Here is a 55,188-nt window from a genome sequence, read left to right as displayed (position 1 = left end):
TGGGATCCTGTGAACTGTAGATGGGATCCTTACACTGAAGTATTTGAGACATCTCTCTGCGGAGGAAATGGGGTTTCGCCCTACAACTCTCTGTGACATACAGCGATCCATTTTTTTTCCCGTAAAAGTGTGACTGAGATTTACGAGTTGGACATTATCATGACCATTCCTGTAAAAGTTCACATGTATTGCTGTGACTTCGTACTGTCCAATGTACACACATTAGGGCTCTTTACTGCATAACGCATTGCCTCTGGCCTCTTACTGTAAAATCATTTTTGTATGTGTTCGTAAAAACGCAAAATTATACAACACACACCACATACCAGCCTCGTTGTGGATAAAATAAGTAACACAACAGATAGGCAGACAATAGGTATCTTTATATAAACAATGCATTTTGAACTTCTTTCGCACCGTACATAGCTAACCGCGGCCATCGGACGTGCCGGGGAAGGACAACAAATGAAACACAATAAGCTGTTGTGAATAAATCAGTTTCAAAAGTGCATAGCTCCAGTGGCTTCCTAAAATCGGAAGGAGGAGCGTTCCAGACGGCCGCAGAAGCGCATCTTTGTTCGATGGCTGAGCCAAAAGCAGCTGCAGCTGCTGCTGCGGCAAGGATGACCGGAGTGAGTTCGCGTGATGGTTTATGCTTCTTGGGCGAGATCAGCGATGTCACGGAAAGAGAGCCATGGTCCACGCGAGATGCCCCTCTTTGGTAACAAAGGGCTGCCCCTCTTCTCCTGTAAACACGTGACAGGATCAGCTGCCGGTGAGACTTTACAGCCCTGGTGGTAAAACACAATATACAGGCTTTTAAAAAAAACTGTTAACACTTCTGAGAATTTGCAACAATACCACAATGCTCTGGAGACTACCTGGAGAAGATTCCAGGCATGTGCTGACAATGATGGCGACATTTCGTAGCTGTTAACATGCATTTGCTGTCATGTCACAGTGTATTATTATCCGTTATTTTTCCATGAAAATCGATAGGCCCATATCAGTTTCGATTTAAAATTTTCGTGACTGCAAGGATTCATATTCTTGTTTTTTTTCGGTAAAGTCACGTATTATTTAAGAACTCGTGACTTTACCGAAAGACCCAAAGAGTATGAATTCGTGCAGTCACGAAAGCTTTAAGTTCATATATAATTGTTTAAGAAAGGTGTATTCAAGACAGAAATGCATATGTGACGGGAAACGAAATGTTCGGGGTCAATTAATTGGGGGGTGGGGTGGGGGGTGGAGAGGGAGGGGGGGGGCAGTCACAAAACATCTGGACCACCCTGCCTGAAGTCCTGTCCCACAGTCCCCACGGCACCTCCTGCACGCGCAGAAGTCGTTCATCTCGCCGCGTGGCCCGTGCAATGAGTTTGTCGCCCCGCACGCCGCACAAGTTTCCACAAGCCGCGCGTTATACGATGCGTGCGTGAGGTCACGCGATGCTTCTGCTGTTGCTTGCTGACTCCCCCCCCCCCGCCACCACCACCACAACGGAGCAAACAATGGGGGGGGGGGGCCAAGGGTGCTGCTGACGGCTGAAAACTTTTTGAGCGTTTGGAATTGGAGCAGGGGTAGTTGGTGCTGGTGGTGGTGGAGGGGCAGAAGGGAGAGGACATCTTGTGGAAATTCAAGTAAGGTTGCGCGTTGCAACTACTTCCAAACAATAATCTAAATTACTTTATTGTAAAGATATTTGCCAATCCACAGTTGGGTAGATGATGGGTCTCTCCGTGCCATGCTGATAGTAATCAATGTGGGGGCTTATGGAGTGCAAAGCGTGGACCCTAAACCACCAAAATCTACTCTTTGGGCCACTCAAATTCACTCTCCTTAGCGGTACTCTACAGCACCACTACTTTTACTGGCACACGCAATCTACATTGGTAAACGTTCGACATTTGCCCGTGGACTTACAGCGTTGCACGTGTTATGCCATGTCTCTCCTTTGGCTTTGTTTGACCAAAGCTTTTCGTTTTCACTCTCATCCGAGACGGAGCTGGGTGCCAGGCCTGGTAGTTCGTGGTTGTTTTGTTATTTGACCACGGCTGGAATTGCAAATGTGTAAAGTTCATGGTACTCACTGGCACATCAAGGTACACCACCTATCCTCCTTTGCCTCAAGAGTGAAATACGCACCTACCTACGGGTGCATATATCATGGGACCTCTTTTGCCAGTACCAAAATATTCTCATACGGGTGCATACTTGGGTCGACTGCAAGAACCGGTGGTGTGTAAAAAAAAAAGGAATGCGTACTCTTTGGTTCTTTCGGTAAAGTCACGTAGGTAGAAATAAAATAACATTTAGTATGGATTCCTGCAGTCACGAAAGCTTCAAATCAAGATTAAAAAGGAATGCGGTTTCATTTCTTCTTGGAGTCGGCCAGCGCCGTGTACGTGCGTGTGGCCACGCACGCTTCCTTCAGGGTTACTGCCGTTCAACAAAATAGCCCGAGGCATAGAGCATGAAAACAATACAAAGCCGACCGACGGGACTTAAACGTGTGCAAAGCTGCCTAGTCCACAGGCTAATGCATCGACTTTGGCCAAGCTACAGGGCCCCGTGGCGTGGGAGCGGGGTCTCCACATCTATGGACAAAATAGATGCTTCCCAGAGGCAGGCTTTGCACCAGTGAGAATTGGTGAACTGTGCTGTACTGACAGGGCCGGATTAAGGTTCTTGTTGGGCCCTAGCCACTTGTGTTTCGTAGGCCTTCAGTGATAACTTTTTACAGTTGGTACTGATGCTGCCCCGTGTTACTACCGCCGCTTGTTTCACGCGACACTTCGTCCAGCCGCTGGACAGATGTTGTTACTGCTGATACGTTCATTATTTAGTCTGTGCCCTCATTCGATGGGAGCGCCGCTGTGTGCCGCAGATGAGCATATTTAATTTGAAATTATTGAAAAAAGCACAAGGTAAGCCTAAAAATATTGTAAGAGAAAATATCTGCAACTACCTTTTACTATGATTATCACATCGGATGACGTAGCTTTACAAGGTTGCCGTTCATTGAAACGTGAATATATTTATTTAAGAAGTTGTCTTGGTTACATGTTTTGTTATCATACAAACAAAAAAACATGGTCAAATTATTTTTCCGTAGGCCCTTGAGTTGTTCGTAGGCACCAGGCACAGTACCGCCTGTGCATATTCGATAATACGGCCCAGTGTACTGATGAGTCCTAATAGTAACAAAACCGGTTCACAGTTGTCTATCACTGCTGCCTGTCAGTCCGTCACGTTTGCTCAAACGTATTCTAATGGTGACCCAAGACGAGAGGACCACAATGCACTTCTTCAGGAACTGATGGTGGTTTTGCGTTATGGTGAAAGGGCTGTCCTGTGTGCTTACTTGTTGCACGAGTTTGTGTGTATTGTTTGAAACGTATGGGTTTCCGGCCTGCACAATGTCTTCTGTTGTGACGCGTTTTTTTATCTCGTAATTGACAAACGTTGCTCAACGCACGAACGTGTACCAATGTGGGTTGGGCGAATGGCGTGGGAGACAGAAGAAGCCGGAGAGTGGGACGCAGTGCCGGATTATATTTTCGTAGTAGCAAAAGTAGCTACATATGCTACGTACCCCGCACTTTCAAGGGCATCGCGCTAAATGCCTTCAAGCTATCAATTCCGTTTCATTGATTCTGCACTTGCTCTATTATTATAGTACTATAATGCCTTCAACTATTAGGAACGACTGGGCGTTTAAGGTTAGCGATTTGTCGTATTATCTGGCTGTATAGCAAATTAAAAATACAATTACTTTACTATGCAAGTAAAAAAATGTGTTTTAATATTTATGTGTTTTTTTTATTTATCGCCCCTTTATAACGTATCCTACAGGCCCGTACTCGCTTCATCCGGCACTGGTGGGACGTCATATAATATGCTTCGCAAGGCTTTTCGGCGGTTACATCTCTCTTGCTCTAATGGCTCCGTAGTGTGGTCTTTCTGCTTGTGCCGCGTGCTGCTGTCGTTCGGCATCATGGCACCAGCAATGCATATTTAGTTCACGTTGAGGTTCCCGGCCACGTGGAGCGATAAAATTCGACCATCGGAAAGCCACGCAGCACGGTGGCACCAAGAACAGGGGCTTCAGAATCTGTATTTACACTGGAGGAATCCGATGAGCTATGAAGCTCTTTTTCACAGATGTCCAGGAGAGGAGGTGGCTGGGCAGTCCTGTGCACGTGACTCGTAATGGCCGTTCCAGAAGGCAGAGAACCGCCCGCACCAGAGGCTCCGAGTTAAACATTAAACCATGATGTGCATAGCCCTTTGCTAAGCCACTTCTGGGTGAAAGCCTGCCCACGCCCTGACGGTCAAGAGAGCTTGTTTGACGATACGCTGATCATTCCAGGTTGCGTGAAATGTACACCCGGGAGAAGTTCAGGTATCACCCAACCACCAGTGTTGGCTGTGACCGGGAAGGTAACGCAGGTCGCTGGGTTCGCAGCCTTGGTACGTGTAGCACAAAGTGCTCGCCACAAGTGAACCACAATCACCTCGCTGATCTCGTCAAGAAGAATAAACCATCACGTGAACTCCGGTCACCCTCGCAGCGGCGGCTTTTGGCTGCTAAGCCATCGAACAAAGACGGTCACTGCATCGCGCGCTGTCAGCTGCGCTTCTACAGCCGTCTGGAACGCATCTTCCTTCCGATATCAGCAAGCCACTGGAGTTTAAAATAATGTAGATTGAAAAGTAATTTCTTTAGAACTGCTTGTTGTTGTGTTTAGTTTGTTGTCCTTCCGCACCTCCGAGTATCCACGGTTGGCTACGTACGGCGCGAAAGAAATTCAACAAACATAGACAGTGATTATTATTATTATTACTGCGGGTGTAATATCCGTAAGAATACGCGTCACATCTGCTGCACAGTGGACGTTAAAGATCCCCTGGCATCATTGGCAAGAGTAGGCCAATGATGCCAACGCCAGGGCCCAAATTTGCCAAATGACTCAATAAGGATTACACACAGGAATCACTGCCCTCTACTGGCAGACGAATGTCTCAGCTCACGCTCGCAAATGAGACTCATCCTGGTCTCTTGAGTTCTCGCCTAGTTAAACAAAATAAACTTGGTGTTGTCTACGGTGAGTTGCACTCTAGTAAGATACATCTGCAGAGAGAAAGAGAGATAGTTGTAGACACAAACCAACAACGTCAGACATCGTGCTCAACAACACGCGCGGTACAACCCGGAACAGCATCGGACAGCTGTTCAACACAATCGCAACAACAACAAAACCTACAACGTGGTTCTCATTTATATCAACCTCGGGAATGATGGGTTGTGTTGATCGCTCACCGGGGGATTGAAACCACAATCTTACGATTTAAATTTCGTTTTAAAGCTTTCGTGACTGCAGGGATTCATCTTCTTGGTTCTTTCGGTAAAGTCACGTAGAAGGGAAGTAATAAAATAATAAAAATAAAACATAATAAAATAATTCTCACGACGTTTCGGCCACAACGCAAGCAGCCGTCCTCAGGCGAAGACCAGGTCTGTCGGGGAGACAGCGTCTGAATGAAACACCACCACGCTTGGAGCGTCTACGATTGTGAACCTCACGTTGGAACCGCAGCGCCAACCGGGCATGAATGTTGTAAATAAACCATCGTGAATATCTTTTCTCGCGAGCCGTCTCCGTCGAGAAGGGCTGCATTCCCTTTTGCTGCCTCCTCTCGGGAGACTTAATGTCACGGTTCAACTCGAATCGCAGGGCTAATTGAACGCACAGAAGCGACCGCCGCGTGCTGTGGAGGAATGCGTCTGCGGTTAGGAAGTCTGGCTTTTTGGTCATTCCTGGAGGGACTGAGCGAAAAGGGAGAAGTTAATGGAAGCCGATGGACCTCTAAGAAGAAGAACAACAACATGAGTTGTTGATATTTAGACCAATGGACAAAAATAGAACAGTTGATGCAGAAAAGGCAGAGTACGAGTTGCTGGAGAGGGTGGGAGGAACACGGTGGAGAGTTTGTGGTTCTGAAATAGCGTGCGCCTTCACGAGTACCCCCCCCCATCGGTTGCAGACTAAATCTGGGTCCTGACACCAATTATTGGTCGAAATTTACGACCACGATTTCGATAGAATAATTGATTATTTGCGTCTCGTTATGACCATCCCGTTTGTACCTCGCTCCGTTATTCTAAATGTCATGCGAGCCTACCACGCAAATTGAATTTGCACGAATTTCAAGATACCCAATCTAACACAAACACACATAATTGTCATCGTGAGTCGTACGAATCGACATTAATAGTCGATTACTCGTTACGTCCTTACGTTCCCACTTACTTGCGCAGGCTCCCCGAGTTTGGCATCACCAACGCAAGCAAAAAAAAACGGTGGCCGTGCGCTTTAAACGCTCCGTGCCAATGCTTGTGTTGTCATTGGCCACGGAGTCACCATGCTACCCACCACGCAGAAGACGCGCGTGGCCACGTGCACGCAACACAACGATATGGACACGAGCCGAGCGCACAGATGTGGCAGGTGCTCGTGATAGCGGCCACCGCGAGCATTTGCACTGAAATGCCGGGAACAAAAATGATACAAGGGGCTCGCCGACGTGCTTGTTAATGTATGTATTCATGCATCTTTAACTTCTTTCGCACCATACGTTGCCAACCGTGCTATCCGGCATGATGTCCACACGCTAAGCTCCACGTGCTGTATAGATATATTTTTTTCAGGAACATGCGGCACAAACAACAACAAAAACACAACGGAGAGCTTCTTCAACACGATCGCGAACATCCAGGCAGGAGTCCGATAGGGCTGTGATGTAACTCCGGAAATGGGGGGGCACTGGGTGAGGGAGAGGGCTAGCACTACTCGCTGGTCAGCTAAGGGGCCGTCCATAAATGACGTCACGCACCTAGGAGGGGGGGGGGTCAGACATTTGTGACGAGGGGGGCGGGGGGGTTTGAGAAATGTGACGTCACATCAAAAGTGTGCAACTTTAAATAAATATAGACAACACGTTCTACTTAATTTAATATACTTTTTTTTATAAATGTTTTCTCCTACAACATCAGAGTGCAGCGCCACATTAAATACTCACTACAATGACAATAGTTTCAAGCGATTTGAAGCATGTTTTATTTTGGGGGGGGGGTGGGGCAAAGCTTTGTGACGTCATATTTGGGGGTCTGATTTTTGTGACGCCGTGTGACGAAGGGGAGGGGGTCCAAAATCGCGTGACGTCATTTATGGACGGCCCCTAATAAGTGTGCTAACCCAACAACCAGCTTGCCACTTCGCACCGCTGCAACGTGTGGTCTTATCCGGTGTTGACCGCGTTTCCTTGGGCCTCGTGTTTACGACCTGATAACCGTGGGCGAAGCCGGGCTCCTCGCAAAGTATTCCGTGGTGCAGCCGCGTGCGGTTGGCTACTACGTACGGTGCGAAAGAAGTTCAACATACTGTGCATACAAAGCAATGCATGACACACACACACCTGAAGGTACAGTACGTTATAGCAAGGCCGTAATTATAATATATATTGGGGGAGGGGGGGAGGCAAAATATGCGCAAAATGTCCCCCCCAGTATATTGCTATAAAATACATTTCTGTTTATATGATTGTGGTTATGGTTGTACTTTATAAATCCTTAATCTCTGCCATTACATACAATGAAACAAAAAAGGGAGAAAAAAACAGCAATGTAATACAATACACTATTTGACATTAGTTTAAATAAATAAATAAACGTCCATCCCATGCGTTAGTCAATTTTAAAATATTTTAGACAGGAAATGGTTGGAAATTAGTTTTCAAAGTTAGATTTTTTTTCTGGGGGGGGATCCCCAGACCCCCTGGAAGATTTGCCCCCCCCCCCCCCCCCCAATGTTGACTCCATGGCTACGGCCTTGCGTTATACTTAGACACACGTATGCTCTACACGAGGGGTTCTTACCCTGAGGTGCACGCACTCCCTGGGGGTGCGAGATGCCCTTTCTAAGGGGGGAATGGGGGTACGAGACGTGGGCAGATTTTTTCAAGAAGGTCAATAATCGAAAGCACAAATTAGGCACGGGCACGTCAGTACAACCTACTTTGTTTCATCAAACCCTCCGTTTGTATTCACGTAACATTTGCTTAACGACTGAGAATCCAAGGGGTGCAAGGCTGCAGTCGAGGGTTAAGCACCACTGCTCTGTTACACACACACACCCCGCATGCAGAGTAGAGCACGAGGTGAAATGTGCGCAAAGAATATGAGAGAGGCGCTTGCTTGGAAGAACACTGAGAGACTGAAAGATGAACGCGTGGATGAGAGAACACACGCACAATAGAGGGGTTTTTTTTGGGGGGGGGGGGGGTTAGATCGTGTAAATATAAATGTGTGTCGTTAAACCAGCCCACCACCCGACACGGCCAATTCGTAAGGTTGGTCACCTTCTTGGTTCTTTCGGTAAAGTCACGTAGAAGGGAAATAATAAAATAATAAAAATAAAACATAATAAAATACAATTGTATGTTTTAGTTTTAGGTTTATTATTTTATTATTTCCCTTCTACGCGACTTTACCGAAAGAACCAAGAAGATGAATCCCTGCAGTCACGAAAGCTTTAAATCGAAATTTAAGGTTGGTCACGTCAACAAAAAAGTGCCAATTCGTTACGAGTACAGCAGCACACCGGTTTGTGTGTTGGAGAGTAAAGCCACACCAGTTACAATTGTAAATTTAGAATCGCGAAAGAAGTTCAACATGCATAGACTTTGTGCGTTGAACAACACCAACAACAACTGCCGCCGTTCACCACCAAGTGGCCGAGGCGTCACCACGGCGCTCGTTACCATGCACGGTGCATCACTCATTGTGACACAAAAGCCATCTTCTTCTCAGCTGTCACTCAACATCCCAGCCATCTCCCCACCCCCCCGCCATTCCACATTTTCCATAACGTTTACGACCTCCTTCCCACTGCCCTTCCCGCTATTGTTACGGAGTTTTGTATTGCCACACGGCATTCCGGCACCGTGCTTAGAGCGGCGCGGAAGTTGGTACCCACCGCGCTGTGAACCCGACCACACGAGGTCGATTTCCGACCGCGGCTGCTGACACAATTGGTGAGTGAGTTTTTTTTGGTTCTTCCGTTTAACCAGTCGAGAACCAGAAGGGATCAGGGGTAAGTGTAATTTGCCGCAGTGAAATATAAACATGTCCTAAGCATCCCTTCCCCATTACAATGCCCACGTTTGCCCGCGTGATGAGGTAAGGTCAAACAATCCCCAGCCGTACAGAGAAGGCCTTATTTTAGATTGCAGTGGAGTAACAAAGGACCGACAACTATTAGTTACGAATAATAATTGTAGGACAGTACTTTATTGTGTAGGTACGCAAAATTCGGACCTGTAGGGGTGCTGGCATTTGCCCAACCAAAATATCGCAGCAGCTGGCATCGTATCACTTAGCAACGCAACTTATAAGGGCACTCAGTCTAAATTTTGATTTAAAGCTTTCGTGACTGCAGGGATTCATATTCTTGGTTCTTTCGGTAAAGTCACTCCTTTTTTTCAAATTTTCTTGCTGTGGATTTCACACCGGATGATGATTGCTTATGTTGCAGTCGAAACGTCGTGAGAATTTTTATTGTTTAATATTTATATCACTTTATTATTTCCCTTCTACGTGACTTTACCGAAAGAACCAAGAATATGGCACTCGGTTTGTTATGGGAGTACAAGCTCAGAGCTAATTGTAGTCACTACTTTACATCGCAAAGTACTTGTACTGTACAAATATACCTTTGCGATTCAAAGTGTTCGTTGTAAATAATCAGCTGGTATTCAATCGGCACATTTTTACAATGTTTTTTTTAATCATAAAGATGATGATGGCATAGGAAACAACATCTGACCAAGTGACGCTATCCTTTATGACGCAACCCATCATGCTGCCAGGGTCGATAAAAGAGATATCAGCAGCGGTTGTCTGTCAACAAACTTCCCCTTGGCACAGGAATGTGGATTTAAAGCTATGACCCAACGGAGATGCACGTGACAGCCTGGCAAATTGTAAATACTATTTTAAATTTAAATTAAATTTATAGGTGGGTGATTCAATGTTAACCTACACTTTTCGGTCAAGATAATCGTAAGGAATCGCTTTACAGTCTTTGCAGCCTGGAGAATTCAAATAGGCTGGTGAATTGGGTGGCGTACGTCGTAGGAGCGGTGGCGCAGTGGTTAGCGCGCCGTGCCGACCCATTCCGGCTCGGTGACGATTATCTGAACTTGTCCTTTCCCTAGTCCGGCTCAGCCTCAAACGAGTGCCTCGTGTGCCGTGTTGGCAATTAAACGGGTGCTCGCGAACAGCACTTGCCCCAGCAGTCTGTGCAAGGCTACACTGGGGGCCTGTGTCTAGATGTTGTGGCGAGAGCAACAGCAGCAGCAGCAGCATCTTGTGCCGGGATCTCTGGTGAAGGAAGGGAAGTGTGTCCATGGAGCTGAATGGCACGGCAGGATGTCGCTACCGTTTCACGTGATGCGCGTGGCTTGCGCGGCGCAAGCGTGGTTTAGAGCAAGGTCGTAGCCATGGAGTCAACATTGGGGGGACCAAATTTTCCAGGGGGTCTGGGGGGTCTCCCCCCAGAAAATAAAAATCTAAATTTTTAAACTCATTTCCTGCCTAAAATATTTAAAAAATTCACTAACACATGGAATGGACTTTTTATTTATTTTTTACAATAATGTCTAATAGTGGAATGTATTACATTGCTCCGTTTTTCTTTTTTACCTTTTCTGCATTGTATGTAATGGTAGAGATTAGGGATCAATAAAGTACAACCATAACGACAATCATATCAACAAAAATCTATTTTAATAGCAATATATTGGGGGGGACATTTCTAGCAAATTTGAATATTGGGGGGGGGGGGGGAGACATCCCCCCCCCCCCCCCAATATATATTATAATTACGGCCTTGGTTTTGAGTGATGCAAACCTTTGATGGATGGCTCGCGAGAAGCGATGGGCGAGTGGAGTGATTGTCCTCAGGTGACTTTACGAAGGGTTGGCCTGGGCGTGACTGCCAGAGGTGTGGACTCGAGTCATGTGACTTGGACTCGAGTCAGACTCGAGTCATGAATTTGATGACTTGCGACTCGACTTGGACTTGCATAACAATGACTTTGTCCCACCTATGAGATGTGGACTCGAGTCATGTGACTTGGACTCGAGTCAGACTCGAGTCATGAATTTGATGACTTGCGACTCGACTTGGACTTGCATAACAATGACTTTGTCCCACCTATGAGATGTGGACTCGAGTCATGTGACTTGGACTCGAGTCAGACTCGAGTCATGAATTTGATGACTTGCGACTCGACTTGGACTTGCATAACAATGACTTTGTCCCACCTATGAGATGTGGACTCGAGTCATGTGACTTGGACTCGAGTCAGACTCGAGTCATGAATTTGATGACTTGCGACTCGACTTGGACTTGCATAACAATGACTTTGTCCCACCTCTGGTGACTGCCTACCCAATGTTGACCCACGCAACACTCAACAAGCTCCTCGTTACTTCTGCGCGGCTTATCACGGCGACACTTACGGGACAAACACGCGCCCGGAAAATAAACTTCTTTCGCGCCGTACGTGACCAACCGCGCTAATCGGCGGCGCTACACCCGTGCGTGCAGCAGAGGAGGTGACAACTTTGAACGAAACGTGTCAACTTAACCTCACTTGCATGACGTTCTACTAAAGTGCCGGCTCAACGTTAAACAGCACTCGTAGAAGTGTCTTTGATATCCCAGAGTGGTTATAAATAATAAGAGTGGTTACTAATAATACACATTGTTATTAGTAATAATAGTTATTATTCACTATTATTATTATGAACCTACACATACCGGGCGGCTCACACCGCCCACGCTCTGCACGTACACACGAGTCACGTGCCTCGCCTCGCGGGGGGGGGGGGTTAAAGTGTAGGGGAGGGGTGATAGGGGGGTGGAGGAAGAGGGTGGGGGGGGTAGGGGAGTGTGTGGGTGGATAGGGGAGTGTGTGGGTGGGGGGATAGGGGAGGGTGGGGGGTAGGGGTGGGTGGGGGGATAGGGGTGGGGGTGGGTGGGGGGATAGTGGTGGATGTGGGGAGATGGATGAGGGTGGGGGTGGGATAAGGGTGGGGAGTAGGGATACTAGGGGAGGGTGGTGGGAAGCGTGGGGGGGGGGTGTGGTGGGGGGGTCATCTACGGTCATGATAAAGTCCGCCTGTAAACAATAACACAGCGGCGTTATCGGTCCATCTGTTGCCACGTGGCAACCGCCTTGCTGCTCTTGCCCAATAACACGACGGCACGTCCGTGGGTGATGTAGCGCCACGTTTAAGACACAAACACCGCAACACCTCGGGGCTTAACATTGTTAGCGGGGGAGGGATATTGGCAAGACTCTACGATCAGCGAGCCCCTATTGCGAGCGGCAGCGCGCTCAGAGGTGTGCGGGACCTGGGAGCAGCTCGGCTCAGCAACACACACACACACGCGCGCGTACCCGACCGCCTTTGTCTCTCCAGCGCCGCCGATGTTTGCCTACGGCCCTAACTGAGCATGACCAAGTTCCCCATTCTTTCGCGGTGACGCGCAATCAATCCTGAGGCTGAAACGAATATTGGGGACAAATGTTGGCAACAGTTGTTTTTTTTATTTTACAATATTTGTTAAGTGGAAACGGGGTAACGTCAGCCGCGGCTCTTGTGCCAGGCTAGGTGCACTTTGAAACGAGGAGGAGGAATGTGGCTGAAGCTCACGGGACAGGTTCGGTAGTTTGCGAACACCTATTAAGTTCGGCACGGCGCACGAGTGGGTGGGTGACAAGGTACTAATTTTGGGCCGAGTCGACCTAGGGGAGGCCCATGACCGATTCAGATATCACTGCCCGCCGATGTTAACCGTGGCCGGGAGTCGAGTTCAACAAGTGGTGGCGCGGTGCGCTAACCACTGCGCCACCGCTCCCCACCGGTCCACCACACATGCCCCTTGACCTCTACACACACACCCCTCAACATGAAACCTGCACACAAACGCACCTTGACCTGAACACACACGTACACGGACAAAGACGAATATCCCCCGTGTAGCCTGTTACAGACTGTAGGGGCCAGTGCTGTTAGCGAGTAGCACCTATGAAGGCCGGCACGGCACACGAGGGGGTGGGTGGCCAACACCACGCCCGGCCGCCTTTGTCTCCCTCGTGGCGATGTTTACACATCGTATCAGGTACTAATTTGAGGCTGAGTCAACCTAGGGGAGGCCATGACCGGTTCAGATAATCGTCACTGGTGTTGGCCGTGAGCGGGAATCGAACTCGGATCGCCGGGTTTGTAGCGCGGTCCGCCCCAAGACACACACACACCAACCCCTACACACACGCACACCAACCCCTGCACACACACACACACACCAACCCCTGCACACACACCAACCCCTACACACACACACCTAAATGCGCACACACACACACCAACCCCTACACACACACACCTAAATGCGCACACACCCTGTCAAACACACACAGTGTCGTGGGCGCGGCTCCTCACATTTTAACAATATAACAATGACCATTCAGGGCGGCTGATCAAACACCCCTCCACCCCCCGCCCCTCAGACCCCCCCCCCCGCCCCCCAAAGTTATAAATATCTCGCGTGGTCTTCTTCCTACGTGCTGCAATGGCGGGTTCCTTAAAAAATCCAATATTTGAATAAACTCCCAGCCAATCGGATGGGTGGGCGGAATACACGCTTCCACACCACCACCAAACACCACCACGCAAACCTTCACCACCCACCCACCCTCCATCATCATCACATCTCGCCACCCACCCTCTCGGCAGCTCCAACTCCGTCGCATCATCACATCACCCCACCCCGGGTTGTCCGCGGGTGCCTCCCCCCGTGGTGGCTCCGGCTCACGACAGAGAGGGCGTGAAATAATTGTATCTCCCCAAAGTCCCGGTGACTGCACCCTGGGCTGACGAGCAGGAGGAGGAGAAGGCAGAGACCAGAGAAGACGATGTGGTGGCAACTGTTGGCTCAGAGGTCCGGCGTGCGGGCGGCGCAGGTGGCGCGCGTGGCGCGGCGCTCGTGCGCGCACGCGAGCGGCGGCGGCGCCCAGGGTGGCAGCGTTTCCGCAGGCGTGAGTGCGCACACGTGGAGACACACGCACGCACACCTGCACGCACATACGTGCAGCGATTCACCATCACGCACACCCGCACGCGCCTACGTGCAGCGATTCACCATCACGCACACCCGCACGCGCCTACGTGCAGCGATTCACCATCACGCACACCCGCACGCACATACGTGCAGCGATTCACCATCACGCACACCCGCACGCACATACGTGCAGCGATTCACCATCACGCACACCCGCACGCGCCTACGTGCAGCGATTCACCATCACGCACACCCGCACGCGCCTACGTGCAGCGATCCACCATCACGCACACCCGCACGCACATACGTGCAGCGATTCACCATCACGCACACCCGCACGCACATACGTGCAGCGATTCACCATCACGCACACCCGCACGCGCCTACGTGCAGCGATTCACCATCACGCACACCCGCACGCACCTACGTGCAGCGATTCACCATCACGCACACCTGCACGCACATACGTGCAGCGATTCACCATCACGCACACCTGCACGCACATACGTGCAGCGATCCACCATCACGCACACCTGCACGCGCCTACCTGCAGCGATTCACCATCACGCACACCTGCACGCGCCTACGTGCAGCGATACGCCATCACGCACCAGGGCACATCTGCACTGCACTTGCACGCACCTGCGAATATCGAGTCGTCTTTTACGCACATTGTACGCGCCCACCCTCGCGCGCCCGTTGCGCGCAGCTATCCGCCATCGCGCGCCTAGCTGCTTCCACGTGCACGTGCGTGCAGTTTAATCGTGCACGCGCACTCGTACGCGGGCAATCGTCGTAACCCCACGTACCTGCGCTACACGTGATAATATGCACTCGCGAGGCACGTACTTGCACGCGGGCAATCATCTGAACGCACGCGCGCACGGTTAATAGCCGGGCGGGTGGTGGCTTACGCGCGTCTGTAATCCAGCACTGGGGAGGCGAGGGTCGGTGGATCGCGCAACTGTTTAGAAATTCACTTCCCGTGGGCGTCAAGGTGTCGATGCTCTTGGCTCGCCAAGAGAAGGCTGTATACAGCAAGATTGTGGACTCCACTGGTATCGTCCGTATGGGATCGAGTGTCCCCCCCCTCGCACGCGTGGGTTTTCTCCGGCCGCTCCGGTTTCACTCCCACGTGTAAAACGCGCGTCGATTGTTTGATAACAGCTCAATGTATAGAGGACCGCAGAACTTGGGTAATTGTTGGCGCCCGCTCATCGCGTGGCTGCTCCTTCCCGCTTGTCTGTGGTTCCGTGCGCCTCGGAGTCGTTCTCTCTCTCTCTCTACGAGTGTTGGGCGTTACAAGTTGACCATTATCATCATATCCACTCACATGCACGCACGGCACCTGCACGACGCACACACAAGTACACGATTGCAGTCACGTACACGCACGTGTTGTTGTAACACCGCATTCACCTGCGCACACCTGGGCACACCTGCATTCGAGCTCGATGCGCCCGCGGTTAACCCGCCGCGTTCACCGGCCGACACCTGCGTTCACCCGTATCCGCGACATATTCTTGGCCTGTGCTCCTCGGTGTTTGCCGCCGAACACCTGCCGCACGCAGGTACCCACTTGCGTTGCGCTCGATCCATCTAAGTTCACCCGCACTCACCTGATCACACCTGCAGTAAACCGGCGTTCACCTGCCTTGCACCTGCACCGAGCCGCATTATCTTGCACCTTCGAAGCTGTGTATACCTGCAGGCTCCTGCACTCACCTGTATTCGCTGGCTTGCACCTGCACCGCCGACGAGAAAAGCAACCGGCATGAGCCGGATCACATCAGATTTCGGAAGCGAAGCAAGTTTGAGCCTGGATAGTGCTTGGATGGGGTGACCACCATGCATCATGGTCAAGCGATGCATACATTTAGCTCATGCAGACGAGCCGTTTTAATTGTTGCATCTCCGTGGTAGATATCCTCTCGAGATTAGTATCTCCTTTTGCTGCTAATCCATGCACTGAATACAGTATAGAATGCATACTGTATTGTTTTTTTTTAACCAACAATTACGAGTTGAGCGAAGCGATATGCAAAGGAACAAGCAAATCCAATGAACCACCGGGGGCCTTATTGAGTGGCACCCCAATTCCAATTCAGTAATATCAACTTCCTTCGCACCGTACGTGGCCAACCGCGCAATCGGAGGTGTGGGGGGGGGGGGACAACACACTTCACACAAAAAGCAGTTTATCAAGAAACTAGTTTTCAATCCCGATGATTTAAAAGTGCACAGCTCCAGTGGCTTCCTAATGTCGGAAGGAAGAGCGTTCCAGACGGCCGCAGAAGCGCCTCTGAAAGCGCGTGGGTCCGCGCTCGTGCCCTGCTGCCGAAACCGTGGACTCCGCATCTTTTGCCTGCAGCAGGGCATCAAGAGTGTAACGATTCCATCGATTTGTATCGACAATTATTAAAAGGCTCACAATGCACGCGGCGGTAGGCGCGTGTAAATGAATCCATCATTCACTCAGGGAGGCATGTCGATTAAGCGCGAACACTGCGATTCGATGAATTGTCTCGATTATATGCCGTCCCGTTTGTATGCTTTTTGTTTCGTTTGTGCAGTTTTGTTCGCTCCTTGATAATCGATCCTCTCACGCACAATTCAATATACGTATTGCGTTTCTGAGAGCCTTAAGAATGGAGAATATTAATTAATCAATCGATGCGTCATCGGTCAAGCCCGACTGGCTATTAATACGAGAACCGGTTGAGCGGAATTTTGACCGTACCAAGTAGGGTACGCGGCATGCGCCAGAGAAAAGCTTTGATCTTGCTCAAGCCGAGTTTAGGCAAAATCCAGAGAGAATTAGAAAATGTGGCTTGTGACATAACCCACACGCCCACAGCTCTTGGCCATATAAATGCATTTCGCTGACACTCCTCTAATGCTGTCACAACACGTAAGAGACCTCAAGCTGATGGTCACAGAGTAAAGCTGCCAAATGTCACGGTTAGGCCGGGACAGTCCTGGCGGTTTCATTAAAGTAAAAATAAAAATTTGAGATTTTGTCCCCACTTTGAAATGCTCTGGCCTCGCACTCCATTCATGATACCGTCAGAGGGCGGGGCTACCTGAGCAGTGGGTGGAGCTACCAGGACAGTGGGTGGCGCTTCCCAGCGGTGGGCGGCGCTATCAGAGGAGTGGGCGTGGGCCTACAAGCAGTCGGTGGGGGCCTGCGTCATGGAGAGCCAATCCACTCCCTGAATGAGCGGGGCGAGTGGTTGAGTGGGCGGGGCTATGTAAAGTGGGCGGGTCTCATGTGGCAGAAGGGACCGCCGGCTCACCGCGTGTCCTGTTGTGTCTCCCAGAAGTGCGGTGGCTTTCAAAAATGTGGACGGTGGGATTTTTTTACCGGGATGCAAAGTCGCACCGTCAAATATTCTCACCCAAACACGAACTGTGCATTAGTTGTAACACTAGAGCCCATAATCCTGGGCACTAATCCAAATCCTGGCTACAATCAAAGCCATAGCTGTAACCAGAGCCACTTAAAACATCATTACCCCTAATGCTCCATAACAACGCGGAATGCGTTTTTATTTATTTCGTAATTTATCCATCATTGCTTTTGTGTCGGCTCTTGTGGACACAGCGATCGTGCCAATAACATCTGGCAACCAATCGGTATGTGTTTAACGAGCCTGATTTTGCTAATGAGACCACGCTTCTTCTTGGTTCTTTCGGTAAAGTCACGTAGAAGGGAAGTAATAAAATAATAAAAATAAAAATAAAACATAATAAAATAATTCTCACGACGTTTCGGCCACAACGCAAGCAGCCGTCCTCAGGTGACAGACCTGGTTTTCACTGAGGACGGCTGCTTGCGTTGTGGCCGAAACGTCGTGAGAATTATTTTATTATGTTTTATTTTTATTATTTTATTACTTCTCTTCTACGTGACTTTACCGAAAGAACCAAGAAGATGAATCCCTGCAGTCACGAAAGCTTTAAATCGAGACCACGCTTGTTTGAACAAATGCTGTTGGATAATATTGGTCTGGTGAAGCTCATGGACTGATCATAATATTGCGAAAATACGATTTGATTGATGTTCATTTGTTTACCTATCCACGATGCTCCATAACAAATAATTACAAGTGGAACTTGTAGCTTTTCAATATTGTTAGCAACCTCTAACCTTAATCTTGATATATGCTTTGACTTTGAGCGCAACCATCATGCTTATTCTAGCCTGAAGCTGAGTCCGAGACCTCGCTGTAATCGGAGAATTTACTCTCTGGCTTAGATTAACTTCAACCCTACTCATAGTTAGCCCTAACTCGCAAGTTATACTGAAGGCTAGGCAGCCCGAGACCTTGACACGAGCCCACAATGTGTACATGCGTGAATTGATGCCCAACTCAATTAAAAATCCATACGTCAAAAAAGATGTCCACGTTTTAGACAATATCACGAGCCATGAACTATCTACTGTTAGATGATTGTCTCTCCCCAAGCCGTCACCACCTCTCACCATCTTGCGATGTAAGGACCCAGGAGCACCTGCACACGAGCTGATTTCATCTCCGCTCCGCCAAATGCAACGTATTCGTGGACATGAGCAGGCAATCTGCCTCATTCCCATACCTGTCCCTCCACATACATATTGTATCGGCCACAACGCCTTATGGGAGTACATGTTTCAGCAGCATTGGTTCAACACAAGTCAACTCTTGACCGATTTCGACATTCAGGGTCTCTACAGCTTGCTTGCATGTATGTACGTCGAACTTCTTTCGCACCGTACGTAGCCCCCCGTGCTAATCGGAGGTGCTGGTGAACCGCCAGATGTTTATCGCCAAGGAACCTCTTTTTTTTATATGGGTGCGAGTTCGAGACCCAACTCTTAGAATAGATTTGGCGAGCTCGCTTTCTCAGCCTCTGCCCGCTGGGGCAGCTTCGCCAAGGTGAGGATGCATAAACGAGCGGGTTACTCATTAGCGGGCCGACCCCTCCACACAGTCCGACATTTACAGCTGCCCCGAGGCGGTATGCATACTGCATGAACACACACACACACGCGCGCGCATAGCTGAGTACATACATTAATCTTGCTCAAGGTCAGTAAACAGAAACGTTCGGTCCACATGTGTTTTTTTTTCTTTCTTTTTTTCCGTTGGGGCAATTAAAACCAAAGCTGTCGCTCGTTAGACCCCGAGACGGGGGTTTGTTTTACTCGCGCCTGGAGATCGAAAATCCGTGGATACTCGTGAGGATGGCCGCAGCCCTGCGATTGTTGTGTTCACGCGTCTGCTGGCGGCAGGGCCTCCAGTAGAGGCAACTCCGAAAATGTCCATCGAAGTATATTCTTAGGTTTTTTCGGTAAAGTTTTTGTGACTTTACCGAAAAAACCTAAGAATATGATGCCTTGCAGTCACGAAAGCTTCAAATCTAGTGTCCATCGAAGATTGTTTTTCGGCCTCCTCGAAGCACGCTGGCCTGAAGCCTCGGTCGGAACGTGTGCGAGTTACGCACACTTTACCCCGCCGTACGTTGAACCTGCCGATCGACGGCGGTGTACACGCGTTTGCAATGCTGGGTGGACAGGGTCGGCGGGTGTATCGCCCGGATTTACTGCACCGCCAGCTGGATCCAATGAGTGACCAACGTAGACGTTAGAAAAGAATGTGGCACATCGAAGAAGACCTGATGATTTGGGCAGTGATGAGCCCATAACCGTTTGATATCTCAAACGGTTATGGGCTCTCTCCGCCTTCATCCAGTCCACACTAACCAGTTTTCTAAAGAACAGGCAAACAACCACCGCGGCCGAAATGGTGTGGGGAGGCATTAGTGCAGAAGTGGATTGACAACAAGCTGTAGGTTAAAAATTTTTATATAAAAAAAAACCTGCAAGATTATGACCCTCAATGGGAGGGATGCCCCTGTTTCTAAATGAGTGTGATGCGCGAAGTTGCAGCACACAAACGTGCACCTGGGTAGTCGTGGCCGAGCGGTTAAGGCGATGGACTAGAAATCCATTGGGGTCTCCCTGCGCAGGTTCGAATCCTGCCGACTACGTGTCTGTGTTTCTTTTTAAAATCCTTTATATTAAGTTCGCTTGCTTGCGCGCTTACGACCGTGCAAATCTTTCGGTCGTTTTTTAACCCACTTCCCGCGATCCAATCGAGCTGACATTTTGGACACAGCCTCGTTGTGCGTGACAATGTATTTTCGTGAAAAAAAATCCAAAATTTTACACTTTTTAGTAAAAAATAAATTATATTTAATTACCAATTGCTTAATGGTGGCAGCCATTCATCTGACCCATAGGTGGCAGCCATCTCAAGCCAGAGGACGAGAGGACTCTAGCCGCCACGCATATAAAGGATTTATGGTGAAAAACTTTGTTTTTAAGGGTTAATTTTTTGTGCGTGAATATGTACTCATTTAACGTGGGGGAAATGGTGATGCAGTGGTTCGCACACTGCTCCATGAACCCTCCACGATGTCAGGAGTCCTTCATCCAGCAGTGGACAAACAAAGGACTCTGCATTACATTACCGTGAGCTCAACGAGACCCATCATGTCTTATCGCGTGGTACTATTTCGTCCATGTCAGGGCACATCCGGTTCAGGGATTAATCTTCTGATAGCAAATAGAGGTGAAAGCCAAGATTCTCTAAAGCGGAGTAAGTTTAATGCTGTCCTAAACATTCTTGCTAATTCTGAGCCTTGAATTAGCAATGCCCAGTCCTTCACCAATCCACCGCTGGGTGAAAGCCTCCCCACACCGTGATGTGGGTCACGGAGGTGGTTCGACCAAACTCCACCACACTACGCACAGAGTTCACATATCGCTCACCACCGTCGTTGGCTGCCCCCCCCCCGCCCCCCTGAGAAGCGAATTCAGGTCGCCGGGTTCGTAGCGCAGTGCGCCCATCGCTGCGTCACCGTTCCACCCGAGCGACGCGGCCGATATCCAATTGAACGCTGGCACCGATTTACGTGAGCCCGCTGCTATTTGGAGCGGGGTGGAACGGTGACGCCAGTGGTTGCCGATATTGATTTAACACCCAGTAGCAGGCTTTCGCGAACAATATCGTCCATGATAGAGGTTTTTGTTTGGGTTAGATCGCGTACATATATAAATGTGTCGTTTAAACCCGCCACCACCCGACACAGCCAACTAGTAAGGTTTGTCACGTAAACAGAACGCGGCCAATTCGTCACCAGTACAGCACACCGGTGTTTTGGAGAGCCAAGCCAACTTGGATTGCCGATATTATTGGTGTTTAGAAGCGGCGATTGATCCTCTGCCTCGCCCGCCACCAACCCTGCCCATCACAATGCACGTTCTCTGCACCGCTGGATGAAGGCCCTCTTCAATCCGTCTCCATCTCTTACAACAAATCGCACGACGCTGCTGCAACTACAGCAGCAGCAACACCAATAATAACGTCATGCTCGTGAGCTGATATCATCGTTCCGTCTCCCCCCCCCCCGCACAATGAGATTCCAACGGAAATTGTTTGGTTTGGTGGGGAAACATTTTTAATCAATGCACGCTGGATATAAACAAACGCTGCCTACGCGGCTGCGACACCACTTGCCCACTTAACCGCTCCTTTGTATTTGCCTCCCTCCTCCTCCTGCCCCCCCCCCCCCATATCTACCCCCCCCGTCTCCACCAACTCTCCCATCCCACGGTCTGCAAAATCAACCCTAAACCCCCTACAGGAGCAGGCGATCGCGCTCATCACGCTCTTCGCGACCATGCTGATTCCCTCGTCCTACATCATGGCCAACATCAAGAACTACCGCGACAAGGGCCCCGAGTGACGGGGGCCGCCACCCGCGCCAACGGAGGAGGAGGAGGGGGGGGGCTCCTTTTTGAACGACGCGCGCTCCAACACGCACGCGAACACACGCACGGGTTACCCACACACACAAAAAATATTCCCCATTTAGCCTGTAACAGACTGTAGGGGCAAGTGCTGTTAGCGAGCACCTATGAAGGCCAACACCACGCGCGGCCGCATTTGTCTCCCTAGTGACGATGTTTACACATCGCACCAGGTACTCATTTGAGGCTGAGTCGACCTAGGGGAAGCCCAGCACCGGTTCAGATAATCTTCACCGGTGTTGGCCGTGAACAGGAATCGAACCCGGGTCGCCAAGTTCGATGCGCAGCGCACTAACCGCTACACTACCTCTCCCCACACACACACGCGTGCACGTGTACACACACATGGACCTGTACGCACACGTGTTACCCACACACGCACGCGCTACCCACACACACACAGGCGGACGTGTGTATACACGCGCGCGCAACGGGTACGCGAGCACACACGCGCACGTGCTACCCACACGGTCACGCACATTTGTAAATCGACGCAAGGCACGCGTAAACTCTAGGCCTGCGCAAGAGGCACAAGGTTAAAAAAATAATCATGGGATGCAAACCAACGATGCATTGCACCACGATGCAATCTTGTACGATTCACTTTTTTTTTTAAACAGGAATCATGACGATATATCTATACAGCAGCAAGGTCAACGCAAATCCTTATACTGGGATCGCCCTTGCTAAAGGTCAACAGCACTCGCTCAGTGGTTTCTGTTCCCTTGCAGAGTGAACTCCACGGCTGTCTATCACCAGCGCGCTTGTTGGGACGGCTCCCCCTACAGCCACGTTCATTCCCGAGTTACGAACATTCTCGGTCCACAATTGTCAGTCCACTACCGAATCCATAGACCGAAACGTCCTCAGTCCGAGGCATACGGACACCGCACGGAAGCCAGACAAGGCGACGTGTTCATTGGCGATTGGCACCGTCGGCTACGTACGGTGCGAAGGAAGTTCAACGTGCGTGCGTGCGATGTGCGGAGCTGTAACGCGACGCGTGTAACCAAGCGTGAATTGGGAGTTGGAATTTGCCGCTGCGCGTGTAACCCCCGTCTCCAGAAGCCCCGTGGCGCTTATCGTCCCTGTGTGTCGACTTTGTCCTGTACTGTACCATGAATAAACGCGAGTACCTTATTTACGATAAGCCGGGTGACTTGGTCATGTTTTTTGTTGTTGTTGTTGTTGTCATCAGTTCGCCGCATTCCGCTGCTAGCCGCATGGTTCCGAAAGCGTGGAGGTGGCTGGCTGTATTTTGGCCGGGGCTGTTGTATGTTTAACTTCTTTCGCACCGCACGTAGCCAACCGTGCTAATCGGAGGTGCGGTGCAAGGACAACAAACTAAACACACAAAAATAAGTTTTAAATGAGTTTTCAATATAAATTATTTAAAGTGCCGTAGCTCCAGTGGCTTCCTGATATCAGAAGTAATGGCGTTCCAGAAGGCAGCAGAGGCGCATCTGAAATCGCGCGTTGCAGTTGACCGCTCTTAGTTCGTCGACTAGCCAAAAGCCGCTGATGTGGGAGCAATGAGCCAGCAAAGCCGAGGTCTTGGACCCATGTGCAGGATGCAACGACTTGGGACAACGGTGACAGGAAGAAAACATAACATTTCGATTTTGATCTCAAGTTAACGAACTCCGTGCAGTCACACATCAGACCAGAGTCACAAACACCGAACAACTTTTACTCGTCGCCACGCCTTCACATGTGTGCTGCTCGTGTCAGACGGACGCGTGGAAAATATTCGACGAAGGGTGGTCTGCTCACGGTAGGGGGGATTCCAAAGTGAATTCATTAGCAGTGTCAATGTCGTCGTCACTGATTGCGTCGGTCGTGGCCTTGGTCAGGTCGACAGCCGAGGCAGTTTTAGTCAACGCTTAGTCTGTGGATTTCAGCCTTTGGCTAAGTCTATTTCACCGAAGCGGTCAAACATTTTGTCCTCTTAACCGAGTCAACACCCAACGTTGTGTCAACGTGGGGCCAGCGGTTCGAACCGCATGTCACCATTGAGCTAACGATTCGTGATTACTGGGCAGTCACCAAACGTTGGTGTGTGAGGGGGTGGGCAATTCCACCCTGCCCCCAACCCCCCAATATTATCGGGCTGGCCAATCAAATTGAGCTCAGTAAATATGTATATTGCATATACAATATATGGCCAATTTCCATGTTTTGGTCTTCTTCGGTGCGTTGCAGTCTCTAATAACGTCACTAAATTACCATACTCCACTTCTTCATTCAGGCTCGTTCATTTCGTGTCGGCTTAATCAGTGCTGATTTGGTCTTTGGTTGGGCGGCAGTCATAGCCAATCGTCGCGCTTGATTATTTTATTTTTCCGCTCGGTTATTGTTGACTGAAAATAAAATTAATGTTTCGAAATATTTTCGGTCACAAATTTTGGTTTAAAATAAACTGCAACACCGTTTAAAGTAAAGGGTAGCCCAAAAGTTAATTCACCAAGACAGACACACATTCGGTGTTATTGTTATCTTCTCGGCATTAACTTTCCAGGCCACCCTGTACTTCACTTTGCTTAGACGCTGATAACAACCACCGGGATATAATTATCCTCGGTGCTTTTCCATTGTGAGAAGACAAAACAAACCCACCCCAGCAATATTTAGGGTGAAAGTCATTGCGGTTAAATTCCTCCTTGTGTGGAAATGTCATTCCCGTTCTAAAAACAAACAAACATAAAACCATCTCTCCGCAGTGCAGCCTTGTCGATGCCAGGCTTATTCCATGCCAGCGTGTTCATTATAAACCTCCTCAATTCAACATAAGTTGACATCAATTACTGTCACGTGACACGAGAGCGTGGGGGGGGGGGTATGACGTCAGTCATACAAAGCACGCACGAAGAGGGACGCCATTTAGAACTTCCTGACATATCACATGGGCCTGGGAACCTTTGAGGCAAGAGGCAGCTGCCTGCCCAACTGTTGTATGAGGCTAGTGGTTAGGGCAACATAGATATTCTGCCTCCTCAAAGAGTCTTCACGCAAACTCTCTCCCATAATGATTTGCCCTCCCAGTTTCGAAATTGTTCCCATATGCCGCTGGCATGGAAACAAGCAGTGGTATGCCTGCGTGTTAAAGCAGAGTAATTCTTCTTAACCTGGGGTGCACGCACCCCTTTGGAGGACGAGATGCCCTGTCTGGGGGTGCGAGACATGCCAGCATTGTTTAGAAGGTAAATCATCTAAACACAAACTAAGGACGGCCACGTAAGGTACAACTGCTTAGTTTCATCAAACCCCTCTGTATTTATTAACATGCATTTTTTTACGATTGAGAACCAAAAGGGGTGCAGGGCTGCTGTAAAGGTTAAGAGTCACTTTGTTAGAGTACGAACCATACAAGTGGATTTCACAGAACTACATCTGCTGAGATCTCCTCCAAGTGACCTCTGGTCTACGTAGCAGAGCCAGGGAGCAGCACTTCTCCAGCCCCGCCACGAAAATAATGTTCGTCGCGTGACTCCCGAACCGATATTTTGAATGTGCGGAACTGTAATGTAACCAAATTCAGTTGCAGAAGCAATTTTAACGTGAAGGTTTCTTCTTTTTTTATGGCGTATGCCATAGTTTGGCTCATTTGTTGATGAATGCTGCCGATGCCAAGCTAATTAAAAATAAATTCACCTATTAATCCAGGAAAGCAACACTGGTGAATACAAAGCCACATAAGGTAAAGGCGTCGACTCGGTTATCATTCCAGGGTCTATATAATAAGGACCACCACTTTGTGGGAAATCATCAGCCATCGAACTACGGGCGAGACTGGACCCGGTCGTGGGAATTTCATGAAATATTGCCCAATCATTTAAACTCGCGTGTCGTGAGCGTGAGACACGGGCTTATTGGCCTCGGAAGCACGGACTGTTGCGAGTGACCCCTTTGCAAATTAAGTACAGGAGTAGCAGTCGTAGAAGCCGCTCGTTGTATCCTTGGCTCGAGGAAAAGACCCAGGTTTCTATTGACTGGACACAGAAGCAGCAAGCAGCAGCAGCAGCAAGCGAGCAACATGGAAACAAGCCTCTTGCACCTCAATGGGGACACCAGGCACCCTAATGTTCCGAGGGGGCCTCGAAACCTCCGCTGCTCAATGCCCCGCGACAAGGTCGTGTGATCGTTGGGGGGGGGGGGAGAGTGGCGGCGCTGTTGGATCGTTCACTGATAAATGTTCCCCCCCCCTCCACTGGAGCCCGTGCCCCCGTGCACGTCCACCGCACGTCCTGCACGTTCCACTTAACATTCCTCCAAATCTGGCCTCAGCTGCACGTGCCTCGTCCGTCCATCTGCGAGCACCCAATGCCGCTCTACGTTCACGCACACGCCGAGCCAATGGCGAATTGCGTTGTGGGTGGGTAATGTGGGGGGTTGGGGGGTTGGGGGCTGAGGCCACCTCCCCACTCGCAACAAATTTCAAGCAGCGGAGCTTTCCTTGTGCGAGACCCGATGTAAACATACGTATGTTGAACTTATTTCCCACCGTACGTAGCCGACCGTGCTAATCGGAGGTGCGTGGGAAGGACAGCAAACTAAACACAAAAAGCGCTTCTGAAGAAATGAGTTGACAATCTAGATGATGTAAAAGCGCACAGCTCCAGTGGCTTGCTAATATCGGAAGAGCGTTCCAGACGGCCGCAGAAGTGCATCTGCAAGCGCGCGATGCGGTGACCGTCTTTGTTTGATGGCTAGCAGACAAAAGCCCCTGCGAGGATGACCGCAGTTCGCGTGATGGTTTATGTTCCTTGACCAGATTAGCAAGGTGATTGCGGTTCAATCAGCAAGGTATTGTGAATTCTGTTATCCGCGGCCAGCACCTATGCATAGGATAGATGGCACATATTAGAATGCCTATGTGCCCTAATGTGCAAAGTTAAGAGGAAAAAAAAGTTTTCTTATAAATACAGGGCCATCCAAAATTCCATCTATTCATTCATCACTTCTCAGACACTTGTTTTACAAACGTTTACTTCCCACTCCAGATACGTTGGCAGCTCTGGGAGAAACTCCAGGCATCTCTCCAACTAATCCTTCCTGCCATAATCTCACGACCTGTGCCCCCTGTTGAGAAACTTGTGAGATGTGACCCTCTGATGTTGAGCACACATCATAGGGGTCACATTGTGATGTTGGGGGCGGTGGTTTCGGATGGTGGTAGTAAAAGTAGTGGTGTGGTTGGTGGTTGTGGTAGCTGTTGTCATGGCAGCACTCTTTTCCGCAACCCAATTGTCCGTTAATCAATTATCAAGTTCAACATCACGGATAGGAAGAGCCAATCACAAGTCACGGCAGCTGTTACTTTCCTCAGAACATCCACACATTTTCTCTAATAAGAGTAGACTCCGGAAGCCATTGTGGTGGGCACTACAATTATTTCCATTATCTGAGATTTCCCGGTGATCAGCGGGCAATGATGAAGTTGCCAGCAACGATGATATTCACGCAGTAGCTGCTCCTGACGGCAACAGATGACAGCAGTCTGCCCTACAGCCGTCAAGTGACTGTTGGGGCAAGCGCTGTTCGTAAGCACCTCTTTAAAAGCCTGCACGGGTGAACAAGGAGGGCTTGGTGTGGCCAGCAATGTGCCCTGATTGCCTTTGTCTCCCCATTGCCGATGTTGACACACCACACCAGGTCAGGGAAGATAATACACGCGCGAGCACACACGTATACCCATATGGACTGTGACAACAACAAAAAACTCGCACAAAAACACAAGTATGCACAATAATACACCCCCCACCCACCCACACACGCACGAACATGCAGAGTCATGCACGCGTGCAAACACACACGCAGGTGTGCACAGCGCAGATAAGAGATGGACGCGCACGCGGGGCACGCACAGACTCACAGGGAGACGTGGATTTTTAGCTCGCACACACACATCACAGCCAAGCGCAGCGCCATAAGCTGACATTCATCACTAGGTGGTGCTGACGTTTCCATGGCTCTGTGCCAAGCTAGGTTCACTGCGAGGACACATGGGCTCGGCAAAGGCTTACTGACCGGAGAGAAATGCGTAGTGGGTGTATTGGTAATTGTATCAAGCCCCTAGCACCATATCCCTTACCCACTGGCACCATGACATCGTTTTCCCCGTTTTGCGATCGGCGTGCTTCCCCGGAGGGTGGCCAGTGGGCATTTTCATTTACATCAAAAATCATCTCAAACGACTTGATATGGAGGTCGAGGAGGAGGGGATGGCTATGGGCGGATCCATTTCCACGATTGATTTTCCACACATTTTACTCCTTAGATCTGAAACGTAAGCTCGAGCTAAAACACAAATACCACCAACCATGATCTATCCATTGCTAGATGGCCTGCAAAGCCCATTATTAAGATGATTTGGCTGCTATAAATTGAGCCATCATGTGGCCAGGTCGCTTCTAAAAAAATGAGCTAACAGCTCATTGGGCTTTTTAGCACACTTTTCAGCGTTTGTTACATTTCTTTTGTCAGTGTCCACATTTCTTATCCATGTATCACAGCAGGAAATCACGGATAATGATGGGTCACTTCCTCTCATCGCTACAAAGGCTCTTATAATAGGAAATCAGCGGCATCAATCGGAAGGTGTGTGGTGATCCCGTACAGGAACTTGAGTAATGCTTCTCCACGGGCCAGAGCCGACACTGCTGATACGAGGCTGTTGAAATGCCCCCTCTACCCTCGAGTCCCCATGCCCTACATTCACATCCACCCGGGGCTTAAATTCTCACCAAATATTTTCTGGGTTGCTTCTATATTGGAATAGGCATGTGACTAGTAGCCGCCATGGCCATATAGCATGGATGTGGTGTGCTGAGCCCAGATTTTTTTTTTCTCGGATGGATGACCTGGGTAGACCCGGCTGAAACGGAAGCCCCTGCATCTACCCCTGCGTCTCTGGCCGTGTGCTGTGCCCAGTTTGATTCCATTTGTATCGCCGGACAAAACCTGCATGGGAATTCGATAAATGGGTACGTGGACACTACTACTGCAAACTTTACACTGTCTGCAACGTTCCCATACAACCCCATCCACGGATGAACCCAGAACGATACACAGATTTTTTTTCGTTTTTACACCATACACATTGCACACATTTAAAGAGTCACAAATCAAAGGCGAGCGCTGTGTTTTATTCGTATGTACACATGAACAGGCAGTAAACTTGATTTCGAAATTTTTTGCCGATTCATTCTTTATCGACGTTGATTCAGCGAATCGAGGTCACTTCCCACTCGCCAGATGACAGCCCATCGAGTTCAAAAAGTGTCTGCTTGCCCAAATGTGCGTTCGATAATGCCCATCTCGTTATTTACAGCCCTGAGCCAGTGGTAGAAATTCCACGTTAATGACAGGGTCACCAGTCTCTCCAAAGGGCCTCGTGTAAAGCGGTACTTATTTTAATAGACCGCCCCCCCCAAGTGTCTGGCCGAGGTGACCCCTGTTTAGGAATGTGGGACTCGCAGCCGTCAGATTTCGAGCAGAGTTCCACCCACAGCGACGGGCAATTACATCGACTTGGCCTGTCCTGCCGTGGCCACCTCATGGTGGAATGGACCTTGGCTACAACAAGATTGAATGAGCGGTATGCAGAGCAGCTAGCTACCTGCAAGGCAGTGGGCGTAGCTACATCAAGTGCACAGGCTGTGCAACTGCACCAGGGCCCACGTAGTGAAGGGCCACGGGGGGGGGGGGGGGCTGGGCTACGGAGAGGGAGGGGATATTGTGCCCTCCCTAATCGTCTGCTCCCGACTGATCCCCGTTGTAGGCACGTAACGATTCTTTATTTAGAACCGCTTGTTGTTGCGTTTAGTTTGTTGTCCTTCCCCCGCACCACGCGATTAGCACGGTTGGCTAAGTATGGTGCGAAAGAAATTTAACATATTCATGAAACTCGATTCTCTTCGTCGGCGTGTAACAATACACTATTTACAATATATGCAAATTACAAGCAAATTAAACTCTGATGTTACATCTGTGTAGGGAGTGAGGATGCAGTGAACATCTGTAAAAAAAAAACGACATCTGGGAAAAAGAGCTTCATAGCTCAACGGATTCCTCCAGCATAAATAAAGATTCTGATTCTGTGTAGGTGAGTGGGGGCCCAGTACAGGATGTGGGGGACCCCGGGACAACACAGCATGATTCTGCAAAGGACCCTGGGAAAGGTGGAACGGGCGCTTTTATAGGATTGAGTTTGGCCCCAAGCACAGACCCGCGGTCTCGGTCTCATTCGTTATACTTGGCCAGCTTGAGGCGAGGGATGATGTTCATGGACTGCAGCTCCTGGAAGAGCAGCTTGCACGCGTACGGGATGCGCAGGGACGACACTTGCCTCGACGAGCGGCAGTAGTGGCACCTGCGGAGCGAGAGTGAGCATAAGACAGAGACCCGCCCCCCCCCCAGTATAGCCTCAAGAGACTTTCGGGGCAAGTGCTGTGAGCGAGAACCTATGAACGCCGGCGCGGCACACGAAGTGGGTGGGTGGCCAGCACCACGTCCGGCCGACTTCCGTCTCGTGGCGATGCATGAAAGAGCCCGTGACGCGCACACCCACTCGCGCGCGCGCGCGTGCGCGGCACGCTCACCAGCCCGAGTACGCCATGAGCCCGCAGGTGCCGCACACGTCGACTTGGAAGGAGTCGCTGGAGATCATGAGCCGCTCCAGCAGCAGCATGCTGGCGCCGTAGCCAATCAGGCAGTCGCGCTCCATCTCGCCCAGTCGCAGGCCCCCGTCGCGAGACCGCCCCTCCGTGGGCTGCCTGTCGCGCGCACGAACACGGCGCGGAGAAACACAAGGCAACGGCAGGCGACGCTATCCCGAGTAGCCCCTGCCGGACTCCGCGCTCGTCAAAGTGACCACTTCGTGCCAGCACTCCGATCCATCCACTGGCTCCTAAATCCACTCCCGGATCAACTTCAACTTCACACTCGCAGTGTTTAAGATGAACCATGGACTCGCCCCTTTGAAGTCCATGGTCATAGAGACCCATTGACTCACAGAGACCAAGAGACTAACATGGATAATGACACTCGTATATAGATAAATACACACTCAGAACCAGAATGTTTAATTAAGACTGGAAGAAACCAATGAGCGATGAAGCTCTTTTGCACAGATGTCCAGTCGGGGCGGGTCAGAGAGTCACAACAACAGGAGCCAGGGGGATTGTTGTGTCACGAGGCCGTGAAGGATGACAACAAGCGGAGGACATCCAATGAGGCTCTCCTTGACACACCTCTAGACCCATGCTGTACAACACAGCGTGCTTGCGAGTGACGATTGCATTTCACCACAGTAACAGTTCGACGACTCCGTAACCGCCCCCCCCCCCCACTTATGAGCAGACCTCCCCTGTGTAATGATCATCTCACAGGGTCGAACGTGCGGTGCGCAGTGAACCCCTCTGCCTCGCGAGGCCGGACAATCGACATTTGCCCGCAGGCTACCTGGTAAGCACGGCCCTTGGTCCTCGTGCTCGTGCGTGCATCTTATCCAGGACCATGTGCTTCAGCTTTTGGTAGTAGACGGGCCCGATGTAGATGTACGCTTCCAGCGGCTCCCTGCGGGTGGCGAGCAGCCAAACGTAGACAGCGGGCACGCAGAGGGAGACGGGGGGGAAACGTGGCGGTGAACAGATGTGGATTCGATAACACGTTGGGCTCGGTCAATTTCACGTAACTTACGTGTGACATGTCGGTTTGGGAAGTGCCATGCGCAGTTTGCATCCGTTGCACACACGATGCCAATCTTGCATTTTGTTTACTTGTCACTGGCAATGATTTGTTATTGCCAGAAAACCTAAAAATCAAACCGGAATCGGTGGAATGATGTGTCGTTACATGCCTAGTGCGTGGCTTTTCCAAGTGTGGCTGTGAACGGGCGAGCGTGGGTGGCGAGGTGCATCCCTGTCCGTGTAAGCGTAGCCATTTGATGGTTGGTGCATGCGTGCGTGCGCACGCGTTCAATCGTTCACTGATTAGTCCGTTCATTAGTTTGTGCGTGCGTGCGTGTTTGGCCGCGTGCACACTGCCCCGTATGTTCTCGCGATTGCCGGCACGGCGTAGTACCCTGTGATGCCGGACGTGACGAAGTCCTTGCCCTGGTAGTTGTAGCCGTGTCGGATCAGGTCCTCGCAAACGTCGCGCACGCGGCTGCCCCCGAACGCCGTGCCGTAGTGGAAGCGTCCGTCCAGAACGCCAGCCTTGCCGGCCAGCAGCTCCATCAGCTTCCCGACCTGCAGCACGCATGCACGTACGTATGCACGCACGGATGTGCAGACACACAAGCACGCAACATACAGAGCCGGCCGTACGGTTACAACCCTGAGCACGCATGCGTACGGACAAAAACGCACGTTTACAAAATGCTCACGCGCATAGGCGCACGTATGCATGAACTCACACAGATGCGCGTACAACTATGGTGAGCGCACGTTAGGTACACAAGCATTTACACAACGACAAAGACACCTCCGTGTGTGCTTTAACAGACTCTTGGGACACGTGCTGTTCGCGAGCACCTATTAAGGCCAGAACAGCACACCAGGGGATCGTGTGGCCAGTGCTGATGGTCACACGCCGCGCCAGGTACTCACTCGATGAAAAGGTGGGCCAGGACAGCTCCAGATAACCGCCACCGCTTCAGATAACAACGAAGGGGTGCAAAGACGCTGGAGCGTCATCGGGCACAGCAATGAATTTTACTGCACTGCCCTCTGCTGCCAAAATTGCCCCCCCGCAGTCAAATTGTGATGCTACTGTGTACACTGCGTTACTGACGTCACTTCTGAAACCCCGGCATAACCTATAATGAGAGCTGGGTGACTTTTCAAAATCATCCCTAGCGACACGTGTAACACGATAACGAGACAGAACACGCTACCGTCATGCGAGAGGGGAAGCCGTGGGGGTTCATGATGATGTCGGGGCAGATGCCCGAGTCACAGAACGGGACGTCCTCTTGGGAGGCGATGAGTCCACACACGCCTGCACACACACAGTGATCATCGTCAACAGCCAGGATCTATCCACTACTGGATGAAGGCCTCCCCACCACACGGTCGCAATATCTACAGTCCTGCGATGCAATATTCCACCTCGGTCCCACGCACGAGCGATTTCATCGTTCCATTTAACAGTTGCCCGTTCTCTCGTGCATGTTCCTTCCTTTGCCTGCCACTCCGTCATTAGCCGAGACCATCGGCCATCACCCCTCCTCGTGACGCGTCCTGCTCAAGCCTGCCTTCCCCAACAGTCGATACGGTGTCTCTTTACTTGCGTATGTCCTTTGACCCACGTGTCCCTCCGCCGGTCTCTCAGTGTGCACGTATAGTGGAGGGAGAGGACTGGGTTTGGTGGCGAGGAATGGACAATGTGGTAGCCGTGCACGCGTTGACTGCGCCATGCAGCGGTTGGCGTGTGCCGAGCATGCGTCGACATGAGCATTAGCTGGCTGGCCCTGGCTGGGCATGCCTTGGCCGTGCATGCAACGGTTGAATAGTGGACAAGAATACATTGCCTGCGCATACGCTGGTTAAAGAAGGGCCAACGTGCGAGGGCTGTGCATGCGCTGGCTGCCTGTGCAATGGTTAGCAGGCACCGAGCACGCAATGGTCCTTGGACATAGCGGTAGGCGGTGGCTGGGCATGCATTTGGCCGTGCATATTGTGGACGGAGAGGGCCTGGACATTTGGTGGCCTCTTGTGGCTGTGCACGTGGTGGTTGGCATCGACTGCGTGCGTGCGCTGGTTGGAAAGGGCCAGACATGCGGTGGCCGGACATGCGATGGCTGGACATGTATGCATGTTCAATTTCTTTCGCACATTTTCTTTGGTTCTTTCGGTAAAGTCACGTACACCGTACATGGCAAATCGTGCTAATCGGAGGTGCGGTGGCTGGGCGTGCATCGGGTGGATACGCAGCAGGGGAAGTGGGGGGGGGGGGGTGGTGGTAGTTGCTGTCGACGGCACGCGGTCACGGTGTCGGCGCGGTGGTGAAGAGGACTGTGAGACCCACCCTTCTGGCCGTGGCGGCTGCTGAACTTGTCTCCGATCTCCGGGCGCCTCGTCTGCCGCAAAAGCATCTTGATGAGGAAGGCGTCCTCGTTGTTGGAGGAGATCATCACCTTCTCGACGTACGAGTCGGTCGAGCCCTTGTACCTGCGACGTGAGAACGGAAGCGAGGATACACGCAGATGGGACACGGAGATGGGACACGGAAGAGATGGATACACAAGGCAAACAGAGGGCCACGTAAGTAATAAGAGAAGCAGGCCCACAAGTGGATGGTGAAATTCACACGGGCAAAGAGGCACTCACAAGCAGACACGAGACTGTGATGCAGATGCACGGGGGGGACAATGTAGACGCATGGGTGCAAATGGACACCAACGAGTGGACATGTGTGCATTCATGGCAAACCGGCAGATAAAAGTGACACGCGCAGCAATAAATATAGAGGCGGACAGGTGAACACGCGCGTGCAGTATGAGAATAGAGAAAACAGGAGGACAGGATTGTGACTCTAAACTGTTCAAAGAATGGACTCTCGAATTAAATATCACAATTTCCACGTTCCTGTTTCGTCAGGGCTCTTTTTTGGCACAAAACACAGTGAAGCGTTTCAATCGTGGCAGCTTTGCATGTGTGCTAGCGTGCATGAGTGTGAAAATACGTGTGCGCCTTGTGCACATGTGCGTGTATGGGTGTGAATAAATACGCGTGCGAGCGCAAATGGGCGCAACCGTACACCCGGGTGTGCGTGAGATGGGCGCTGGGGCTCATCTATACGTGTGCACGTGGCCGCGAGCGCACGCGTGCATCTCGCGCTCGTGCGGGTAACGCACGTGATGGGCACGTCCTTGTACTGCACTTGCGTGGGCGCGCTCGCGCCCTGGATTGGCGTCTGCGTCATCGAGGGCATCGACTTGTTCACGAGCACCTGCTTGTTCTCCACCCTCTCGCCTGCACCAGCACCGGTCAAAGACAAACATGCCCCCCCCGCCGTACAGACTTAACAGACTGGTTGGGGCAAGCGCTGTTAAGCGAGCACTTATTGAGGTTGAGTCGACCTAGGGGAGGCCCAGGATCGGTTCAGATAATCATCACTGGCGTTGGCCGTGAGCGTGAATTGAACTTGGGTCACCGGGTTCACAGCGCAGCGCGGTAACCGCGACACTACCGCTCCATGGTACGCCACACACACTCACAAAACAAATATAAACACTGGCCCCTGCATAGACTGTTTGTGGCAAGCGATGTTAGTGAGCACCCAAGAATGTCGTTGATGCTTAACACACCTGCACTATGTACTATTTTAAGGCCGAGTCAACCAAAGGGACTGGAACCAGTACTGATACCACTCCCCACTGATTTTCGCCATGGCTGAGAATTCCACTCTGCTTGCTGGGTTTGTGCAAAGTGCACTAGTCACTGCGGTGCTACCGCAAACCAAACACGCATACACACAACAGTCACAATTCCCAACTAACGGAGCTAGGCTCGATGCACTTTGAGGCCATGTGAAGTGTCAAAGCCTCCCTGGCAGGAGGAGGTTACGCAACAGACCGGTGTTATGGGTGACCTGACTCGAAGTGACTGGCACTGCGTCAACTTCCTGTGTTTGAGCCACCCGGCGCTCTGCCCGATGTTGGAAACTTACACACACACACAGATATAATTTTGATTACAGCACACCCACATTTCACGGTGCTCGCGCACGCGCGTGTGTTGCATGCGTGCCTGACCTGGGCTGCAGATCCCATCAGAGTCGAGCACCTGGTGCCGCCAGATGGGCTTGCGTGTTGCCGCGTCCAGCATGGGCCCCATCACGCGGTCGAAGGTCTGGTTGGTGTAGCGCTTGAGCGTGCACTTGGCATTCTTGTACACCAAGCAGCGGCCAAAGCCTGCGCACACGGACAGAGATCCCCCGGTGTTCAACCTCACGGACAGCAGGGAAAGTGCCGTCAAGAGTCTAAAGGCTGCCGAGGTGCACAAGGAGGCGGGCAGTGGTTCGCCCTGTGGACAGCTGCCTGCGTCACTCTTGCATTGATGCTGTTTACAGTGCATCAGATAACCCATTTTCGGTGGAGAAGATCGCAGACGCAGAGGATTCCCTCCATAGCCATACAAAAATCAACGCAGTCTCCAATAACACCGTGGCCTTACAGGAAAAATATATAATAGGCGACGTACCGGGCAAAGGCCCTTCCTCGCAGCACGTAAATTACGTGTTGCGCATTTCATTATTTGGTCTTGTGCACCACTGCCAATGCAGCATCCCTAAATATTTGTTTTACTTTTATAGCCACACAGACTCTGTTTGGGGCAAGCGCTGATGTCGACCACCTAACGCAAACATCCCGCCCTCCCCCCAACCCCCTTCACACCGACGGCTCAACCGGTGACGCGCACCACCCGCCACTCGTGACCTATCCGCACCGCGGTCGAGCGAGGCTTTGTTGAGGACGAGGGCGTCCTCGATGTCGTAGCCGCTGTAGCTCATGACGGCCAACGTGGCGTTCTGGCCCGCCGGCAGCTTGTCGAACTGGATGAGCTCGATGGTGCGCGTCTGCACCATGGGCCGCTGCGGGTAGGCCAGCAGGTACATGAGAGTGTCGATGCGGTTGCGCTGGTTATAGCCGATGGTGCCTGGCGGGAGAGAGGGGTTTGGGTTAAGGTGGAGGGGGGGTAGGGGAGGGGGTTGCAGCGATGATTGTCATCGATCTCGTCGGGCAACCAGTGTGCGATTCAGCCCGCTACAACAAAATGCACAAATAAAACAGGTTTTTGCAATGTATACGGACTAAGAAGATATAAAGAATACAAATAATAATTTACAGCTCCACTGTCAATACATTGACGAATGAAGTGTCAGCCACCTGAATTGTTTGACGACACTTCACCATGTCGGTCAGTGCAGGTTGGTGTAGGCCCAGGGACTGGTTCACTGATGTTAGCCGTGGCCACAAATCAAATTTAGGTTGCTAGATTCGTAACTAATCATGATGCCAAATATTCAGAATGGGAACAAATGAATGTTCCTGGAACAACCAAAATTTGGGGGTAGGCAGGGAACATATATTCTCTGACACGGGCTTACGCTGCACTGAGACGCAGATTCATGGGCTCACGGACACAGGAGTACACAGAGGGTGATACGAGGAACTGATCTCGTGAGAAGCATGACGAAGAAAGCGATCACGTGTCCAGATTCGTGCAGAGAGAACATTAAGGATTTGGGTGACAATTAGTGGCGGCCGGCCTACAGAACTCGACAAGCAAATGGTGCCGAATCTGGCAGCAGTTTATCTCCTAAACACTGCAAATCTTTTGGTTGGATCGGCTTCCCGTTTGGGCAGATGCTCGCTCACTCACTCACCCATGGCCTGCTTGCCCATGGCGCACTGGTAGGTGTTGCGGGGGGATTGGTTGTGGTGGGGGTAGGGCACGAGCCCCGCGCACACGCCCAGCAGCGTGAACGGCTCGATCTCCAGGTGCGTCGTATTCCTGCCGCCCGCGGGGAAGTGTCACGTAAGGCGCGGGGGGACGACGGCAGACACGGCGCAAGGCGGGCAGAAAACACCGGCGTGACACGGAGAGACGAGGTGCGGACAGACGCATTCCGCATGCCACAGGAATGGCGATGATGGTGAATAATCAAGAAGGAAACAGCGTGGATTATGTGGGAATGAGAGGCGGGGATTGGCGGCCAAATGGGACTAGATGCGACAACAGTGGAAACACGTGACAGAAGGGCACGATGGAGACAACACGGGAATGACGCAAGACATGACATGGGGACACAATGTGACAAGAAGATGCCTACTTTATTGAGGGCTACATAACACACATGACACGCAACGCGGAGCGAAGTGCCGGAGAACGACACAACAAGCGGACGAAACGACGGTGACACGGAGGCAACATCCAGGCGACAGGGAAGGTTGTAGCACGTTGACAACGGAAATTACGCAATACAATGGAGGCCGCAGACGGCGCGTGACAGGGGAATGCATGGCGTGGGAAAAGGGGTACCAAATGGAGATCACGCAAATGACATCGGGGATAATGGCGGAATGGTACGAGACAGCAGAGTTGATACGAACAAGGGGACAACAACGCACAACGCGAGATTACAAAAACACGTGGAGATAAACATGAGCGCTATTCAAGACTTGGAGATGACATTGTGACAGACACAGAGAAAACACAGCGATGACACATGCCTGCATAAATAGCACGGGGGAAACAGCATGGAATTAATATAGCACAGATGCAAGGAAATTACATACTGGCTATATGTAAGTATGTATGTATGTTTAACATCTTTCGCACCGTACGTAGCCAAACGTGCTAATCGGAGGTGCTTTACAAGCATTGGGGATGACACAGGGCAACACGAACACAACCCAACGTAGACACAAATGGTAGACACATGGACGATGCACACCGGCTACACACAACGATGCGTGCCCCCCCCACCCCCCACCCCCCACTTACGGATTGATGATGTGCTCATAGAGCGCGATGTTGCAGTCGTTCTCCTCGTTCACGTCCAGATACTCGACCAGTCCCTCGTGGAGGAAGTCCTCAAATGTCCTGTAACCAATGGGAGCGCAGAGACAGATTTTCCCGTTAAGCTCTATAAATCGCAAGGGGGCAAAGCTGTTATTAAGACACTGGCAAAGATCCACTCGTACAGCGTTTAACACTGTTGGGGCAAGTGCTGTTCGCGAGCACCCACGAAGGCCGCCATGACACACGAAGGGCATCGGTGGCCAACACCACGCCCAATCACCTTCGTCTCCCCAGTGCTGATGTTCACACACTGCATTAGGCACTCATTTAAGGCCGAGTCAACCTGGGTGAGGCCCGGTACCGGTTCAGATATTTGTCACCGACGTTGGGAATCGAACTTTGGTCGTGCGTTAACCACTGCACTGCCATCCCCACTCATCAAACACACAGCTACACACATGCCACAACAACACACATACATGTACATCTGTATCGACACACACACTGTGATCAGTCTATACAGAATCTGCCCAAGCTACAGGGAAGTTATTTAATGGCGATTAATGTTTGTGCAATAATTTTCATTTCTCACACGAGACAGTTATTTTGATCCGATTACAATTTTGCTTCTTTTGCTGTCCTTTTAGATTTTGTTATATTGGTGACCCAGGTCACTCTTGCAGATGAAGACGACTGTGGTCTTTTGAACTCCCACCTGGTTAAACAAGAGTAAACTTGAAACTTAAAACACAACAACATATGCACGAAAATATCCTCAACATTTAAACTGCGTGTGCCCATGAAGAAAGTCAAGCTGAAAGTGAATATGGCTGAAAGATGGGCCACACGGCAACTGTAGAACACAACGTTGAGGCCTCTCCATGACTGACACACCTCATCACGACTACGTTACACCGAGTTGGAACTGTAGATACGTAACATAACTCGTAATAACCACAACAATGTCACGCACTTCCATCGACACATTGCAGGCCTCGTCCTTCATCTCCAACCAACACACTGAGTGCTCAACTGCACGACGCGACTGGTGCACCTGCAACGAACCCCACCACAGCAAACGTAAGCCGCACGATACGACAACGCGTCATCACACCTCACCACACCTACGACACACCACGTTTGCATTCTACACAAGAGGGACCCCATCAAACTCAAGCCACACGAAAGGACCCGTGATGCCCACTCACCGGCAGCCTTGGCACAGTTCCTCGATGTGTTTGCTCGTCACCATGGGCTGCCTGTTGTTCACGATGATGTACGGCCTTCAGAGGTGAGGGGGAACGAGGGAACGTCAAGAGAGCAAAAGAGGAATTAGTCAGGATGGAAGAGAGAGAACGGGAATACACAAGGCAGATTAAAACTCTACAACGCAACGGTTTCGAAGGCTTCTTTGACCAACATCATGATTCTTAATTCGTTTCTCTTGGGTTAGACCGTGTATTGGGTATGTCGATGATTGCAGATGCAGTAGCGAGCACCTGCAGAGGCGCCCGCCGTCGGACGAAATGTAGACGCAGCGGTCGTTGAGGTTGGTGGAGATGGAGACGAACTCGTTGATGTAGCCGGCGCGGCGCATGATCCGGAACGTCTGCACCAGCTTGGGCGGGTCTTGCGTCACGCCCAGGATGTTGCCTGCGCGTGCGCACGTCCACACACCAACACACGCGAGCACGGCGCGCGTTTTCACTCGAGCAGCAGGGCACGAGGATTACCGAGGAGTCCTGCGAACGAAGCTATGAAATAAAACTTTTTTTTTTTACCAGGTAAGCCCGACTGAGCTCTACAGCTCTTTTATAGAAGCGACCTGGCCAAAAACGATAGCTCCATCAAATGGATTATCACGTGGAAATGGATTATCACGTGGAAATGTATTGCAGCGAAATACTATAAATGCATGTTGATTCTAAATGTGGAGGGAAAAACCGGAGGACCCGGAAAAAAATCCATGCGACCACTTTGGAGAGAGACTCCAATATACAGGCGTCAGGGTTGAGATCGAACCCACGACCTTCTGTACACCTGGCAAGGTAGTTACCATCGCGCCACCGTGGAGCCCCAAAGAAAGAATGCAGTGCTCTAACCACTACGCCACCACTCCCCAACAAACACACACACACCGTTGAGGAACACGAGGTAGGTGTCGGGGTAGCTGAGTTCCTCGCCCGACAGCAGGGACAGGTCCTCAATGCCCAAGTTGAAGGCCAGCTTGAGGATGGGCCCATCCTCCATGTCCGTCGTTATGTGGGTCATTAATGCCAGGTTCTTAACAAGCCCGCAAGCCTGAATGATCACGCACACACACACACACAATACCAAGATCCCCCATATAGCCTTGACTGTTGGGGCAAGTGGTGTTAGCGAGCACCTATGAAGGCCGACGCAGCAAACGAGGGGGTGGGTGGCCAGCACCATGCCCGGCCACCTTGCCTCCCCTAGCGTTGATGTTTACACACCGCACCAGGTACTCAATTGAGGCTGAGTCGACCTAGGCGAGGCCCAGGACCGGTCACAAAATCGTCACTGGTGTTGGCCGTGAGCAGGTATCGAACCCAGGTCGCCGGGTTCGTAGCGCAGCGCACTAACCACTACACTACCGCTCCCCACGTGTCCCCACGTGTCCTCATGCACACACACATTATATTTAATCCGTGCACACGTATGCACCCACAGGTGTCACGTCTGCACAGCCAGTGGCCGTGCTCGCCGGACGGGCGCACATCGCTCACCTCCCCCTCGGGGGTGTCGGAGGGGCACAGCATCCCCCACTGCGACGGCTGCAGGGAGCGCGGGCCGCTCACTTTGCGCGTCTTCTCGAACTGCGAGGAGATGCGCGTCATCATGCCCAGCGCCGAGATGTAGGAGAGGCGCGACAGCACCTGAGTCACTCCCTGCCGCTCCATCTTGAAGCGCTTCAGGGACCAGTTGCCCTGCACACACGACACAGACTTCCCCTGATTGGCCTGCATAGACCGTCTCCACAGGTGTCGCCCCGTCGTTTGGAACTCCAGTTAATGGCAGCAGTAGAGGTCACTCATTCTCGGCTGTCCCCTGTCTCAACTCTCAGAGCGATCCTTGCCGTTGACTCCCTGTCCTTGCCATTCTAGTCCAGGCTCAAAACTTTTGTCCTTCATCTGCCCATTTCTCTGCCTATAGTAAATTCAAATACCAGTTTGGGGCCTACTGAGTCCATCATCCATTTGAGGGTGATAAAAGAGGTACCACTTTGTGCAGAGTTAACCTTTCCCGTTCCGATGACATACATACGTGTATGTCATCGGAACGGAATCTATTCCGAACGGATTCAATCTATTCCAAACAGAATCGTAAGTAAAAGGCCATGCGCGAGGGCGTGTGGCACAATTTGGCGCCAGCTATCGTGGAGTGCGGTCATGTCGATACAGTTCTCTGCGGTGAGTACATCACAATCTCTTTAAAAACAGCAGTGCTACGCCTCTCTAAATAAAATCGACGCTAACCACTTGCGCGTTCCGAGATTCAGCGGTGAACGGGACCCAGCCTACACCTTGGAACGGGAAAGGGTGAACACAGTGCTCGTATGGCTATACTGCTTCAAGGCCACCGAAAAAGAAGGGCACATGGTAGTCGAACCACGTCTAATAGCCAACAAGAGAGGGACACACGTCGATGCGTGGCGCCACTGGCTTGGCTGGCTACCGTGGAGATGGCGTTGGCCAGCCCGTTGGTGATCTGGTCTTGGCGGATGTGCTTGGCGATGTCGAACTGCGCGGCGCGCGGCTTGGGGATCGTCTGGTCGGCGATCTTCTTCAACTCCGAGTTGAACTTCTTGAAGAGGTCCTCAAAGAGGAGCGAAAGGAGCTGTAGGGCGGACACAAGCGGAGTGTCACGCACAACCAGGGTTTACGAGTTAGGGATGTAACGCCAAAATCTCACTAGCACTAGTTCAGTGCACTGACGCAAGCAAACTCAACCTGCTGGGTCACTCTTTACAATACGATTACAATTTAGCTTTAGAGACCAAAAATGTACATAATTTAAGGGATTGCACCAATGTTGCCTTTTTGGTTATGAACTTACACGCACAATTGCTCGACGCAAGATAGGTATATGGTATGTTCGGCCTTGGAGAGCAACAGGCATTACAGAGCCAAAGTGAGTGTTAGAATGTTTGTTAGGCATTGCCTGGAAAATGTATTGATGTTAGGCACAGTTACAAATAAGCTATGCTAGGAATGGGGGGTGGCTAGGTGAGGAAAGGCTGAACAAAGGCTAAGCTACAGTAGGTCTATTAGCAGTTGGGATTATACCTGGGTGAAAGCAAGGGATGAATTCGTGTAGGACCTAGTGGATGCATCGGGTAGATTCAAGATTGGTTTATGACAATACTAAATCGGGCCTGGTTGATGGTTAGGCTGTGCTGGGCCCTGAATAGATTTGTTATGTAACGTAAATTTTTTAAAGGAAAACCGGGTTGAGGCCCAGCTTAATGCTAGGCCGTTTTATTCCATTACAAAATTATTTGAGCGTAAGAAATAATGGTATGCAAAACACATTTTGAAAAAATATTATTGGTTAAGCAAAAATCACCCATCCACTCTGACTAGTGTGGAAGAGTTGTGTCAAAGAAGCCCAAACGTCAACACAGTGGGCTGAGGACTTCATCCAGCAGTGTAAAATCACATTGGAACGTGCCGTGCGGTTTGAACATTCTTGCGCGCGCCAAATCGGTTCGACCGTCACTAAAACCGAACGTAATTTGACCTCCGATTTCACGGCAATTTCGAGTCCATAATCACTTTCGCTTTTACTGTCACTGAAAATGCAATAAATCAATTATCAACCCTAAAGCCCATTACGAGAGCTGTGCTAGGTCTGGTTGTTGCGGGCCTGGTGTAGGTCTCGCCTGCCCGGCGAGCTCGAGCCTCTTGTTGCCGTAGTAATCGCGGTCGTCGACGCGGTTGTCTCCCTGCGCCAGGATGATGCGCCGCACCATCACGGCCACGTACACGCACTTGGGCCGGAAGTTGAACTCTTTCACCTGCGGCGGGACCGGGACTCACTCAGTGGGACGGTGGTGGTGCCGCCAGTGGGGCGTAGCAGAAGAAGCGCTCAATTCGTTATTCTAGCCTCAGGGAAGGAGGAGTTACCCGGGAATGGCAGAAAATCCTTTTGATGAAATGCGTTTATCCGCAAATATGTAACCGCAGGGATATAGTCTTGCAGAAGCGCAAAGTTCGTCTCATTCTCCACTTTTATCCCCCGACAAGCGGAGTGGTCTGAAAAGTGGCAAATGCATCCTATTACTCCCATATACCTGCAAGGAAAACAACGGGAGCAGTTTGCACAAATAAATGCAGCTCACAGGATCCTCCGGTAGAGCCGCCCGTATCGATGCGGATAGGAGACAATTCACGGTTTAGTATATTCAGTGAGAAAATTCGAATCAATTAAACCCACATCCAATGCTTGCGACGGTGCTGTAATAATCTTTTGAGCCGATTACCCGTAAAACAATTTGTGGATACAACAACTTCGTCCGGGTTCACTTGAATCAGGACTAAAGGAATCGTCCGATTATCCGCGACGGTGGCACTTTACAAGGAGAAGGGAGGGGGTCTCTCTCCCACGTGTGATTACCGGCACGTGCGCCAGCACGGTGGTCGCCAGGAGCTCCCGCGCCTCATCCATCTTAGATTTCTTGGGGCCGCCCCACATGCGCTGCCTCCGCACTTTGTTACCGACGTAGCGCAGCGCCTGGGAGGGGAAGCAAGGGGGCGGGAGGTGGCGGCAGAAGGAGACTGAGGGACAGGAGGAGGGAAAGACGTGGAAAGAAAAATACATTGAGACGGATGGAGATGACGATGGCAATAGAAGGGAGAGACAGAGAGATGGGAGATACGTTATGAAGAGAGTTCACGACATTGATCAGGAAGCAAAGAGAAACTTAGAGAGAGAGATTGGAGAGTGGTGGAAAGAACAATAGAGAGGGTGATAGAAGAGAACACGTGTAAGAACAAGTGTGATGCCGAGTAAGAAATTCGAAATGAAGAGGGAGGATAGAGAGATGAGAAACATGGTGAGACAGAAGGGCAGAGAGATGCAAAGATAGATAACGGGAGGGGAGAACTTGTAAGGGACAAGGTCAGTTAACAGAGTTCATTGTGTTCGTCAAAATAAGAAAAGAGGAGGTTGGAGAAGGCAAAAAGAGACAAAAGAAAACATTTGGAGGGATGAAAAGAGGTGGGATGGAGAGTGTGTGTGTAGAAAGAGTGGTATAGGGGGATGAGATGTTGAGCTTCTGGAGAGGTGAGATAGTGAGGAGACCATATTACGCTATTAAGGGGTGAGTGAACGAGGTGGTGAGATCAGGTGGTGAAGGAGAGTGGATGGTGAGCAGTGGAAGAGAGCTGGGGATAGGGCACGTGATTCCTCACCTGCAGCTGAGTGAAGACCTGTGCCTTCTGGCACTCCTCCAGGCTGGGGGAAAACGCAGCCATGACGCGCTCCTCCGTGCCGATCATCTGCACAATGTCCTGGTCACACTCCACACCCATGGCCTGCGAGGCAAGGTGGCAACACACATTATCAATAAAGGGGCAGGGACATGTCCTAGCGGCAGCATGTTCACCTCTTAAAGTAAACTAAACTATTTTTTATTTTACCAGGTAAGGTCCAATGAGCTATGTAGCACTTTTTCAGAGGCGACCTGGCCACAAATGATAGCTCAACGAAATAGGCTTTTCACGTGGAAATTTATAGCAGACAAATACTTTAAACGCATGTTTCCAAATGTGGAGGGAAAAACCGGAGGACCGGGAGTAAAATCCACGTGACCACGGGGAGAATATGTAAACTCCAAATATACAGATGTTAAGAGTCGGGATCAAACCCACGACCTCCTGTATACCAGGGGAGGTAGTTAAGATCTCACCACCGTGACACCCACTTGTTGCAGAGGTTCACAGTACCAAATCCAACAGCCGCCCTGGATATTACTGTGGTAATATTAACCATAAAATATTACACGCCATCTTCTTAACTCACAGTGGACGCTATAAAATCCTGTAACGCAATTCGCCAGAGTTCGCCATTGCGTGCTAGCGTCGTGATCCAAATTTTACAAAATTCCATGCAATTCATTCAATTGGGATTATATATTTAACAACATCGCCCCCTACTGAAAAAAAAACTTGGCAGAATTTCCTGTAAAAAAGAGTCATGAGACTCGGTGAGGTTTTCCTGGGTAAAAAAATAGAAGACTAATACAAAATGCACAACAACATGTGCTGCTAGTGTTCCTCTTTCATATGGCTGATGTTGAGTGGAAGATGTCAGCCTTCCCGAGGCCCACTCAAAATTTCAATTTAAAGCTTTCGTGACTGCAGGGATTCATCTTCTTGGTTCTTTCGGTAAAGTCACGTAGAAAGGAAATAATAAAATAAAAAAATAAAACATCATAAAATGCAATTCTCACGACGTTTCGGCCACAATGCAAGCAGCCGTCCTCAGGTGAAAAACAGGTCTGTCGGAAAGACGCTGCTTGCGTTGTGGCCGAAACGTCGTGAGAATTGTATTTTATTATGTTTAATTTTATTATTTTATTATTTCCCTTCTACGTGACTTTACCGAAAGAACCAAGAAGATGAGGCCCACTCTGCTAAGTGAGACATCGCAACAAATGCCGTCACCAACCCGGCGGGCAACCCGACATCGATCAACTCAAGTGCTATTCGGCCAGCATGGTACACAAGGGGGTAGAATGCAGCCAGCACCAAGCTCGCACACCCACAGGTCACCCCCCATGAGGGCACTGAAGAAGGGTTCACCCGTGGGTCCACGACCTGATGCAGGACTCTACCCCGCAGCATGGTGTAATGCCGCCGAGTTCCGCCATGTCACGCTGCGTCGCTGCTGCTACTGCTGTTGTGGCTGCGTCACCTTCAGGATGATGGCGACGGGGATGTCCTCGGCCAGGGTGTTGTGCTTCATGTAGAAGCGGCCCTGCTTCATCACGAGGTTCGTGCGAGATTTCTTCTCGTGCGTCGAGCTGGGGGGCAACCGCAGCCAAAGAAACACAACCAGCGCCGTCAAAAGATTGGATGCACAATTTATACAAGCATACCGATGAAACTGGCCTCTGGTCCAGAAATGATCCTGACACCCTCCCCTCTGACCTGGTGACCGATGCCCCCACGTTGCCCTTGCGGTCGATGTCCACGATGATGCGGTTCTTTGAGAGCTGCTCCTGGATGAGGCACACCTTCTCGACGCCGCGCACCACAAAGTACCCTCCTGCAAAGACAAAGATCCCCTGTGTAGCCCACGGAGACTGTTCGGGCAAGTGCTGTTAGGGAGCACCTACGAAGGCCGGAACGGCACACTAAGAGGTGGGTGGCCAGCACCATGCCCGGCTGCCTTTGTCTCCCCAATGGCTATGTTTACACATTGTGCCAGGTACTCATTTGAGGCTGAGTCGACCTATACATGCTAACACACGCACATTCACCACACACACAACTATGTCCGCACAAAAACCCACGCACCCGGGTCCAGTGGGCACTCGTTGAGCTTGGCCATCTCGGCAGGAGTCTTCCCCGTGAGCACGCAGTTCGAGCTTCTCAACATAATGGGCATCCTGCACATGCACAAAGCACACATGCAGCACACAAGTGGTGATTGCCTGCATAGCTCGAGTGCGCATAGCATACGCACGCACGCAGATGCGGGCGGGCACACACGTGGCAAACACACGGGGTATTCCGGCACAGACCATGCACACAGAGCATAGGGATGTGTGCGGCACTCACGTGGCACATGCATGTGCATGGTGCATAGTGACCAGAGCAAACCTCTACCCAGGGGTTATCTTGTAGGGTACACGATACAACAAGGTACACCGACTACACATGGTACGTTAACGTGTTCATAGTGCGTGTACACCTGGGTTCTTATGCTACGTTGCCACAGCCGTTGGGAACTGGGTTAATCCGGTCCATTGCTAGGGTTGACTCGATCCCCCCCCACCCAATGTTCCATGCGGCTCTGCAGGCCCCATTCCGCTTCTTACAAAGTCTATTTCATTTGGAGTTGGCCAAATATCCCAACAAAGAATCACAGAGCTTGGGCAAACGTTGGAACTAGTTCCGGCTGCCTTTTGTGGAGTATAAACATGGGCAAAGCGGAGACAAAGGTGGCCGGGAGCGGTTCTGGTCACACGACTGTCTTGTGCGCAGTGCAGGCCCTTAATGGGTGCTCACCAACTGCACTTGCTCTTTCAGTATGTTAAAGGCTAAAGGGGAATCTTGATTTTCTGTGTGCGGGTGAACCCACCGTCCAATGGGCAGGGCGTTGCGGATGATTCTCTGGTTCCCGCGCGTATACTCGATGTCCACCGTGATGGGGGCAGAGTACGTCATGTCCCTTAGGCGACACTGTGTGTGTGTGCGCATGTGTGCATATATGTACGAATACATGGGTTAGCAAATCTGTATATTTATACACATGCGTTTGAATGCGTTTGTGTGCGTGTATGAACAGGACATTATTGTATTAGAGCTGCCGCTTGCTTCCACGCGAGCGCACTGACCTCGTGAGGAGCCACAGGCCTCGTGACGTTGAAGCTCTCCTCCACGTCAGGCGTTCCCACGTAGATGTTCAGGTACCTGGCATGCAGACAGCACACAAAGCACAGCGCGCGTATGGCGTACCGACCGTCACTGCGAGTGCCGTTAGAAACACCTCGCAACCGTAATGGCGCTTGGGATCCACTGCACGCGGTGACGTTGTTGAGGCCTGCAGTTGACAATTGGCCCTCACGAACTGATCACAGCCCCCACCCATTCCGCTGGCAACCTCTCCCATTACTCAGGTATCCCCATCATTTCCCACATCATGAGTTGACCAAGACTAGATATCAACTTTCACAAATGCCTTGGAACACCCGGACAGCATGCCTGAATCTTGGAACTGCCCTGGCGAAACCAGGACATTGCTAGATTTAGTAAAGGCAAGTCTGTTTAAAGCCAGCATAGGTGCAAATGCAGACAATCCATGTGCACAGTCAAAATGAGAGCACAAGCCAAGCAGAGAACAAATGCAGAGCTACTCAATAAGCAATTTACAGCTGATAAGATGATCTCATGCGTTTCTAATTTATACAGACTGTTGACAGCCCAGATCCAGGCACGTAGACATTTCCCAGGTATGGAAACTTCTCAACCATCACAATAACCACCCTGCCACTCAATGTGATGGGGGAGAGTGGAGTGTTTGAATTCATTATTTACTCAGGCAAGTGAGTTGTTCCGAGGAGGCGGATGGTGAGTCACCGCCTCTTATGTGTGTATGTTGAACTTCTGTTGCACTGGGATGGGTAGCAAGTTTGCTCATGTTTCACCATATCAGCATAATGCATGTATTTACTACACGAGGGAAGATAGCAGACTGAATCTGTATGCATGCTGAACTTATTTCGCACCGTACGTAGCCAACCGTCCTAATCGGAGGTGCGGGGAACCAGGTTATGAGATGGAAGACATCGCGAGTCGGAAATCTCACGGCCAACGCGGCAGTGGGACTTACTTCAGATACCACATGGGGTCAGCGTCGCTCGTGATCTTCTCATTGGCCATCATGATCTTCTTGATCTGCATACGAGAGCGCAAGGATCCATGACTCGCCCACGGGAAACTCCTTGGCTGATTTGCAAGCAGAGAACAGCTGCAAATGCATGGTGATCCAGCAAGTTACAGATACCCCGTTGACTTCCGATGACCCTCTTACTTGCTTCTCAACAGGTAGTTGAATATTGTTAAAGCGATGGCAGAAAATCTTACAGAGGAACAGTTACGTAAGGCGGTAGGCAAGGATGGAGATTCACGGAACTGTGGCTCACACATGAACAATGTCTGTATGTATGTTGAACTTTTTCGCACTGTACGTAGCCAACTGCGCTAATCGGAGGTGCAGGGAAACTTGCAAAGTGCAAATGGAAGCATGGAGAGGTGGATGCTTTGAATTATACCGAGACAGCAAGGACACGTGGTTCAGAGAATACACGCACATTACGTTTATTCTATTAGCTGTCAAGTAAATTAAGTGGGGGGCTTGGTAACGGACGATGGTTGATGGTCAAGACTAACGTTGGAGTGACAGCCAAAGGCAGGAAACATGCTCAAGAGGACGATTACCACAGGCAAGAGCGATGAAATCGGCTCGTGTGTAAGAGCTAGATGGATGTTGCATCATGTGGCCATTAGTGATGGCGACGACTTGGGCAGTCTTTAATCCAGCAATGGGCAGATCATTACTGACGATGAACCGGAACCTATTGTGAAACCAAAGATGGCCAGGGTCAAAAGGTCATGGCCAGGAAAACGTCACCTTTCTTTCTGAGGCACGTCCGTATGTTGAATTGCATGACTAGACAAAGGTTAAGAGTAAGTGCTGGTTAAAGAAAAGTGTTGCAATTACGGATAGGTATTATGGATAGGTAGGTGCTACTGATAAATACATGCTGTCTGAAATAATGCACCCACCTCCACATTGATGAAGTAGTTGAAGGAGTCTATGTGCTGCTTCACCAAACCCTTCACCTGCAGACATGAAACATTTCTTTAACCCGGACCAGGTAAAAAAAAAAAATACCCAGAAATTGATAAGGCAACCACATATCTTCACGGTGGAAACAAGGCGAACAAAATGTTTTTTACTACAAAGCCTATTATGCCGCGAACACAAAGAACTCGCTGTGCCTCTGTATGCGACGTCCGCTCTGTGTCATGCGGAACAGGCACATGAGCATCATCACTCATGCAACGCTTTCCATGGTCAATTTCTTTCACTCTACGGAAAGATTCCTACACGACGCATTGTCTCATGACACGTGGCAATTGCACACAAAAGTAAGAGGAGCATCATGTGACTTTACATGCACCAGACAACACATTTATATTATCTGGTTCGGGAGCCCAGACAATAATGAATAAGTATATGTATTTATGAATGTGCAGGATTTTAGATCTGCATACCTTCAAGAATGCTGGAAGAAGCTTCCATTTGTCCTGTCAAGGCAAATGTTAACTGTTAGTAAACGATTCACTACATACTAAAAAATATCTGTACTGCTTTGGCGAAACATGCTGCAATATAAAAAACCATGGCGTAGAGCGGTGGCATAGTGGTTAGCACACTGCACTATGAATATTTCTACCTTGGTTAGATTCTGGGCCACTGGTAAAATCAGAGTGTTGAGTGATATCTGAACTGGTCCTGACCTCTCCACCCTTCACCATTTTCTGCACTGATCAGCAAGGTGGGATATCGATCACCGTCACGAAACGGAGAGGCCTTCAACCAGAATGTAATTGATAGCTCTACACGTTTTACATTAAAACCGGTAGAGGTTGTTAAACTGAACTGGCAAAACCCATCAACAGGCGGAGACGCGTCATGTTTCCAAGTAGCAATGTAACATTTCACTGGTTCACTGAGCCTCTCAGGAAAGTATTATGTTTGGAATACAAAAACAAAACATTCCAAAGGTTTTGGACATTGATACGAATTTGATACAGATGGCACAGTCGCATTGGTTTAACAATCAATTAGTACCGTGCATTGTGTTGCTCAGCAACTACATTTCAAAATAAGTTCCCAGCACGCAAAACGAATAGGTCAGATGTCACGCCAAGCAATGTGCGGCAACAACCCGAAAACCCATCAAAGTTCTGTACAGCGGTGCTCCGCAAAGACGATATCATAGGAACTTCACTGCTCGCAAACTCGGACAAGACGAAATCTCCGTGCCGTTCAGTGTCTGATCCAGCCCCTCCCCACCCAGCCACCTCCCCCCCCCCCTCTCCATCGGTTGCAGCGCAATACAGCAGCAGACAGCTGCCCTCCGCCACCTACCCCCCTACAAACCCAACCACCCAACCCAGACCAAAGGTGGGTTTACGGCTCGTTGTGTCGTGAACGATCGAGCGAGCTCGAACGCGAGCGCGGTGGAATGGGAACAGAGGTTGCGGGCTAAATGCTGTGCAGTACAACGGCGGAAGCGTTATCCACAGATCCCGCCCACCTCAATGGTCCTGATGGGTGCTGTAAGTTGCTCCGATGTCAGCTTGGCAAAATCTTCCTCGAAATACTCCATGCTGCTGGGCTCACGCCAACGTCACTGCAACGACGACACCAACAATGCGAGTTTACTTCTCAGTTGAGAGATAGCGCTCATCACCGGTTCACGTAGCTGTCAACCCACACGGTTTTACTCCCTGTTCTTGTGCAGGGAAATTGAGTTTGCAGGTCTGTACGGCGTGCAGCCGTTTCAATGCGGGCAAAAATGTTGTGTCTATTTGTTTGTGTTTCTCTCTTGTGATAGAGCTTTGTAGGATGAACGTTGAGATGTATAAGGGCACGGGGTGATCAATAAGGTCTAAATTGGTCGGTAATAACGTCGGCTTCTGATAAGAGGTTGACAGGTATGCGTTCACAGCCATGAACCAAACATGTCAAATCCCCATTCCTTTGACGTCAGGGGAGTTTATCCATACATATATAACCGCTTACCCACAGCGGTACATATTTTATCGACCCCCGAATGAATGATGGGGTGTCAACCTCCAAGCAGGATTTAAATTCACAACTTTGCAAACGCTCTACCACTGTGCCACCACGTTGCGCCGACATCTACAAATATACTCAACAATGAACAGCAGCGTGCTATTTCAGTGGGACGTCGCATATCCGACTCGCTGGAGGGACTGAGGTATAAGGCGGATACGTGAACATCGATAGGAAGTGCCAGTAACACCATGTAGATTCTAGATTTGCAGCTTTCGTGACTGCCAGGATTCATACTCTTAGTTTTTTTCGGTAAAGTCACGTAGGTAAAAATAAATAAATAATATTTTACCAAAATCTAAATAATAGCTATCATTATTTTTTTTCGTATTATTTATTAATATTTTTTGTTTATTTTCTTATTTATTTATTTTCCCCTACGTGACTTTACCGAAAAAACCTAAGAGTATACCATGTAGAGTTGTAGACATACAGAGACTGGGTGTGAGCGGCTTATTGTATCAGGGTGGATACGTGACGGTCGGATATGCAACGTTACGCTGTGCGCTACACGAAAAGGTCCTTCTAAATTACATGACAACTTTGTGTCTATCAGGCAAGTATACTCATGAATGTAAACTTCACGTAAAACAACACAAGTCAATTGCATTGTCTTGCAACATATACTGTACGTTAAAATAGGGTGACGTTTCAAGCAATGGTCCTTGTTCTGAGCATGCCACCCTACCGAACTCCACGCCACTCTGTACCACACCACTACAATTAAACACGTCTCTATAACTCACCATGCTACAGGATACTAACATATACACCACTACACTATATGAAATCGCTCCATCACACAAATTAGGGGCCGTCCATAAATGACGTCACGCGATTTTGGACGATTTTTGACCCCCCCCCCCGTCGTCACAAAAATATGACGTCACAAAGCTCTGCCCCCCCCCACCCCCCCAAAATAAAACATGCTTCAAATCGCTTTAAACTATTGTTATTGTAGTGCGTATTGAATGTGGCGCTGCCCTCTGCTGTTGTAGAAAACATTTATTAAAAGTATATTTAATTAAATAGGACGTGTTGTCTATATTTATTTAAAGTTGCGCATTTTGATGTGACGTCACATTTCTCATTCCCCCCCACCCGTCACACATCGTCACAAATGTCTGACCCCCCCCCCCCATGTGCGTGACGTCATTTATGGACGGCCCCTTACTCCACTCTGCAGCACACACCATTATGCATCCAACTCTCAGTGTTTACAACACACTATACACACCACACTCTATGCACTCCCCGCAATGCTGTACACACACCACTCCAAACATGACTCTAGACCCCCCCCTCCGCCCGCCCGCTCCAAAGATCCCCCATATAACCATACTAGACGATTGGGGCAAGTGCTGTAAGCGAGCACCTGTGTGGACCTGACGTTGGCCGTGAGCGGGAAGCGAACTTGCGTTGCTGGCCGGGTTCTTCGTAGTTGCACGGCGCGAATTAACCGTTGCCCTACCGCTTCTCCACAACCCCACCCTCTCTATATATAAACCCTACACACTCCACTCTATGCACACTCCGCTCTGCGCACTCCACTCTACGCACACTCCACTCTACGCACACTCCACTCTACGCACACTCCACTCTACGCACACTCCACTCTACGCACACTCCACTCTACGCACACCACACTCTACACACCCCCCACTCTACACACACTCCTCTACACACACCACACTCTACACACACCACACTCTACACACCCCCCACTCTATACACACCACACTCTATACACTCCACTCGACACACACCACACGACACAGACACCAAACACTCACGCCACCTCTCCGACACACCGCACCACCACTCCACGTGTGCCGCGCGCCAACACAGCACGCGGTCGCGCGCCGATGACCTCACGTGCCGCTCCCCTGCTCGGCCCCGCCCCCTCGCACTTGGCTCCGCCCCCTCACACTCGGCTCCGCCCCCACGCCCTCCGCCATCTTACCGTGGGAAGCCGCATCGCCTCGTTCGCTTTGTGGTTTCAAAGGGGGCCAAGACTGCCGGTGTCTGTCGCTGGGGAAAGGGCGCTCTGTAGCACGCCACGACTCATCAACACGCCGCTGCTGCCGCTGCCGCGACCCTCACGAGGACTGGCGGACTGAGAAACGAAACAAAGAGCGGCCAATGTCGACATCCCCGTGTCGCTGACGACAACGGAGCCTCCTCCCTGAGCCTCCCTCTGTACACACAAAGGCCTCGAAACGTCAAAGCGGCCAGCCACAAACAGCACTATCGAGAATTTTACGAAGACGCTTGTTTTTTTTTGGGGGGGGGGCGATTGCTGCTTTGGCAGTGTGTGCACAAAGTCAAATTTAAACGCACGCACCAAAAATCACCAATCAATAACACGTGCTGCTTTAAAAGAAAATAGAAAAATGTGACGTTTCGGGCAAACACCCTTCTTCGTAGCACGATGATGAAAGTTTTATAGATAGAGTCATGACAACTTTCTTGAATCGTGCAATGTTGTAAGAGCTTGGGGAAAACACGATAGGAGGGAGTTATAAAGTGTGAGCAGTGCGATGGAACAGGCGGATATAGAAGTGTTGTGAGTGTGGCGAGTGAGTGTTTACCTGTCAACACATACGGTTGACCCCGTATTCTTGTACAGGGAAATTGAGTTTCAATACGGGCAAAACACATTTGTCTGTGTTTCTCCCTTGTGATGGCACTTGGTAGGATGAACGTTGAGATTTATAGGGTCACGGGTTGACAAATAAGGTCTGAATTGGTCTGTAATAAGTGAGGCACTGATAAGGGGTTGACAGGTTTGTGAGTGTGCTGTGACCAGCAGCGTGGTGGAAACGCGTGGATAAGACCGAGTCCTCAACAACATTGGAGGAGAATTAAATGTTCAGTTAATTTACTAGGTATAGCCCTGTGAGCCATTCGGCTTTTAAATCGGGTGCAACCGCAACAAACAAAAACATGAACAAGAAAACATCTTAAAGTGACTACACGCAAC

At 50.4% G+C, this 55,188-nt stretch overlaps 2 protein-coding genes and 1 non-coding gene across 3 annotated transcripts; 2 read left to right on the top strand and 1 right to left on the bottom strand.

The window, feature by feature from the left end:
* Positions 1-13,724: 13,724 nt before the first annotated feature.
* On the top strand, positions 13,725-23,203 carry COX8C (cytochrome c oxidase subunit 8C). The gene is made up of 2 exons (XM_078594185.1): positions 13,725-14,172; positions 21,888-23,203. Exons 1-2 carry the CDS (start codon positions 14,050-14,052, stop codon positions 21,987-21,989), a joined length of 225 nt encoding a protein of 74 aa, XP_078450311.1. The 5' UTR covers positions 13,725-14,049; the 3' UTR covers positions 21,990-23,203.
* On the top strand, positions 20,147-20,228 carry TRNAS-AGA (transfer RNA serine (anticodon AGA)). The gene has a single exon. It is a non-coding gene; the product is annotated as a tRNA-Ser (tRNA).
* Positions 23,204-29,177: 5,974 nt separating the features above from the next.
* On the bottom strand, positions 29,178-54,068 carry POLR3B (RNA polymerase III subunit B). Its single transcript, XM_078594184.1, has 29 exons — positions 53,581-54,068; positions 51,664-51,759; positions 50,615-50,647; positions 50,123-50,179; positions 49,167-49,231; positions 48,172-48,247; positions 47,916-48,016; positions 47,129-47,220; positions 46,760-46,877; positions 46,524-46,632; positions 45,020-45,142; positions 44,223-44,339; positions 43,489-43,623; positions 42,282-42,443; positions 41,333-41,533; positions 40,724-40,886; positions 40,085-40,238; positions 39,794-39,868; positions 38,568-38,666; positions 37,447-37,574; positions 36,507-36,716; positions 35,813-35,971; positions 34,913-35,030; positions 34,084-34,226; positions 32,951-33,054; positions 32,137-32,303; positions 31,516-31,629; positions 30,654-30,827; positions 29,178-30,424 (listed from the first exon to the last, which is right to left on the bottom strand). The coding sequence occupies exons 2-29, from the start codon at positions 51,733-51,735 to the stop codon at positions 30,295-30,297; spliced, it is 3,399 nt and encodes a 1,132-aa protein (XP_078450310.1). The 5' UTR covers positions 51,736-51,759; positions 53,581-54,068; the 3' UTR covers positions 29,178-30,294.
* Positions 54,069-55,188: the final 1,120 nt, after the last annotated feature.

The sequence above is a fragment of the Lampetra planeri genome, chromosome 5, assembly GCF_965212315.1.
Source record: "Lampetra planeri chromosome 5, kcLamPlan1.2.h2, whole genome shotgun sequence".
Classification (NCBI taxonomy): domain Eukaryota; kingdom Metazoa; phylum Chordata; class Hyperoartia; order Petromyzontiformes; family Petromyzontidae; genus Lampetra; species Lampetra planeri.
This window is presented reverse-complemented; position numbering and strand designations above follow the sequence as displayed.

What these genes read in the sequence shown, in the direction of transcription:
- POLR3B (XM_078594184.1), bottom strand. Translation starts at nt 51,735, where the DNA reads ATGGAGTATTTCGAGGAAGATTTTGCCAAGCTGACATCGGAGCAACTT. An exon ending in TGGCCAACGCCATCTCCACG is followed by an intron (nt 41,534 to 42,281) that starts GTAGCCAGCCAA and finishes TCGTGTGTGCAG; the next exon opens with GGCAACTGGTCCCTGAAGCG. An exon ending in CCGACACCCCCGAGGGGGAG is followed by an intron (nt 40,887 to 41,332) that starts GTGAGCGATGTG and finishes GTGATCATTCAG; the next exon opens with GCTTGCGGGCTTGTTAAGAA.
- COX8C (XM_078594185.1), top strand. Translation starts at nt 14,050, where the DNA reads ATGTGGTGGCAACTGTTGGCTCAGAGGTCCGGCGTGCGGGCGGCGCAG. An exon ending in GTGGCAGCGTTTCCGCAGGC is followed by an intron (nt 14,173 to 21,887) that starts GTGAGTGCGCAC and finishes AACCCCCTACAG; the next exon opens with GAGCAGGCGATCGCGCTCAT.